This window comes from Liolophura sinensis, chromosome 1, assembly GCF_032854445.1.
Source record: "Liolophura sinensis isolate JHLJ2023 chromosome 1, CUHK_Ljap_v2, whole genome shotgun sequence".
NCBI classification, from domain to species: domain Eukaryota; kingdom Metazoa; phylum Mollusca; class Polyplacophora; order Chitonida; family Chitonidae; genus Liolophura; species Liolophura sinensis.
This window is the reverse complement of record NC_088295.1, coordinates 38,604,044-38,656,297: the sequence shown is the minus strand read 5'-3', so window position 1 is coordinate 38,656,297 and position 52,254 is coordinate 38,604,044. Positions and strand designations below refer to the sequence as shown.

Sequence of the window (52,254 nt, the reverse complement as noted above, 5' to 3'; positions counted from 1 at the left end):
TGCCTGTTTGTCGATCCTGTTTATTTTCTTGAACACAGTATTCAATTTTTAAAAATAAATAAAATAAATAACAAAAAACACAAACAAAACAAATAAACCAGTTGAATCATTCCCTCAGTGTTGTGTGGACGTAAGAACCGCGCACCCGTCAAACTGTCCGCCTCTTAAGGATACTAGAAACCCTCAACCCATTTTCTATTACAGAGTTTGCCTTTCTTTTATAATGTTTCTTCTCACTTAAAGACTAAACCCAAATTCGAATTGTAAATACCTTGAATAATTTGACAAAAAACGTGACTTGTTGTGAACGAAGACAGTCTTGTTTTCTTAATCCCCCACGTCTCACAGGTAAACGTACATGCATTGCCTACACATAAACGCATATGTAGTGAAACTAACGATTTAAGCCACAAATCAGCAGGCTGAAATCGACATTGCGTTACAACATGAAATTCCCTGTTGTCGGGTGGAAGTTTGCGTAAGTGATAATAACGTAGCGGGATTTTAGTAAGTAGGATTTAAGAAATAAATTTAACGTAGGGAAGTTTCATATATTCATGTTTTAATGAATTTTCACGGAAGTTTTGTTAAGATCGTTATCTGAGGCCATACTGATTAATTTGCGAAGTCAATATTTGTCAATATAGCGTTTATTTGTTCTCGTAGGAAGTTTTAAACTTACGTTTATCTGTTTCATGGACGAGTGAGGTTGTTGTTGTTGTTGTATCGGCGTTCCTTCATATTTGGGATAATTATAAGTATTTTTCAGCAATGTAGTGATGATAATGTAGAAATTACGAAATTCTATGTCATTGTCTTATCTGGAAAACCTTTACCTTCTATTTTTGTTCCTGTTTCACACAGAAAATATGACATTTATTGTCCACAGTTCAACCTCGAAAGCAGAAGTTTGTGTTGCCGCCATTTTTGTACATTTATTTTCGAACACGTGAACTCGCAAAATCATTCGTCAAGGCATGGAAGCTGGATGAGGACATGTCGTACCGCGCCTCGGGATATGAGGTCGGTGTAAATCGCGCGCAAATGTGTGGTGAGGTGAAGAAGGGGCGTAGGGGCGAGCACCGTCAACGTTCGTGTGCGATTCGCACTGACCTCATGTCACGCCTTATGAACGTTTCCCATCAGGATACCTGGGTCTAAATCTGACAATAAGCGAGCCCTGGCATAATCTGAGTCAGCGAGATAGTAAAAACTTCCGTTCGAAAACGAAACCAGAATGTCCGCTTAGTCAGTATAGCAGCTTATTCAGAACTTTCCAGGAAGAGATCCATGGCGCCAATTCAGTCAGTCTGACTCAAACATGAAGTCTGATCCATATAAATATATATGCAGAATTAACTGCCTAAAACTTATGACACTGTTTGCAAGTGGCTGGATCGATTTCATTGTTAATGAGATTGTATAAGCCCTATTTAGACATGTCGCATCAGGGTATATTGGCCTGCAGAGATGTCTGGTTCATCGTGATTACATCAGTTCTAAATATTGTCCATTTTTAGTGTTTACTGTATGTCAGTCTGTCTAAATAATGTTGGTACCGGTATACGTGGTGTATAGCACGAACTTAAGCCACTGAAATTACAAAGTGCAATTTTAAAACAGTCTTACCGTTTTCATTCTGGCGGGTTAGGGGCATGTTCCACCGGGTTGCGCTCCGCTCGTCTCTCTAATTCTATTTGCCGATAAATGGCCTCAACCTTTTCTTTTACAATAGTTTTGAGTTCCTCAAGACCAGCTTCATGTAGAACTCTAATTAGCTCGTCATAATTGCCGATGAAAACTCCACCCCGTCTCTGCCAAACTTCCAATAAGTCTTCAGCAGAGCCACTGTTTTGATCTCTATCCCGTGGTGTCAATGGAATAATCCTTTTGAAGTCTTGAAATTCCTGAGATGTACTTCGTAGGTTCTCTTTGATAGTCATGAAGAGTTTCACGTGCATACTTTTGCTCACATCTAAGTTTGCAGACATTGTCCTGGATATAAAGTCACAGTCTTAGGGATACAGGTTTTCGTTCAAACAGGAGCTGTTCACGGGGAACTGACACGCGGTTAGACCACTTCTCTTATAAATCGGACAGATTACTGTACCAGCATGCACCTTGCTTGACGACTGCACACTTGACTTTGCAACTAGTTCAGTGCCTAGACCCTAGTTACCTCCCCTGGTGTGACAACATAGTACTGACTACCTGGACACAGACCCCCATTACAACTTCCGTTTTTCGGTAGGGACGATTGTAGTTCTGTGAATTTTAGGGTATAAAGTCTTTTTTTGCTCCCAGGCGTCCATTTTTGGTGCACAGGTGCATGCTTGGTATTAAAATGCTGGAAACTGTCTAAACTTTGAGGCGGTATGAGCTTTATTGATGAAAGTTTGAAATTCTGGGTGAGAGGACACAAGGTGTGAGGTAGTGATGAGGCTGCGAGTGACGTCCCCTTGGCGTTGCTAGGCACGCCTCCCAGCTGCCGGCATGGAAAGGTTCAGATTTTGACGGTCAACCTATGTCAAGATTTTTATGGCTTCTTTCTCACAGGTTGGGCCAGGTATGCACCAAAGTTTGTTGGCCACGGAATGTTTGGGACTGAGCTACAGTGCTAGACGTTAACATTGTCGCTTATGGAAAATTAATGGGGGTCCGAGGCCACCTCCATTGCTCAACTTGCCGCTGTTTCATTCACTGAGAGATTCTCCAGACAGTGGCGCTACATTCAAACTTTAAGATTGCAAGAGCGCAATCGCTTGGGAATTCTCCTGGCAAAAGCGTCTCGTTTCCACAATGAGGAAATCCCTTCCTGGTTTGACACATGTGACGAATATGTATGCCTACCTGACCATGACGGGCAACACAACCATGACAACTATACGAAGTGTTTAAACTGAGGCAGATCTTCCTTCTTCGTAAGAGTGTCTCACAGCAAAACTTAGCCACAAATTAGATTCATACATGTAAATTGTAATGCCAGTTTTTAAAGCAAGTATTCGGAGGTAGGCTACATGTAGCAAAGGACTGATAAATACATAAGTCAGAAATGCATGGACAAGGTCTTGAAAGCTATCATTAACAATCGCGAATTTCCTACATAGAAAACAATAACCTGTTCCTAAATATTTTACTAAACGCCGCATGGTAAACACGCTAGTGCATTTTTAAAATAATAATTTTTTTATGTTTTCAAAGTGATTTATTGTAGAGTAAGGTCCTTAAGATGTGGACTATTTCTTAAAGAAACCTATATTGTGTACAGATTTTCAACCGCTCCCGTTCATAGGACGCACGGAACGAAAATCTCTGGCATCCTGACCATCAGATGCCGTTTGTGTTTGGTTTAACATGCACACACTGTAGACTTTTTAAGTGAACGTTCGGCCATTACAATATATGTTTTACATATTGTTTAAATGTTTACCTTTCACAGAATACATTCCACATTTATAATATGAACTTTTTACTTGAAATACCTTATAAGTAGTATTGTTATAGTACAGCAGTCAGTACACGTGTAGATCTTCAGGTACAGCTGCATTCCATTCACTTCCACCCAAACAGCTGAATGTTTACATTCGGCCATGTAAAACGCCTGTGTTTTTTAAATTATGTATATTAAATATCCACATTATGTACGCATTCAAGAGGGCTACAAATCTAGGCTGCATTTTTTGAGTAAATGTTTCAGAAATATTTTACTCATGACCGGTAAAAATTTACCAAAATAAATGTAAACCTTTACATAACATAACTTAGGGCGTAAACAACGATCAAATAAATAAATAAATAAATATATAACAACAGTAAACTTATACTTTTATGTGAAGTGAAACTTCACTGAATAGGGTGCAGCTCAGCTGCAGACTTTGCAGTAAACGTTTAAAGGAAAATTTTAACAATGTAATTATTCAAATTTATGATGGTTTATTTTGAAAATAAAACTATGAAAAGTTGCTTTGTTTACTAATAGTCGTACGTTGATACTGAAGTTCAACTTCTCATATGGCTCCATTTGGAGTTCCTTTGCCAGTGCATTTGGAATGTATTGTTTCTAGCAAATAAAAACTTATAACGTTGAGCAAATCACATTATAGTTCAAATAAATTTTAATTTTAAAATGTGTTTTAGAGTTGAACTTTTCATTTTTTCCTCAAAGTATTGTTGCCATATCGTCCAAATAGCCGATACCGGTCCCAAAGGAGATTTTAACGTTTATGTACATTCTGAGATCCACATTAGACCAAAGGTATCCGAGAAGACAAAATGATCATTTGACCGTCAGCTGTATCATGACGGAAAAAATTATGAAAGAAATTATTTTTTCACCACGATCGCACTGGCGAGAGGCTCCTGAGTTACTGTGCGGCGCTAGTACGGCGTCTCCCAAGATGATATTACAAGTTATCCGCTTGTTGAGAAGGGTGTACGCAGATTTAAATCCAGATTGTGAAATTTTAACCCGTGAGCCGTTATTTAATCAATCCAATAGGGATGTATAAGTGTACCTATTTACTCATTAAATCTGCGCCTGAAGTTTTCAACCCATCCCTTTATAAGTGTACCATCTGGAATTGCCTGATTGTGCTTTGGACTAGATGAGGCTGACTGAAATGTCTGTCATCTGCTGGTCACAAAGTAGGGCCCAGAGGCATATTCCACAAAGCCAGGTTTGGCTTCATGGAAAACCTGAAATATGATTACAGAGATTATTTTACTACAGAAATGAAAATTTTGATCACATCATCAATATTATTCAAAGACAATTTTTAAAAAAATTATTATCCTCAAACAATTTCAAATTCCAGCACCAGAAAGTAAGCAATATATCGAGCTATTAAATTCCGACTTAACTGAGAAATGGCTTCGTGGAATGGACCTCTGTAGACATATTCGTATCCAGATTATGACATTACTGACATGACTTTTTATTGTTACATGACTCTTTACACTGGATGGGACTCGCTGGTATGCGCTACGATTCTCTGTTACTCTCCACTCAGAGTGCTTACACAAGGATGTGATATTTCTGGGGGAAGGATTTCAGTGTGCGATATCTAGTCAGATAAATTCGGGGCCTACTTGATAGTGTTTCCGAGTGGTGGGGTGGCGGATGTTGGTTAATCATCTACAGGCAATAAGCTTTCATTTTGCAGTATAACTTATCAGAGAGTTTTCATTATGGTATTGTGTAAGTCGATTTCTACTATGTCGTTTGAGAGGTTTCATTATTTTCGTTTAAGAAAAGAGGTTCTTTTGTAACCTAAATTTCTTTCTTTCATCTTTGTAAGTGAGAAAATTAAAGAGGCACCCTTTCCCGGGTAATGTCGACTCGGGTCCAAGCTGGATTGGATATTGGTCTCGTGTAATACATGAGTATTACTGTGCTCGCAAATCGTCACCGCAACCAGAGAAAAAAATACCACAAAGCTTAAGCCAAAGTTACTTTTGGCGGGAAGGTTCCTATCCCCAGTCAGTAAGGTGTTTTTGTCTGGTTTCTTGCATGTGGAAGGGGTATATATAGTTTATCCGCAGACTGTGCATTACCTAGCTAGACTTCAAGTTTTTTGCTATAATAGTCTTCAAAATTAAAGAATTAAATAACACGTGGCTGGCTAAAGTAAATAAAATAAATAAATAACTTACAACACTAAATACCGCATTTTCTACATAAATGTATTGTGGATTTAACTGTAGATCATACGGAATGTCTTTTTTTCATGACATGCAGTTCGAGGAACTGTACAGATGTTTTATTGTTCGAATACATTATTAGACTATCTTCTGTATATAGCTTACAGATTTCTTGTAGTACGCAGACAGTTTTTCTCTATAAAACTGCGAAGCGTTTACAGCTTTTCCAGTTGCCAAAATGACTAGGTGTCATGTTACGGCCATTTGGTCTCAGTATATAGTTAAAAGTAAACCAATAGAATTTCGGTGGTGTCACATACATGTTTGATGAGACTGTGTGAATGAGGCCGAAATTCCTTGAGCGGTGTTTTTCAAAACCTGCAAACCGAATCAGCTGCCTAAAGCAAATCATTCCAGGCAATCCATCACATCTTCTGTAAATACAAAATGACATAAGGGGATTACACACAGCTATCAGAAATCTTGCGTTTCTTTCGTAGTGCTGAAAACGCAGTCTGTATTCTTTCGAAATTCTAACAACAGTCCAATATGTGAATATTCCTAAGAAACTTAAAAAGTTAGACGAAATTGAATGTTTTGGCTTATCCGTAAGTGCAGGAGAAAAACTTGTTTGCTTGTTTGGATACCACACGTTCAATTATAACTATACAAATATGTAGGAATAATATCAAACAGGAACATGTTTAAAATCACATCACATTTAAATACCTGTACTTTATATAGGCATATATGATGAGGACAATTCTGAGAAAGTATTTCTCATATACAGATTCAGTATTAAGACCATGTTAATTGAACTGAAGAGAAATAGCAATCTATACCATATATGTTCGTATGACTTTTTGCACGTCCTTACCTGCTGTTTTATTGAAATTCTCGCTTCTCAAGGCGTCAATTAATACTTCTGGTGAAGCCGCTGCGCCAAAGACTTGTGTCCATTGGTTTAACATTTCAAAGCACTGCTCCTTCAGTTGTAGAGGATTGTCATGCTCGATTGCATTTATATCTGAATTACTCAGCCGTAAGGACCTACCCAATGTTTTCCAATATCTGCAGGCGTCACTGTTTTGAACAACCTTAAATATTTTGGTCCATTTGTTGTTAAATCCAGTGTCCATTGCTATAAAATATAAATAAAGAAGAGCGTTACTGAGAATGTTCTTGTGAAGCACTGAAAAAGTTGGACATAGTCAAATATGTTTCATTTAACAAAATAACGGTCGTTAGGTTTAGGCATAGAAAAATACAGACATAGCTTGGTGCAACTGTACAGTTATTCCTGATACAACGTCTAACATTATTCACACACTGTTCTTGCTGGCAGCGGAAAAGACTAGATTCAACAAATCGGTTTGAAATACACACATGGATTTGTACACTGATGTCGTGAGATAGACTAGACTTACACTGGTGTACATATTACTTGTGAGACAGATTGTACACTGATGTGAGATAAACTATATTTACACTGGTGTACATATTAGTAATAGACTGTACCCTGTAGTGTACGTATTACTTGTAAAATAGACTGTACACGGGTGTACAAATGACTTGTGAAATAGACTTTACGCTGGTGTACGTACTACTTGTGATATAGACTGTACACTAGTGTTCATATTACACAACAGCTATATTTAAGTCATCATGTGCCAGATTTGCAGGCTTTCAGCACAGGTTAAGTAGACCAACGGTTACGGCCCTCTGTACAGGGAGAATGCCCTGGTGATTGCTGTAATGGATTCTCGTGTTCTCGTGACCTGCATCGGTTACGATATTAAACTATACATTTCGTTTTCAAAGCATCACAAACTGCGATCTTACCGATGGATTGATATGAACTTGTGGAAGGTTGGCTCATGCTAACCTTAAGAGCCTGATTTTCAATCTTCTGTTGTTGTTGAATAGCTGAAGCCTGTGGTTTCACAATTTTGACAATTTCGTGTAGATTAGCGCTTTTGAGAAGCACTATAAGCTCGTCGTAGTCGCCGACCGACATATGTCCCTGTGTCTGCCACACTTCCAACAAGTCCTCGGCGGACGAACTGTTACCATCTTTATCCCGTCGGTCTAGGGTAATCATCCTTTTAAAAGTTTTAAACTCCTGTGACGATACTGGTAATTTGTTCCCAATAGACAAAATGAGTTGCTTATGCATAATAAGGCTGTTAGTATTCTGGCCCTGATCCATGTTGGTTTAGATATACCGGTAAATAGTCCAGTTGTAAAGCTGCTTGTTGGGACTTCCTGCAATCTTATATAGGTAGGCCTGTCAAGTGTAACGCGCATGCGAACTGGACTCGCTTTGACAGTAATCATGAAGGACTTCCAAGAAATCAGAAGTGGATAACGTAGTCAGTCAGTCGGCTTTTCATTGGTCAAATACTTCAGTATGGAACAGGCGTCTGAGTCATTCTGAAATAAAAATGTACCTACTGCCTTCCTCAAGATTTCGTCTTTAATATACTATATTCGGACTAGGAAGTCGAATACGTGCGGCGTACACATTCATGGCCTCCAATTCCTCTAGCGAAATAATGCATAAACAACTGATCATGACTATGGGACGATATTTACCAATAACATCTCAGGAATTTAAAGACTTTAAAAGGATTCTTCCATTGGAACCACGGGATAAAGCAGATAATTGTGAATCCGCTGAAGACTTGCTGGAAGTTTGGCAGAGGCGTGGAGGATTTGGGCTTGACAATTATACAAAACTTATCTGGGTTTTGGAACAAGCTCAAAGCCTTAATGAGCTCCTCAAAACTATTAGAAAACGTGTGGCCGATATTGAGCAGCAGTTACAAATAGAGTCGAGAGCGGTACCTAATCCAGTAGAACAGGCTCCCGATCCCCCGGATGAAAACGGTAAGAATATTCTAAATAATCTAATTATACACTTATTCAGCTGTGAACTCAGTGTGTCAGAAAGTCCATGCACTCTCAGACGAGACATGAGTATCAAGTCGAAGAAATGAGAAACTCATATTACACTCCATGAAATTGGATTTAAACGTTTACATCTGATTTGAAACCCTTACAGCTGGTTTGAAATCTGTGCTTAAAATGAGTAATAATAACAGAGGAAATAAGCATAAGTTCTCACAACCACGAGAGTTTTCATAAGGAGTTAACGAAAACAACAGTGTATGCCTTGAAGAGAGAAAAAAAGGATTATATTAATATAACTATTATTATTTGGATATAAAAATAATACTTCTTAGATATTGGATTAAAAAAGTCGCCGTCCATTGTGCATTAATTGATAGATGATTATTAGCAAACCAAAAAGTACGAAGTAGCTATCTGTGTTTCAGATGGCTCTTCTCTGCAAGATTACTATACGTGAATTGTGGAGAGGAGAGGAGAGGAGAGAGAGGGAGGGAGAGGGAACAGTGACAATTCCACCAGACGGAAGAACCACCCTGGCCCAACACCAAGTTTGATATATCAGACTGTCCGGCATGCTTCAGTTTTTACATATTAAGTAAATGTCTTCGTGTCATTCAATTTTTTTGTCTACATGTCCTCTTCACGTTATTATTGTCTGTGAAGAGACATCCAATAATCCCCATATTGTTTCCACCCACATTATCACCTGACGTCTAACTAATTCATGTTTCGTTGTTTTTCTTGTTGCTGTTTATTCTATGCATATTTTTAGACCAAATCGTTATGATCTCATCGCCTGGTTCATAGAAATCTCGAGGTATTTTACTGGTAGTCTGTTTTCGTTTTCGATTCGTGTCCTGCTACTGTATGACCCTGTACGTGCACTTGCAGATAATGTAAATGGGTCAGCCGGCTTTTCATTGGTTACTGCATGTCTAAGCAAACCCAGTTCCTAGTAACGTAAATAACCTACAGATCAGGGCGTTTTAGCAAACAGTTTAACATTTAGCCAACTTTTATATCTACTTCAACATGGATCAGAGCCTGAAGAGCCTTATTATACATCAGCAATACCTTGTTTCTGTTGAGGACAAATTATATGCTTTGGTGATTAATATTGTTCTTATGGCACCCACTAAACTAGGAATGTTAGGATCGATGTACCTGGTACATTATCCATGCTTTTGAAACTATCCAAGTTTTCTTTTCTTAGTATCTATAGAAGTCAGATGTAAATATTCCTTGAGAGATGCAAGTATCTTCGTAGAGATTGGATAAAACCGCGCACCCCACCGCGCGTTGGTAGAGCGTCTGCTTCGGAAGCGATAGATCCGGGGTCAATCTTGGGTCGAGTCACACACATAAGAACTTAAAAAGAGGAAGTTGTAACTTCCTCGCTTGGCGTTCAGCATTGAGGGGATAGTGCAACGACTGGTTTGTTACACGTCTGGCTCATATGGGTTGTTGAATGACACCTTATATGATGACTATCGAGGCAATTTAGACCAGCAAGTGGAGCAAAATTATACAGCATGATTAATGCAGAGGTTTGTTAACATGCCTTTTGAGGGTAGTGACAAAAGTGAACAAATGGGGGTTATGCCATTTTGTAGAGCATATAAGTTATGCACATTTAAGATATTGTCGAGACGTTAAATTCGATCATAATTTTCTTTGTTGGGCATATACTTTGTGCTGAATGAAATGGCCATATTTCCCCTTAAATAAACACACACGCCTTTCTGGGATATGAATTCTGTTTTTTTTTTATCAATTATCTTTTAATGCTATAATTTCAATTTTCAAAAGCTTAAGCCAGAGTTACATTTGGCGGGAAGGTTCCTAAGGTGTTTTTGTCTGGTTTCTTGCATGTGGAAGGGGTATATATACTTTATCCTAGCTAGACTTCAAGTTTTTTGCTATAATAGTCTTCAAAATTAAAGAATTAAATAACACGTGGCTATAAAATAATAATAAAATAAATAAATAACTTACAACACTAAACACCGCATTTTCTACATAAATGTATTGTGGATTTAACTGTAGATCATACGGAATGTCTTTTTTTCATGACATGCAGTTCGAGGAACTGTACAGATGTTTTACTGTTCGCATAAATTATTAAACTATCTTCTGTATATAATACAGACATTGTATTATAACTGCAGACAGTTTTTCTCTATAAAACTGCGAACCGTTTAAAGCTTTTCCAGTTGCCAAAATGACTAGGTGTCATGTTACGGCCATTTCGTCTTAGTATATAGTTAAAAGTAAACCATTAGCATTTCGGTGGTGTCGCATAAGTGTTTGATGAGACTGTGTGAATGAGGGCGAAATTCCTTGGGCATTTTTTTCAAAACCTGCAAACCGAATCAGCTGCCTACAACAAATCATTCCAGGCAATCCATAACATCTTCTGTAAATACAAAATGGCATAAGGGGTTTACACACAGCTATCAGAAATCTTGCGTTTCTTTCGTAGTGCTGAAAACGCAGTCTGCATTCTTTCGAAATTCTAACAATAGTCCAATATGTAAATATATGTAGAAACTTAAAAAATTTGGCGATATTGAACGTTTTGGCTTATCCGTCGGTGCAGGAGAAAAACTTGTTTGCTTGTTTGGATACCACACGTTCAATTATAACTATACAAATATGTAGGAATAATATCAAACAGGAACATGTTTAAAATCACATCACATTTAAATACCTATACTTTATATAGGCATATATGATGAGGACAATTCTGAGAAAGTATTTCTCGTATACAGATTCAGTATTAAGACCATGTTAATTGAACTGAAGAGAAATAGCAATCTTACACCATATATGTTCGTATGACTTTTTGCACGTCCTTACCTGCTGTTTTATTGAAATTCTCACTTCTCAGAGCGTCAATTAATACTTCTGGTGAAGCTGCTGCGCCAAAGACTTGTGTCCATTGGTTTAACATTTCAAAGCACTGCTCCTTCAGTTGTAGAGGATTGTCATGCTCGATGGCATTTATATCTGAATAACTCAGCCGTAAGGACCTACCCAATGTTTTCCAATATCTGCAGGCGTCACTGTTTTGAACAACCTTAAATATTTTGGTCCATTTGTTGTTAAATCCAGTGTCCATTGCTATAAAATATAAATAAAGAAGAGCGATACTGAGAATGTTCTTGTGAAAGCACCGAAAAAGTCGGACATAGTCAAATATGTTTCATTTAACAAAATAACGGTCGTTAGGTTTAGGCATAGAAAAATACAGACATAGCTTGGTGTAACTGTACAGTTATTCCTGATACAACTTCTAACATTATTAACCGGCCCGGATAGCACAGTTGGTAGAGCGTCCGCTTCGGGACCGGTAGATCCAGGATCAATCCTTGATCGAGTCACACCTAAGACTTTAAAGAGGAAGTTGTAACTTCCTCGCTTGGCGTTCAGCATGAAGGGGATAGTGCAACGACTGGTTGACCCGTATCAGTGTAATGGCTCGGGCGGGGCGGCTTGCTTGCCTTCAGTAAGTCGTCTCAGTGAAGCAGCACTAAATAAAAGAGCGGTGGAAATCCGTCCTGCAACAAGGAGGCACATTACACGTACATGCACCCTAATGATTCCTTCGTCGTCATATGACTGAAAAATTGTTGAGTACGACGTTAAACCCCAAGCACTCACTCACTCTAACATTATTCACTCACTGTTCTTGATTGCAGCGGAAAAGACTAGATTCAACCAATCGGTTTGGGACACACACATTTGTTCTCACCAGGCGCGCACACGCCTTGTGATTGTGAGATGTGAGTTGTCTGGTGTTACTTGTTAGAACAGATTGTACACTGATGTCGTGAGATACACTAGACTTACACTGGTGTACATATTACTTGTGAGACAGACTGTACACTGATGTGAGATAAACTATACTTACACTGGTGTACATATTAGTAATAGACTGTACCCTGCAGTGTACGTATTACTTGTAACATAGACTGTACGCTGGTGTACGTATTACTGCAGAGATAGACTGTACACTGATGTACATATTACTTGTGAGACAGGCTGTACACTGCGGTGTACATATTTCTTGTGAGACAGGCTGTACACTGCGGTGTAAATATTTCTTGTGAAATAGACTGTACCTTATGTACGTAATTGTGAGACAGATTGCACAATTGTGTACATATTACTTGTGAGATAAACTGTACCCTTCCGTGTACATACTACTACAGAGATAGTATGGTATAGTATAGAATCACGCGAGTGTTTCGTCATACAGCTCTAGTCATGTTCGTTTCAACTGAAACCGAGGAATATACTGAGTAAATATAGTGTAACCGCAGTCAGTACTAACGCGAAAGTTTAACTACACATGAGAATGACGTGCATGGTGGACCCAGGGCCGATTCAGGCTTGACAGAAAAATACAGAAAAATTATCATACACGGCATCTCGCTAAATTTACATATGAAAGTCAGCCTGTTACCTGTAATTGAACAGTATCAAAAGTGAAACTACTCAATTCAAGCTCGGAGATATCACTGTATGGATAGTAGTGGGGAGGGGTGGGGGTTGTGGGGGTGGTAGGGAGTTTGTATGAGTGAATTTTTGTCTCCTATTAAAAATCCGACACTGCATATGTCAGCCTCATTGTAAACATACTGTAATTCCTCACATCCAAACTGCTCATTTACACATTTCTGGATATATCAACACCAGTGCAGTTCTTTTTGAAAATGAACTGTTAAAACTGTTTTACTGTTCTAAAGTTCTGAAGAATGTACGTTATTGCGGTAAAAGCTGCACATGTTTTACTGTCGCTAAGCTGTTCTGGAGATCTGAAGAATGTACGTTTTTGCGGTAAAAGCTGCACATGTTTTACTGTCGCTAAGCTGTGTTGGAGAGCTGAAGAATGTACGTTATTGCGGTAAAAGCTGCACATGTTTTAATGTCGCTAAGCTGTTTTGGAAATTTAAAGAATGTAGGTTATACGTATATCAAAAAAAACTTACAGCATAGACTCAAACCAGAGCAACGAGAGTGTGATAGTTGACAAATGGTCACACATAAACAGTGAAATACAGCCTCTTACATTGTCAATTCACCTCCGTCAGAGTTTTATGCTTAAATAGTAGGGACAAATTACACGTCCCTCTATCCGCACTGTGACGTAAGCTGAAAATGCAGTGATGCTAGCTGCAGTGAATTGGATTTATTTATTTATTTATTTGGTCATATTCCTTCATTGATAATTCATTTACTTATTTATTTTATTTGATTGGTGTTTACGCCGTACTCAAGAATACTTCGCTTACACGCCGGTGACAATTATAAGCCTATAGGGTAGTGGCCTAGAATGACTCCAAATGCTGTGTTCTCATCACACACAGACCTATCATGTGGAAGGCAGCGCCCATTGGAAAACTCACCAAATCTTTTGGAGATCTCACCGACAGATGGGAGCTACTAGCCATAAAAACTGCGAAGTGTTAAACGGGTGCTACGAAAGTCATAGGTGCTACACGATAAAGGTGCGGGATGACACTACTCCAAGAAGTGACTTAAAATGATATCAGAGTGAAAGTGCCATTAATCAGGACTAAGACTTAGTTTTAACTTCAAAACAGTGGACTGCACTATATCTTAAAAATTTCGTATTTTAATAGTAAGATTACATTAAGAGTACTTTTAGAGTTACCAGAGGCTTTAAAAATGGTACTTGCTGCTGCCTCGCTAAACACTCAGTACTAAAAGGTTATAGCAAGGAAACAGTACTGGCTGGCTCGGCGTTAGCATAATGTGATTAGGTGGGGTATCATGCTTGTTGTCTTCGAGATGTTACTTCAGTGGCGGCAGAACCTTGGCGGCTTGGACTCGCCCTGTCATAAGAAGACACAGCATGCGTATACACACCCAATCGTCGTCATGTGAATGAAAAAAAAAACTGTTACTGAGTACGACTTTAACCCTCCAGAAATACACACATACATACTTTCAGAGTTTTCGTAACAATTTCGTAAGAAGCAATCTTCACACACGTGTATTAAAATTGTTGGATGATTGTCATATACTTTGATATCAGACGGCATATAGGAATGTAGATTTTCAGACATCCAGGTTAGTATACTATAAGAGATAACCTATAAAACTGTTCTACTGGCCAATGTATATTATTTACTGACGTTGCGGTGACAACCTGTCGCCTTCAAAAGAGTAAGCTGTTAAACAAAAAGAATTCCTATTTATATTAAAGTTACATACAAAAACAAAGTGAACAAATCAGTATGTACAAGTTTCATGGTGAACACAGTTCACGTTCACGGTTGAAGTATACAAAAGGGCCTATACAATTTTAAGCAATGAGACAACTGGAGCTGGTATATACTGACAGAATCTGAATATAATACAGTTTTACACGAGTGAGCAAATTTTACCATGTTGAGGTTCTCTTTAAAAGAGCTTAAACAGTAATAAGCGCTGACGCCACTGTACAGGTTGAGAACACCCATATACAAAAAACACTCAAAGCTCGTGCCTATCAAAACTGGGTCATTCACAATGCCTTGAAAAGTAATCTCCCCGAGACGCCCACTGACATACAAACAAGAAGTACTACTAGTACTATAACTCAACCCTATGTACAAGGTTTATCGGAAAGAAATCAGAAGAATTATCGTGCAACATTCTATAAAAACAGCCTTAAAATCATATCAGAAACTGAGAAAATATGTTCGACCTAAGGACAAGCCCATCAAAGACAAGAAAAGTGGTGTGGTGTATGAAATAAAATGTGGTGAAAACACATGAAGGGATTCATGTGGTGAAACACAACAGCCACTAAGTATCATGTTAAAGAACATCAAAACCCGGCATCTAGTGGCTATGATTCTGCTGGATTACAACATATATGTAATTCAGGTCACATTTTTAATGGGGATAACGTAAATATTTTATCCAAGGAGCCCCAGTGGTTTGAGAGAGGGGTTAAGGAAGCCTTTTTGGTAAAGATTAAAAATCCCACTCTTAACAACAGAGGGTCCATCCTCCAGTTCAAGTTCGATTTCAATGTCATATCTAGAATATCGACTGCCTTCCCAGCCTTAGTGAAACCTGTTGACTGCTTCTCTCTTACATGTTAATACCAGCTTTACTGAATATTTATATATTATACTACATATCCATTTGGCAACTTGTGTTTCAAATTCTTTTGGAAATGGGTTTTGCCATTTATCGATTTTGAACGCTTTGACCTTATGGTTTTAGTAGTACACGAATTTCCTAGGTGCAAATTTCAAAATCCCAGCACGATTCTGTAAATTTCCAGATCAGAAGTATAAATCTCGGTCGAAGCACCCATGAAAGTTAAATGGTCATAAAAGAAATGGTTACTTCGTAATAACCCGCCAAAAATGCACTCTCGATCAAAAACGCCAATTTTTCGTTTAAACGAGGCATTGTGTTTTTAATTTACAGAATGAATATCAACGTTAACCACAAGAATGTCTTTACTGACACTTTCAAGCGTGCTATCAAAGTTCCGTTTCGGTTAACGCTTGTCTTCATATGTAAAACAAACTTTAGAATGTGATTAGTTTGTGATGTGAGGCATCCTCCATACTACAGTGCCCTAACAAAGTTACTGTCGAGGACAGGTTACACCTTTTTTTCTTTGGAAGCATACTTTTGTGTGAGTAAAGATAAAGGCCGTCATGTATAAAATAAACGTATCATTAACACTAACATGCTATGCGTAGCGGAAGTGTAAGGCTGAAAGTTACATTTGTTACATATTTAGTCGCATGTTTGCCAATAATAGGAAAAGAAAAGCGAAACAGAACAAGTGTGTGAGGATCTGTCACTCACAGCTGTAGTCAGTTTCGCTACTTCAAGTGCACAGTTTCTCGCACTGGGGCCGACTCCCCTCCCCCCCCCCCCCCGGCCGCCCGGGCATACAAAGTACTTTGTTATCGCCTGCGCGCAACAAACAGGACAACATGAAAGTCCTACTTAAGAGTAACAAGGCATACATAGACATTGACATAGCCGAGAAGGACAATATACCGTACAGCCGTACAATACTTGTTTTCAGGTGCTTGAAGTAATATAGCTAGTGGAGGAATGCAAGATATAATGTACGGATATACAATATTCCATGTCAGCTTGTCCACGATCTCCTACATGGTGCTGGTACTAAAGTGATATGACAGTACACATTTAATATAGCGTTGTAAGGGAAGCGGTGTATAGAGTGTACACTAGAGTATAGTATACCCCAGGTCACCTTATGTAGCTATATTCTGATGTTAACTGCCCTTTGTCCCTAAACTTGAATCTGATCATACCAGTAGGCCTATCTGATAAATACCACCCACTTGTACAATGTAGCTTGCAAAGGTATGCATTTGCGCATACCTAGCTAAGTAGTTGGTCCAATCATACGTGGTGGTAAAATGGTTCCACTTTATGCCCCTTGGTTCGTTCTGCTCGCCATCTTAATGCAGCTGGTTCCCAGTTCTGCCTACCCCATAACAGCCTCGTGGTTTCGGGACAGATACAGCCGCGAAGAATGGGCCCAGGCTTTGGACAGTTATCAGAAGTTTGGAGCTGACTCAATATGGCAGCGAGCTCCCCCAATCATTAAACGGACCGAAGGCGAGCTCAGTCGTAACCCTAACTTCGTTTGGTGTGGAAGTACGAAAAGCGCGACGAAGGTGACAGGAACGCGCTGCTGGGAAGAAGCGCGTTCAGAGTTATCTTCCCTTGGTTTGAAAGTGAGCGGTTTTCTGACGTATGAGTATGAAGAAGACTTCGGCAAGGATGTTATGCTCTGTCCTAAATATGATCGCCGCCTCAACAGCTCAAGGATATATTATAGGATTGTTTTACCGACAACTCGACCAAGGTAAAATTAGGACTGTAAACGGATGAAATTGGGTATCATGCAGCCAGTGTGATGAGCCGTTAAATGACCAGATGAACAACACCTTTTCTTTTTCAAAAGCATGCATTGTGTAAATAATTACAAATCCATGGTAAGGTGTTTATCAGCACGTTAGAGGACGCTTTCAGGCCATAAAAATGAATCTAACAGGGCCTAATTTGAAGTGGAGAATAAAGAATGATGTTACTTGGCATTTCCTGTATGTAGCTTACAGAGCATATAGTGAGACATATACAAGGGAAGGAGAAACCTGAACATACATTTCTGACTAAGAAAAACAACAAGTAGAGGCAAAATGTATTATTGGTAAATATCCGAACCACAAGGCACTGAATGCGTGTTACCATAACAATCCCGTAACAGGACTTTTAAAGTGAACATAAAATCATCCATTAAAGCTGAATTAATTAATAAAGTAGTATTCCAGAAATGTTCTAAAAATATTTTTAAAAATCTGCACTAATTATTAACAAAATGAATAGCAAACAGTCGTCACTACCTAGCCACTCATGTGGAGACGCCATTTTGTCATCTTATAGGTATCTAGAGTGACATTACAAAACCTAGGCGATCTCCCGTACCATCGGTATAAACAATGTGACAATGAGAGAATACAAACAAAAACACCTGATACCCAACCAAAGAGTGTCAGCTCTGTTCCGTGTTCAAAGGGCGGATGTTTCTTTTAGTTTAGCTCTCGGTCAGGGCGATGTTCGCGCACACAAGCGTCGTGTTTTAGCAGTCCTGCTCGTCTTCATCCTGCATGGGTATAAGCATTTGGTCTAGCTGGCTGTACATACTTCAGGGAATTTACCTTCTGTTTGATAACAGACCCTTTCATTCAGATTTTGGGAAGATATTTTCGTAATAAATCTGACTTTGCTAAGGAAAAACAATGCAAAGTCGCAGAATTTTTCTTCAAGCAATGACTCTCTCAAGGCGGTTTTCTTCTCAGCTCACCGTGACAAGTGACTGCAGTATCCTGGGCAGCCGTTCTCAGTTCCCTGCTCAAGAATGTGTGGTTCAATATGTATCAGTTTAATATATTGCTACCCGCAAAACCAGTTTATTGAACTGATATCTGTCTATCCACTATAAGAAATCACACTGACAATCGAGAGCTGATAGGTTTTTTGACCTGACAGCCAATTATCACGTGACTTTCAGAGCTAGTGATTGGCCAAGTTCATAAGGGCTTCTAAAACATGCCTATTAGGAGTGAATTGTCGTCAGTGCCATATCCCTAATGCTGAACTTACATGTTTTTCTGTGATAACTGTGTCCTATATCATTTTGTCTATGTGTATATAGTGGCAAAATTTTTTTCACTTTAAAATAACATTTAGCATACAAATGGCTGACTAATAAATTTCAACATGAACATCAAAGGGACAAATGGCCAGAAGAAATTCACATTTTTTATAGTTGGTTCACCTAAATACAAAAATTAGTTCTATCAGACTCCTAAGTGAATGCCACAGGCCTATATTTTTCGAAAAGTGAATAAAACTGAACATTCAATTGTCCAATCAAAGTCAGGTATATGTCAATATGCGCCTGGAAGTCTGTGTAGATGACGTTTAAAATAGAAGCACAATTTTTTTGCCGTCGACAATATGTCAGATTAATACATTTATTTGTTTACAGAACACCATGCGATTTTCCACAGGGATCAGAGGTTTATGTACTTTTCACAACATTTTCTGGAACCGATTCCCACTCTTTGTTGCTAGAGGGCGCTTATAATAGGAGCATGAATGTCTACTTTGGACTTCCGGCTTTTCCAGTTGACAGTGGTGGAGGTTTTGATACAACACTGACAGATGTCTATTTCGCATGGGTTGACCGAATACTCTTCGAACATAAGCAAAGGTATTCACGGCTGACTTCGAGAGAAATCAGTCTGTATTCGACGCTGAAAGGATATTATTCCACGGATGAAGTCTGTTTAGCCCAAGTTACACCGGGTTCCAAAAAACAGAGGAATCTAGCGGGGTTTTACTTAAATTTGTACAAAAACCTTGGGCAAATGATCAGACGCTATCAAAAGGAATTCGTCTTGTCGCCCTTTATAGACCTCAATCTTTCCGAGTTGAACGCTACTGTTTCTGATCATGTCCGTGGTTTCACCGCCATTGCCAATCTGGGTGTGGTTGACGTCATAGCTGTGCAGGAGGGAAGAGGCGCGGGCAAAGGCTGCTATTTTTGGGACACTCAAATCGATCTTCCAGTAAAAACAGTTGACCCTATGCTTTATGAAATCCTCCGCTACCGACAACCTACAATCAGCCCTGGGGTCACATACAGACAGGCGTTCTCGGCCAGCAACCAGCAGGTGAGGAATCTGTATACACTGTTACATAGAGGTGCAATTCTGATTGGTGGAAGACTAAACCCGTAATTATCAAACGTCTTAACACTTTAGTCAAAATTCAAGCACAGCTACAATTAAAATATTTCGGTGTAGAAAGTTTAAAATGTGTACACTTCTTCTTTATTACAGAACAATGTACTAATCACAATCTGGATTCTTTCCCGTTCTGAGTTCTGCTTTTTAAGCACATACAGTTTATGACAAACATTAAATTGCTTGCCTAGGGACAAGAAGACATATGTATTCTCAGTTCAGAGCAGTGTTAGTTGTGAGGATAGCGCAGATATTTTGCACAAAGCACACATGCATCAAACGTGCAGTCCCATCATACCCAGAGTCCACTTTCACAAAATCAAGTTTTGGCAACATTTCTTACCAAATCACGTCGACCTATAATTTGTACATGTAGGTCTTCACATGGATACCGTCAAGTGGATTTACACAACGTAAACATAATAACTGTTCTGGCTCTCTCGAGGTCGAAAATAAAGAAATAAACACATAAGTAATACAAACACAACAGGCAAAGGTATATAATTTTTAACGGATAAATTTCTAACAATGAATTAATGTTTACATGATTGAAAGACAAGTCCCACTGCATCCTATATAGTGTATGCTTATAATGTATACTGTCCACAGCCTCTTATTTGAGTAGGCTTTGCTTGTTTTGTTAGATATCTGAAAAAGCGCTATAAATTCCCATGAGTGTTGTTAGATTAGCTCAGTACATTATCCCGTATATACAAGCAAAATATTTAATATACATGTAAACACGAAGGCCTATATTATTATCGGAATTTCTATTCATTTATCCATCAACAAAATGTACGGTTTTTGAAGACGTTATACTTTTTAGGTTTTTCGTGCCTTCGGTACAGCTCACGATTTACTTGTAAAGCAAGGCGTCCCGTTTGAATTTTGGCTGAATGTAGAAGCGTTCGAGTATGTTCGGGATGACCCGTGTCTTCCTGTCGACCCCTCGGCTTCGGGTATGGGAGAGTTACTGGAGAGGACGAGCAAATCCCGGGTTGACCGTGCGATCACTGTGGCTGGGGCGGACGTCCAGAAAATCATCAGTTTCTCTTGGGATGCAGATTACTTGTGTGTGACAAGAAAATACAACAAATCTTTGGCTAGTGAAATCATTGCCGATAAAGAAAGACCAATCATATCAAACTGCTCTTTTCATTCACCTTATAATCTGTCAGTGGTTGTGTTGGGTTACAATTTGGATGGAGAAACACAATCGTTCAAGGTAAGACTTTTTTCTCATTCACCGTCCTTGGAGTGAGTGAGTGAGTGCTTGGGGTTTAACGTCGTACTCAACAATTTTTCAGTCATATGACGACGACACCGTCCTTGGATATACTCATTCTTCCTAAAGTCAGATCAAGTAGCCCCCCTCTTTACCGTTTATTCATTTATTTGATTGTCGTTTTACTTATACCACTTACGACCAGCATTATGTTTGGAGGGAACCGGACAGAGCCCGGAAGAAACCCACTACCATCCGCAGGTTGCAGACAGACCTTCCCACGGATAAGAAGCCAGCATGAGTTGGACTTGAACTCCCAGCGACCGCATTGGTGAGAGGCCAGCTCTAAAAGACGGTTAATCTTCGTTATCTAAAATCTTAAATGTTTGATTTTGCTCTTTTCGTTTTCAGATAAAGTGGACGGACACAAGCGGGCGAAATAGAACCGATACATTATACGGTTATTATTTCGAATTGGATTACGGCGAGAGGAATGACAGAGTAACCTCCCTTCAATATGTCATGCTGTGGGACACGTACGATTGGCAGGAGGTACGCCCCAAAGGCCACGTGACTGTTCAAGCAGCAGGGGCGTACAATGACTGTATCTACTCATATGATTATTCATGATCAACCCGTGTTGATGTGATCATGTGAAACATATGAAATAGTCTTAAAAAGAAAATGTCATTTTCTTTATTCATTGATCGCCTTCAATCCCATCCAAAGACCTCGCTGCCTCAGGTCAGGGCCCATTATCACTGAGATCCCGTGTTCAAATCCAGATGTCGCTGTTTCCGCTGCTTCTTGGGTAAGGCGTCAAAACCCGGGAAATGCATGTATAAAAATCAGTATCATCATGTAGACACAGGCGTTCTGCATACAAAGCAAAGCAAATCAAGAGAAACAAGATATTACTCTATAGGAAAATGACAATTCCAAACTTGAAATTTGTCGATTAATACTGTCTGACTACTAGATAAATGGGGATCTCCGTGGTCGAGGGGCTTAGCATGCCAGCGCGGCCCAATTTCCCAGGAGATTCCCACCAATGCAATCGCTGTGAATTCAAGCCCAGCATATGCTGGCTTCCTCTCCAACCGAAGGTGGGAAGGTCTGCAAGCAACCGTGGTTGTGGGTTTCCCACTGGCTCTGCTCGGTTTGCTCCCACCATAATGCTGGTCACTGTCGTATATTCTTGAGTACAGCGTAAAACACCAGTCAAATAAATAATCATTAAACAAGTGGCTTGGATATTACAACTGCCACAAGAGTTGTTTCCCTTTGTACGGGAGTGAACAAGTCCAGTTTTAGCCTCTTCTGTGGTTACGTGTCCAGGTTATACATATTTCTCCAGAGGTTTCACATGACCTTGATACTTCTGTGTAGCCCAGTCTTATCGCAGTATTGCAAAGTCCTGCTATACCAGAAATGTTAACTATTGTCAATCTATATATCGCTGGTGAGCGCGGGTGGGTTCACAAACAGGGCGTTAGAAATGAGCTGGGCTGATTTTCGAATGGGTAATTTTCCAGATACCCATTTGTCCATTGTTCTCGGGGTATTGTTGGCAATGAACGGTCGACGACCTTGACTAGTGGTGATTTTTAATATATGAACTTTGCTGAAGATCGTTTTCGTTCCACCAGTATGACGTGTGAGAGGACGTGCGGAAGTTCGCCAGTGACTTGCTTAATTAAGGCCATTCATTAAACTATCCACCATTGAAAATGTGAAAAATTCTGGAATGTAGAGGTATACAATGATAAAATAACGATTTGAAACAAACCAACAGTAGCCTTTGCCATAATTTAGCGAACAGTGAATCAGTCATTCATTCACTCCATGTCATAAGAAGTGCTATCGTATTCTGTCAGTCAGTGTGTGTGTCAGTCGATGATGGCTCAGCGGACTTAATGTGTTGAACCGGGTATTTTCCTTCTATTACTTTTGCATTTTAACTGATAAAAAATTATGTAACGTAAATACCGAAGCAGTGTAAAATCATAACATTATATTTTCGTCATTTTTTTTATTTCCAACATTATTTTCGCAAGCAATACATTAAATCAAACTAATCCAGATGAAAATCACAACGACACTGGTAAAAGATCACAGCCACTTTGTTCAGACTATTATGATACACTACTCGAGATGATACGCTACCCGTGCAGGACCAGTTACTTCTCTCCCAGCTCATCAAAATGAATGTCGCTCAACACATTTAATGATCATGAAAGTATAAGACCAACTATAGCAAATCTAACCCAGTATACTCTTAGTAATCATGATGTGCGGCCTGGTCAGTTGCATGGAAGCAATCCTTGTAATCCTTGTATTTCAAGAACATCTTTTCACTAAGGTGTGGTAAGACGACTGTATCCTCGGCTCCATCGTGGGCCAAATGTGAGATGTAAGATCCGAGTTCAAAGATTGTGTTCTCCTCCCCAACGATCATACGGTCAGCCATGTCGTGCATGAGCTGAAAGAGAAATGTGAGAAGATCGAATTGGCGTACATGTATACTAAGTAGCTCATGCACCTAGAAATACATGTACTTGAGGATGGTCCTGGGCTTACCCCGGGTTCTGACCGGCTTCCTCCCACCATAATGACGGCTGCCGTCGAACTCACGATACGTCACCCAGTTTGGCACCGTCACAAATGCCCCTTGTTCTAAGAACTTGCTTTGAGATCGCACAATTCAGTTATGGGACTTAAAGGCGAACGCGTATACTTGCTAACGAAACGGAATCGTTATACTTTTTTGTCCCACCAGTATGGATATCTGTTGATTGACATCATTAACAAGAACTTAGTAAATTTTTATCTAATATTAAGACCAATTGAGGTGTCAAAGAACAAGTGCTGGAAATGGCCTATCATCGAAATGGTAATAATTGTTTGTGAAACAGAGGCTATATCCTAGGGCCCATCTTATTTATTTGCTGTGTCAACAACATAACTAATGTCACCACTGTACTAAATATGTATTATTCGCCGACGACACAAGTGTGTGTATCTCATCCAGAAATATAAATGAAGCAGTCACTACCATGTCTGCTGAATTCGAAAAGATTCTTGACTGGATGACTTCAACCAAGCTATCGTTAAACATTAACAAAACTAAATGTATGGTCATCGGACCAGCATCCTCTTCTCCTACGGAAATTCCTCGGCTTTCTATGCAAGGGACAGTTATAGATTATGTTTCCTAATTTAAATTTTTCAGTATAATGTTTAACAGCAAACTTTCCAGGACATTCCATATCGGTTACACATGCAAAAAAATATCTCGCAGCATTGGCATAATTAACCGTATTAAACACTTTGTAAACAAACCAACTCTGGTAATACTTTATAACTACTTAATTTCCCCTTTTCTGAACTATGCTGGTGTTTTATAGAGTGACATTTATCCCTCTCATCTCAGACCCTTGAGTCTGTTACGTTCAGTAACCCAATCTAATCGACTCGAGCACACAGACCCTCTCATCAGATCCCTGAATATTTTACCGGTAAAATTCTCTATCCTTCAGTCTTCTTTATTAATCTCTCATAAGTATATATTTCATTCCTACAAAATACCCCTGAACTGCCGTAACATGTATCGAAAACAATCAGATATACACAATTATCCAACCAGAACACAGTGTCTTAACCTATTTAGACCCCTTCACTCTTCCAACCTGTCTCTCTACTCAGTTCAAAATATGATCCCTCGGGGATGGAACAGGCTACCGATATCTCTCAAATCTATTGACTCACTTTCTTTGTTTAAGTCCAAAATAAATGATTACTTGATGAACAATTCTGACTTATTTTCAAACATATAAATGTCTCATAGCCATGCACCACAGCATTTCTTTTGGCCCGTTACACAGCTCTGTGTTTCTCTTAAATATGTAAAACATCTACTCTGTTATGATTTACTTATAATTCACCTAAAACCAGCGCCATCTTTTATACTTGAACTTCCTCGGGATAGATCAAGCCCTTTGTGACTTTATTCCCACCATGTTTTATTTTCTGTAAACATGTTTACATTAAATATACTCATTGTGAATAAATATAATACAATACAACATATTCAAGATCTACGACGTCATATGGGAAATCGCTGCGTCATACACCCTGTGGGTGGGGACAGGTGAGGCGTATGGTAACATTCGTGTAATACACTTACATCAGGATCATGATGCTCCTGGGCGCAGGTGTGGGTGGCGATGATCTTGTTCAGAATGTTCTTCTCAATTTCCAGAGCCTGCTCGATCACCTTGGATGGATGGGCCCAGTCAGTGACGGGTGGTTTCTAAAACAGCCACCAAAAACAATCCAAACAATCCAAAGTCAAATGACAAAGCATGGGTAAAAACTTAAACGTTTGCTGAAACAGTAAAACCTCTGCCGGAGGTCTGCTGAAAGCTCTTGTGGCAAAGGCTGAATCCTCAAAGGCTGAATATGAAATACAAGCAAACTACCTAAACTATTGTTAACTTATACAACTACATTGTGTATGCGCACCCGTTTGCCGGTTTGTGAAATCATTTATATCACAATTCCCCCTCTCCTTTTCCCCCACTTCCTGCTCCCTTCGAATTATGCAACAATGTAGATATTTGTGCATGGCTTATGGAGAGTAATGAATAAGTGCTCGAGTATGACTTACCGGGATATCAGCCCATTCAATTTCCACTCCGCGGTGAACCAAATATTTCATCAAGTGCTTAGCGTCATTCAGCTTTTCTCTGGCGTGAACACTGAACATGGTGGCCATTCCCAGATATTCGGAGTCATATTCCCGGAAATGCGCAGACTTTTAATCAGAAAATATTGCCAGTGATACAAAATGAAATATACCTAGCGCAAGCATCATTCTTCACTTGTACCATTAACAAAATCACTGCTTTACTACTACAAATGTAACGCCAAGAAATTCGTGCGGGCTCATTAAAATTCATCTGGAGATATAGGAGTGTTCACACAGTTAATTATAGGACATTTTATTGAATATCTACCAATATTATCGATTACAGCTACTTAAAGAAGATTAGAAAATTTGTATAACATTTTATTTGTTGTAGTATGATTGGCCCTGTGATATATTGTAGCCAGCTATATGAATTAGGACATATCCTGTCTCACCTTGGCAATATACTGGAATGTCGCTGCCAAGTTCAGCTGTATCAGTTCATTCACAGCCTTGGCGCAGTCTGCGTTCACATTAACAGCGATCAAGTTTTCAGCTGAAAGTGTTGAATGCAAACAAACTGATAAATAAATTCGAACAGCTGCATTTATACAAGGGCATTGTAATCGTAACAAAAAAGCAAAACAAATGTTTTAGTACCACAATTTCTACACAGATTTATAACGATCTATTTACATTTTCTTATGTTGGCTTCTGCTTAAGAACAAACAGAGAAACAATCTTATTGTAATATACAATAAATGTGCAAAACATGCAAAAAATGAAGTCTGAAAAATGCTTTTGAATTGAAGGCCCAGCTGTGGGAGATTAAAAAATGTTTTGTTGAATACAAAAAAACGACGTACAGCACAGAGAGAAAAACCAGAGCAGCGGCGACAGTGTGACACCCCGGCAAATGATTACACGATACCGGTGAAATACGATCTCCTGTTAATTACGTTAACCAGGGTTTATTCTAACTGTTCAGGTAAATGCTCATACATCACCAAATCACCCGCCGTCTAGCATCATGCCTTAAGCAGAATTAGGTTAAAAAAAATGCAGTGATGCTACATGCAATTTATTAGTCGTCACTGGTCTATAATTACTCAAAATGCTGTGCGGTCATCACATTTAACATACAATAACATGAAAACAATGTAAAGGGGCCAGACTTCGGGGATGCTTAGTCTACCAGCAGAATCCTGGTTTGTGCAGGAAGACAATATATTTAAAACGTATAGCATACAGAGAAAAACCAGCTAAGGTAAAATCCTGACCACAAATCCATCCCACTCATATTCACTCAAGTTTCGAGTGTAAATGTCCTGTGATAAACCGATTCTCAAAAACCAGTTTGTTGATTTTGGAATACACTTATATTATGTGATAAAAATACAGACTACACGATGAAGAGTATAACTGGAGCAGCCACGATATAGTGGTCATTGGTATAACATTTCCACAGAGGCACCTTTCGCCAAAGCCATTTAACACATTTCATTAGTATTCCATAAGTCAGTACCTTTAAAAGTCAAATTAGGTGCAAAAAGTCTTAGGTTCTTTTTTTCTTAATCACCAACACTGTTGGATAGTTGAACAAAAGTGGCACCTAACTGTAGCATATTGGTTACAATGTGTGCTACTGCATTACAGTTAAGAGAGCATTAATCGCCTAAAAAGTATAAAAAAAAGAAAGAAATCAGATGAATTACCTTGTGCAGCGGCAAAGACTGAGAGGAGAATTATGGCGATCATGATGGTGGCTTTCGGCTTCTGGAAGTTACACGAGAGGAAGACTCAGGGGAGAGACAAGGCATTTATAGAGCTCTCCAGGGGTCTTGCCAAATGGGTCAGAGCTGTCAATGGTTCAAGGTGACGTTTGGGGTAACGCGAGGAGGCAAACAGCAGATCGACCTGTCCTGACTTCAGGTCCAGGAACTAGGGCATCGTGACCCGTTTGCTTCCTTGCACCCAAAGTCAAAAGGTGCTGACAAATCAGATTTGGTCGTCATATAATGTCATTGGCAAAACAACAGTGCGTACATGTGGCTGAGAACGATCTCCATTGTTCGAGTCACTGCTGACTGCAAACTGTAAATGAGAATAATGACTTTCCATCTCTAAATGTTGTCCACGCTATTCGCACCCAACAAAAAGAAGTTGTTATGCGACATGTTTTCTATGTTCGTTCGAGTGTGTGAACGTATGTTGCTTTTATGTTTGGAACGGCCTGCATTGTTTCATTTCGCCTGGCATTTATATGGAATGACCTGGGCAATCATTAGCTGAAAATAAGATCTTTTATAATTAATCACAAATATATGCACATTGTGTGGATTTTGGATCATTTTATTCAATATCAAAAGCATGTTGCGAAAGATTGTTCTCTTTATCCCGTTTAAGATAAAAATAACGAACATTGAATAAATCAAATCAAAAGTCCCCCTCTCCCGCCCCTAATAGCCAGATACATGACAAACCCCCTAACTTTCAGCCGCAGACAAAGCAACAGACGAGGCAGTTGAGTCGAGCACGTAGCATAAAAACAATGATTGATTACAGTGATTGGCTGCATAGATAGCCAGGTTAAATCGCATCAGCCAGCGATGATCCTCAAGAAGGATGAATCGGTTGGGAATCTGAACTTAAAACGATCATATTTCTTTGTGAACAAGCGCGTTTTTTTGTAGAAAGTTTTCACTTGCTTTCACTGTCTATTAAAGTCCGTGGTTTTATTGAATAATATTTAAAATGGTATGCTATAGTCGTTTAGAAAGAAAATACATTGACATATACCTTGTATTGATTGATTGTAAATTGTATTGATTTTAAACTTTCAACTTTTAATTTTAAAATTTCAGGAAAAGCATAAAATACTAGTAGTATTAATGTATTTAGCACAAGGACTAATTTTGTAGCGGTCATTAACATGGTGTAACGTTCCATGTAATTGATCAACCTCAACATGCCCGACATCTGATACGTTTGTACTCTGGAAATATTCAGAGGTCATCTATGTTACTGAACAGGCTCGAGTACTAGAACTTATGTACATGCATTAAGACGACATGTTCTAAGTTTATATAAGTAGGACATGTTATGCATGCGACTGGCCAACGGTAGTACTCAGTGGCAATCCTCAACTGCGTTTATTACGAACACTAAAGTTTACATAAGATGGTCAAACCATGGAGTAATTGTGTATCGAATTTCTTACTATCTGAAATATGATGTGTTCGCACACACGTAGTAATAAAGTTTCTCAATTTAGTGATACCGTTCATTGTGCTCTGTGCAGAATTCCAGAATACAAAAACATTACGTTTCAAAAGTAAAGCTTAAATTATTGTTATGCACATGTGCTCTATATACTGTAGACCCACCTCACCTGAAATTAAAACAAAACTAAAGCCTGAGGTAGAATGTTCAGCAAAACAATTATAGGGCCTTTACAATGTGTCGTATTTTTGCTGTCTTTATATTAACCTAAATACGTGCAGTTTTCTCATTATTATACCAATTGTTTTAATACTGCAGTCTGCTTAACTTGAACAGGAGTAACATGTCCAACCTGCAATATCGTATTACTTTCCTAGTACTTAGATATTCTATGGATTTCAAAACCAATACGACGTTATAAGCAGAAACACTACACTATATCATGCGTATCTTGGAAATTCAACGACAAGGTCTGTGTCTGCTATAGAGGCTTTGTTTTCTTTACAAATTACAGTGTGTTTTCAGGAAGAAACTTGTTATTTCTGTTTTACCCGTGGAAATAATCTTTTTTTTTGTTCCGTCAATGGGACTGGTGAGGCTTTTCATGCGCGTATTGGATATGTATATATCTCCACAATCGAGGCTTTTCGTCAAAACTATCTCTGAAGAAAAGAAAAAAAATCCAATCAAAATTCATTTTAAAGCAGATGCTTTAGTTCTTGCCTCCTTACATGGCCCTCGCTCTCATGTATAATAATGCAGGTCATGCTAATATTCATGGATAGTTTAATTTATCGGCATATTTGATATAAATATATTTATTTAACAAGGAACAATAGTTGGTTTTCGCTGTCTACGACAGGCCGATGGTGATATAAGTGGAGAGTTCGAATTCAGCTTTCATTGCTTCAGACATATCTTTGTATAAAGTGTTGTGGACTACCCACCAGAATTCACTCACCTGTTATTACACATGTACGCCTGTGCAACATAACTGGAAACTGCTTACTACTTATGCTTCCACTTCCAGGTAACTACACCTATCTAACGTGAAAACTATACATATTTGTTACAGATTGTGATGCTTATTTTTATGACACCTGCCCTTTGACTGTAGGTTTTTTTTACCGGTTAACGCCCAGAACTGTGTTTTGGGGGTATTTCGCTTACTCTTTCGAGCAGGTGGTTTGTGGGGTGTAGGGCATACCTCAGTCAAATAAATAAAAATAAACTATACTATGCTAACTATACATTATTTATATACCAATATGCCACAATGAACCTTCTTTTTGGAGAGGACATGGTCGTGGCGGAGTGGCCAAGGTGCTTGCTTTTCAGTTACTTTGACATACGAGGTTCGAGCTCAGTCCATGTCTTGGATCCGTCAGTGTAGTTGGATGCGTCAGTGTAGTTGGATCCGCCAGTGTAGTTAGATCCGTCAGTGTAGCTGGATCCGTCAGTGTAGTTGGATCCATCAGTGTAGTTGGATCCGTCAGTGTAGTCATATTTGTCAGTGTAGTTTGATCCGTCAGTGTAGCTGGATCCGTCAGTGTAGTTAGATCCGTCAGTGTAGTTAGATCCGTCAGTGTAGCTGGATCCGTCAGTGTAGTTGGATCCGTAGTTGGATCCTTCAGTGTAGTTGGATCCGTCAATGTAGTCATATTTGTCAGTGTAGTTGGGTCCGTCAGTGTAGTTGGATCTGTCTGTGTAGTCATATCCGTCAGTGTAGTTGGATCCGTCAGTGTAGTCATATCCGTCAGTGTAGTTAAATCCGTCAGTGTAGTTGGATCCGTCAGTGTAGTTGGATCCGTCAGTGTAGTCATATCCATCAGTGTAGTTGGATCCGTCAGTGTAGTTTGCCATAGGTCATTGCTTGAACCGGGACAGTCTGGTTTCCTCCAGCCATAAAATCGACCATCATAGAATAGGTGAAACATTTTTAGTATAGCTTTAAACATCTATCAGATAAATAAATAAATAAATAAGTAAATAAATAAAAAAATAAAAAAATAAATAAATAAATAGGGGCCTTCGTGGCCTAAATGACCCAGGGACCTCTCACCAATGCGGTCGCAGTGAGTTCAATCCAGCCCATGCTGGATTCGTCTTCGGCAGTACGTGTGAAGACCTGGCAACAACCTACGTATGGTCGTGTGTTTCATCTTAGCGCTGGCTGCCATCGTATAAGTAAAATATTCTTGAATACGGCGTAAAATACAAATCATTGGGGTTTTTTTGGCTCTTCTTTACAGAATGGTCTAACGGCTTTTGCAGAAAAAATTTGACCTTTAAGTGTAAGTGAATGTTTATGATGGGTGAAAACATGAGTCAAATATATCAATACATAAATCAATACAAATACCTCAGAACTGTGCGCCTCAGTCTAAGCAGGGGGCCACGGATTCTAGCCTGTGAGAGTCAGTTTTCAATATATGCTTGGGTATTTAAACCATATTCAAAGCTATATATCATGTGTGGCGGAGAAAGGGTTTGTACAGGAGGGAATGTCCCCTTACTCGTGTTTAAATGATCAAATCCCGTTACTCGCGAGTTACCTGACAACGCTGCAGCCCAGATAGGAGACCAAATTCCGTTACTCGCGAGGTACCTGACAACACTGCAGCCCAGACAGGAGATCAAATCCCGTTACTAGCGAGTTACCAGATAACACCGCATACCAGGCAGGAAATCAAGTCCCGTTACTAGCGAGTTACCTGACAACACTGTAGCCCAGACAGGAGATCAAATCCCGTTACTCCCGAGTTACCTGACAACACTGTAGCCCAGACAGGAGATCAAATCCCGTTACTCGCGAGTTACCTCACAACACTGCAGCCCATACAGGAGATCAAATCCCATCACTCGCGAGTTACCTCACAACACTGCAGCCCATACAGGAGATCAAATCCCGTTACTCGCGAGTTACCTGACAATACTGCAGCCCATACATGAGATCAAATCCATTACTCGTGAGTTGCCTGACAACACTTCAGCTCAGACTGGAGATCAAATCCCATTACTAGCGAGTTACCTGACAATACTGCAGCCCAGGCAGGAGATCAAATCCCGTTACTCGCGAGTTACCTGACAACACTTCATCTCAGGCAGGAGATCAAATCCCGTTACTCGCGAGTTACCTGACAACACTGCAGCCCAGGCATGAGATAAAATCCCGTTACTAGCGAGTTACCTGACAACACTGCAACCCAGACAGGAGATCAAATCCCGTTACTCGCGAGGTACCTGACAACACTTCAGCTCAGGCAGGAGATCAAACCCCGTTACTCGCGAGTTACCTGACAACACTGCATCCCAGACAGGAGATCAAATCCCGTTACTTGCGAGGTACCTGACAACACTTCAGATGAGGCAGGAGATCAAATCCCGTTACTAGCGAGTTACCTGACAATACTGCAGCCCAGGCATGAGATCAAATCCCATTTCTCCGACGTTCTCTGGCAACACTGCAGCCCAGACAGGAGATCAAATTCTGTTACTCGCGAGTTACCTGACAACACTGCATCTGAGGCAGTTCTTGAGTAGAGGTGAAATATTAACGAGAATAGGTGAAATATTCACGAGTATAGGTGAAATATTCTTGATTATATAGTGAAATATTTTTGTGTATACTCCATTCAAAATAACTCAATCAGATAAATAGGTATATAAAGAAAAGCCTAATATCATGATCAGCTAAAATCCCCATAAAATCCAACCTATGACAAAATTCACAAAACAACAACCAGGATTTCAATGTCCTTACATTTATTTCTTTTCCTGGAATCCAAACAGTGGCTCACAACACAAGTATGAACCCAACCCACACAAGTTTGCCACCCTGAGATTCGGATACTTAGAACATTTGCCCACGTCACACTGACCTTGGACAGAGACCACTTTTTTTTTTTACACTTAACGCTATAGCATTCTAAACATCGTGTTTGTCATCATGATGCCCGAAATAGCCATGTCAGTAATCATGGGGATGGTTATGATACTCGTCGGGTTCAACTGCATGGAAGCAATCCTTGTAACCCTTGTATTTCAAGAACAGCTTTTCACTAAGGTGTGGTAAGACGACTGTATCCTCGGCTCCATCGTGGGCCAAATGTGAGATGTAAGATCCGAGTTCAAAGATTGTGTTCTCCTCTTCTATGATCATACGGTTAGCCATGTCGTGCATGAGCTGAAAGCGCATTTAAAGAAATAAAATTACTTACAGCTCATAACGCTGTATTTATTATTTACCTGATGTCATATTCAAGAATTTTTTCACTGAATAGGTGGCGCGCATGTTTTATGGAGAAAACCAGAGTGCCCGCTGGCTACGTGTGACATAAGTTTTATTGGTGCATTTATTTTGATTTTGATATTCGAGAATTCCCACTTATAGGATCTCAGGGGAAAGCGGAGTGATCGCGGTAAATCACCGACATTTAGCGAGTTACTGATGAACTTTCCCACATGTAACGCGGTGATGTGCACGCTATATTTGTGGAAGACAAGTGGTCTTCATCGAACGTAAGACTTGTCAGATGGCCACACCTGCATCGTTGACCACTGATTGTCACCAACGTCCCAAGAGGCAGTGAAAACGGTATGTTGCTGAAGGCAAGTGGGCTGCAATGAATTCCATGCAAGACCACACAATTAAGATAACCGTTGACGTATTGCTACCATGGCCAAAGAACTTACAATAACACCACTTCGCATATTCAATTCGCTGTTCTCGTGTTGAACCCGCAATTACATGTAAACGAGGTTTCGTATGCCAATAGTTACCATGAGATCACTGTTCGCGAACGAGATTTTCAGTCTCCATTTCTCCGGGCTTGGAGCGAGGCCACATAGAGCCCAGGCACAAGACAAGCGTTAGATGTAATGTCTATACAGATGTGCACGATTTAACAAGCCTTTTGGATATTGTGTGACCTGACCTCAGAGGATCGAGGTCATCCTCATACTTACATCCGGGTCATTGTGTTCCTGCGCACAGGTGTGGGTAGCGATGATCTTGTTCAGCATGTTCTTTTCGATCTCTAAAGCCTGTGTCATCACTACGGATGGATGAGACCAGTTTGTATTGGGGGGTTTCTGTTAAAAAATATAAGTCTGCTTGCTAAACTGTCTGACAAATTAGCTGCAAATATGGAGCTGTATGTGTATGGGTCGATCTCTGTGTCGGTCATCCTGTGTCTCAGTTGATCTGTGTGTCGCTCGATCTGTGTGTTGGTCGTCCTGTTGTTCAGTCGATGTGTTGTTCAATCGATGTATTGTTCTTTCCCTCTGGTTGTCGCTAGTCCTGTTTTCCGCCGATCTGTGTGTCAGTCGATCTTTCTGTCGGTCAAATATTTTATCTTTTGATGACAAAGAAAACAATAAAAGTGAAGTGTATGTCAGCTGAAAATAGTTATCGGTGATTTTAAAAGTTCGTATTATATGGTGACATTTTGGGACCCAGTGGACATCAGTGAACCCACATGCATAGTTTTTACTTCAAACAGATTGATTCAACTGCATTTTACTGCTTTTTAAAAATTCTAAGAAAATAACTTTCTTTCATCTGACTATATTTCATATTAGTGTTTTCGTTGCCATTCACTTCACGAGGATTCTGGATACAAGACGACACGAAACCCTACATAAGTTCAGTGCAAACTTACCCTTATTTACCTATCATGATCTGCTTTTACCAACGTGATATTCATTTATCAGCACACTGTGTTAGTGACACGACGATGTTTATTCGGTGGATATTTTCATTTCATTAACTTTTGAGCAACTTTTTAAACGGAGGAATCACCAAGCAAGATCCAGTAATTATGAGAAAATCAGCGGGGTTTAAATAAAGTCATTTGGATTTAACTATTACGTGAGTTTCAGAATGAATGCGGTAAGCAATGATTACACTCAATTCTTGTTACTTTACCTATACAGTAAGTATAAACTTTAAATAAAACGTTAAAATTACACTCAGCCACGTCCTTAAAACGGTGACATGTACGCATTGTTACTACCGCTATCACTTTCCTCCTCCGCATAATTATCCTCATCTTCATGAACAGCAATAACACCGGTGATTACCATTGTTAGACAAGATAATCAAAAGCGTACAGCATAGCGAGTAAGACCAGAACAGCGACGACAGGGTGATAGCTTGCAAATGGGCATACTCAAGCAGGTAACCGTTGAAAAACGGCCTCTTGTCAATTTACATCAGTTAGGGTTTTATTCTGACTGTTCATGTAAAGGCATAACTAGTAGCAGTTTACACGCCCCCATAAGCAGAATTAGGCAAAAAATATACAGTGATGTTAATTTATTAGACCTCACTGGTCTAGAGTTACTTAAACCCATGAGTTGTCATCACATTTAAAATTCAATCATTTAAAAAAAATGCAAAGGGAGCAAGACTCACAGGAATATCTTCCCAATGAACTTCCGCTCCGCGATGGATAAGGTATTTCATCAAGTGCTTAGCGTCATTCAGCTTTTCTCTGGCGTGTGCATGGAACATGGCGGCCATGCCCGCATACTCAGAGTCGTACTCTCTGAAGTGAAATGCCTGCAAGCAAAACCAATAGGGCGCACACTCTTAAAGCACAAATGTTACGAAAATAACTTTTTCTAAGCGAGAAAAAGACACAACATATAAAATGCATTAAAATGTTACAGAGTGTAGTGTTAGATCACAGAACGTTTTAGCATTTGTGATGTGAAATTAGGAAGATTCGGAATATTACATCTAGAAGCGTTAATTTGACATTAAAATAATGTTAGATTGATTGCAACGTTTTCTGAAAATCTTGCAGTGTTCAATTCGTATCACTTTTGAGTTTTAATCAAACGTCATCAATGCTTCCTCTCCTCGACCACTGTCAAAATTTCGGATTTAAAATGATTTTTTTTTTACAATATTTCACTTTATGATATTTCAGTTGAATGAGCGCACCATTAATTGCGTTTTATTCCTAATTTAAATCGCAGATAAGACATAAAGCTTTATGAAAACAGAACGTGAATACGTTTCTTGGCCGTTCCCTGTACACATTTACCCCCCGGGATATAAACGGTTGTCGACTAAATCAAACTCTTGCGCATTCACAGACAGTTCATGTACAACTCGAAATAGACCTAGGATTTACACTGGTTTTTGGATTATGGAATTTTTTCTCAGGTAGAACACCAAAATTCTTATGTATGTATTTGCATCAGTTTAAAAGTTCATAACCGATTTATTTAAGCAGAACTTACCTTAGCTATGTATTGGAAGGTTGCAGCCAGATTCAGCTGAATAAGGTCATTGACGTGACCTTCACAGTCCTCGTGAAAGTTTACACGGACGACGTTATCACCTAACACAAACAAAAAACAAGCACTAAAAACAATAAAATATTACATAAATGTAACCTGTACCTAAAAGTAAGAAAAGACGTGTGAGTGAATCTGTCAGGTCTCAGTTGTTATCGCAAATGTGATAGGTTATATGATATCAGAGACACTAGAAATATAAGTGAGCATTCGTCAAGCTATGGCAAAGAAAAACTCCAAGCTTCGTTTCTTTGGGCTTCTGCTGAAATTGTCTCACAACTCCTCGTAAATAGTATATTATCTAAATTACGACAGTAAACTTCTTTTGAATTTTCAGTCTGATTTATCAGATAACTTCCCAACTAACTTCTACACAATGTCATATATATATATATATATATATATATATATATATATATATATATATATATATATATATATATATATATATATATTGTCTATTTTAGGATGCTCAAAAATTTTCTTTACCTCTCACGAAGGCCAACAGTGCCAAAAATATGAGCCTAGACATAATGACAAATGTTCTGTTACCCCCTCCTCTGATGGCAACGGGAAGGGTTAGTCCCTGACAGACTAGCCTTTTATATGAGTTCTTGGACAGGGGTGAAGTAACGTGAAGATTTTCGCATCATCTATACACTTCTGTCACGGAGAATCGCACAGCTAACTGTTACAAGGTCAAACGCGTCAGTGTAACTTTAGAATTCTCCAAAGTTCAAGCTCGGTAATACAACGGAGGGAAAACGTTAATCCCACAGAAACACATACGTGTGTTTTGCCCGCTCGACATTCACGATCGGCACACAGTGGAAAAGATTCTTATTCTGTGACTACACCTCCAAATAGGGTCATCTCAATTGGGATATTTCCGAGTTTAAGCTTTTTTTTTATTAAAAAAGTTCTACGGTTCAATACGACCTGTTGGAAAACTCACCTATTGCTGCAATTAGCTGGTTACCTTGGATTAAGTTATATATCTGCAAGACTTGAAAAATAAAGAAAAAGACTATAAGAATTTTTTTTTTTTTTGATCTTTTGCATAAGCAAAATGTGTTACATTTTTTTCTGCTCCGGGGACCTGGTTCAGTCGCCTAAAACTTTTGTCTCGCCGTGAGCACAGCGATCTCTGACCTGTAGGGGCAAAACCTCGAATCCAGTTCTTGCTGGTTAATGTGTGATTTAAAGGTGGAGAAAACATAAAAATGACATAAAGATGAAAGACTGCGAAAAGTTATTCGTAAATGTGGTCTTCAATATTTTTTTACGCTTTTTCTTTAAAGAGAAAAAGACACTTGAAAATAATTTTTGTATGGGGCAACCTTTTGGTATTTATAGTCTTAGTTTGATAATGTCATAAATGAGGATGTAACACAGATTTAATAAATAATTTTGCACTAGAATTTATTCTTTTCAGCTAACAGATGTATTAAATCTCAATTTGGATCATATTTATATTTTTAATATGTTCATAAATATTATCATAATTTAGGTTAAGTGCATATGTTTCGATATAAACAACAAATTTACATTCAAATAAATTTATTAAACAAGCATTACATCTCTTTTTAGAACATTATTATGCAGCAACGATAAATACCAAAAGTTGGCCCCATGCTTGTAAATGTTGCTTAATTTTACAATTCTAGTCACACAGGCTAAGTGTTAACAAGGGCCGAAACATCGGTTACAAGTACATACTGTGCATGGCGCCACAAGTAGCCCAGTGAATTGTAAGTGCGTCAGAACGTAACTAAAGCACGCCACTTGGATAACAGCCCAGTGAAATCCATACCAGGAGCATATCGTAACCCCGTAGTATGGCCTATAACCGATGACAAGCCTAGTTGTAACAAGAGTACAGAAGTCAAGGACAAAAAGCTACAAGATCATTATAAACAGGGCGTAAGTTGTTAAAACACCGTGACACATCAAGCCACAGACCAGACAAAGTTACCTCCCATGTATTGCTCTTGTGCATGTGTGAGGCTTTTTGTCATTTTAATAAAATGTGAGAATTAAATACAGGTACAGACATTACTCATATATTATCTTAAACCTGAAGCCGTCATGCGTGTAGTGCAGACACAATATTTTATTATGTAGGTGCAAAGTAAGTCGCTCTAGAATGTAATGCAAAATGTATTCTGTTACAAATCTGAAGAGAAAGCCTCGTCTGAATGATTCTAGAATGTATTCTGCCACCGCAACGAATTATTCTGTGAAATACAGCACATATATTCTAATTATTCAACATAAAGATTGTATCAGACTAACATGATATTATGTTGAATATGACACAGTATTATGTTATAATAACTGAATACATTCTAGCATCACTCAAACAAGGCTTTCTGTTAGGCTGTTTTTTGAGAGTATAACAAGAACGAAGGCGGGCGTCATTAGAATGGAAAGTATAGGCCTCTATTTCATAATACAGTGCAATAAGAGCACGTGGAACAGATATATCTGTGAGATCATTTGAGTCTTTTTGGTGCTGAATGTTAACAAATCATCAATTAAACAATACTGTTAAATCATGGCTCTCTACTGGTTCTGTGAACAGGGAACAAAATGATACAACGGGAACATCTGCAAGATTTTTCCCACCTCCACAAAAACTGCAGAGGTATAGATATAAATGAAAATAGATTCATCATGTGCGCTTATGACAAGCATCAGCAAGTGACTTGCAAGGCTTCATTTTTTGATCTAACGGTAGTCATTATATCACCACTAAGTGAAGTATCAAAATCATAGTTTAGGTCGTTAATGGCTAAAACAATTTCCAAACTCAAATTCTCTAAGATCAGTTTCATTTATAAAATAAGCATCACAATCTCTTAAAAATATATACAATTTTAATGGAAGATAGTTATCCGGAAGTAGAAGAATCAGCAGTTTTAAATGATGTCAGAAAGGCAAACATGTGGATCCACTAAAATCGAGTCCAGCATGTAGTCCACAATACTTTGTGTTTAAACTTCGAAAGGTCTGTATTTGTAGTATGTACAATATGCTGCTATACAGCAATATAAAGTATATAGATATCTGAGTTACCCTTTTATTCCAGCTGTTCATATGAACACAGCGACGATATAAAATTAATTAATTAGCTCATGCTGGCTTCCTCTCCGGCCGTAAGTGGGAAGGTCTGCCAGCAACCTGCGGCTGATCGTGAGTTTCCTCTCACCATAATGCTGGCCGCCGTCGCATAAGTGAAATATTCTTGAGTGCGGCAAAAAACACTAATCAAATAAACAAAATAAATAAAATTACGCCATGTTTATACAGTCCCTTGCTCCGGGTTAAGCGGAATTAGATACATACCATGTAAACGTATCCACAGAGATTTTCCACACTGTGACCATGAGCTGTAATTAATGTCTTGTGTGTTTAGAAGTAGTGCACTGACTTAAAGGTTTCAGTGGCAAGTGTCATACTTTCTGACCAAGACTGAAATTGTTGGTGTTAGTACCCACTCTAGCATAAACATCTGTTAAAGGAGAAGAAAATTAAAATATCAATCAAATACCATTGAAAAGAGTATGCATTTGCTCGCAGGTGCATGCCATAAACTATTATTTATTTATTTATTTGATTGGTGTTTTACGCCGTACTCAAGAATATTTCACTTATACGACGGCGGCCAGCATTATGGTGGGTGAAAGGCGGGCGCAGCCCGGGGGAAACCCACGACCATCCGCCGGTTGCTGGCAGACCTTCCCACTTACGGCTGGAGAGGAAGCCAGCATGAGCTGGACTTGAACTCACACCGACCGCATTGGTGAGACGCTCCTAGGTCATTACGCTGCGCTAGCGCGCTAACCGACTGAGCCACGGAGGCCCCGCTCATGCCATAAACAAAATTCCAATATGTACCTCAAGTTGATAAATTATAAATAATATATAATAATAAACACCCTAGAATATTTGTTCTTCTAATGGAACCCAAACCATAAATATCTTAACAATAATATCATGAAATAGAATTGAAAAAGTTTTTATTTTTGAAGACAAATAACGCAGGCTTACACAATTCACGCGCGTTTGTTGTACAAATGAGTTCATACAGAGGTAGTACATTGTTGTCGTCCCTGTAAGTAGACATCGATCTGTAGGTCTACGAAAGAAGCTGACCGGTTCCGATGGCTCAGTTAGTAAAGTGTCCGCCTCGGGGCGGTAAATTCAGGGTCAGTACTTGGTCGCGTCATCCCAAAGACCTTAAAAGAGGAAGTTTTAGCTTCCTTCCAGGGCGTTTAGCATTAAGGGGACAGTATAAATGCTCGGGTGGGACGGCTTACGTGCGTACAGACACTCTAAGGACTCCTTCGTCGACATATGGCTGAAAAATTGATAAGTCCGACGTTAAACCCAAAGGGATAATCCTTATCCGCAGTATACTATTGCTATTTGGTTATAGTTTTAGTCCCAACAACTAAAGAAACCATAACACCTAGCTTTGTGGTAGAAGTCTTACACCGATAACATAGTTTTAATTTACAGATAGGCCTGACAGCATGCAATCCCAGGTCAACTCTCAATGCGGTAATTAGACGAGTGGGCCATAGAATAGTGCCGGGAATCCTTTGCTTTGAAGGGCACTGAGTACCATGTGGATATCACACACGTAACGAAACTTCAGTTTAACTGAGGCACGTATATGTGACTATAGACTGTGGCTCTTAGGTCTTAATACGATAAAAGGGGAAATGCAGTGCCTTCAACTTTCTCAAAACACTTATTTCAGTGTGTTTCTCCTTGTTTTTGTAAGACTGTGGAAGGTTTCCTTGTGAAAATAATGTATTTAGTATTTTTAATATAGTTACAATTGTCCAATGTAACGTTGTACGGGTTATGTTCGTAGCTTTTTGGTTTTCGTGATGGTACTTGAATTGTTAGTTATTCATTTCTTCAAATGTAGCAGTTTTTCTGACATCAGTGACAGCGAAACAAACTGGGGCCACTTGACGTTACGACTTTGTAAAATCCAAAAGAAAAAGCCATGGTGATTTGAGCAAATTATAGACATTAAACATTAGACATAAACAACATATACGTACAGTTTTAGACAAACTACATATACGAGTGCAGTTTCAGGCAAACTACATATACGTGTACAGTTTCAGGCAAACTACATATATGTGTACAGTTTCAGACTAACTACATATACGCGTACAGTTTAAGACAAACTACATATACGTTTACAGTTTCAGATCAATAACCTTTGCAGTTCCTATTTAAAATTTATTGTGACATTTATATGAATGTTAAAGCCGACACTTCTTAGCAGATGCGTAACAGCAAATTCTATTGGACAAATCCAATGTCCTCTCCATGGAACATTATAGCTCAGTGTGAGGAGGGGAGGGGCCATGTGCCGTTGTGTAATCACAGAGTTGCTGACTTCTCAGACACCAGTACTTCAGCTGCTGGAGTTACTGCCCATTTCTCAAAAGATGCCATCGGCTTTTTATGAGATGTTGCAGATATTGCGAATTTGCGATTTTTAATCAGCAGTAGATTTAAATACATTTGTATATCAAATTAATGGGGGAGATTTGAATTTTAACATTATAACATCTTTCTTAAAAGTACTTGCTGTGTACCGGACATATGTAATATAACAAATGGGTTTCTTCCCTTTCCCAGACAGGCGGCTGGTATTAAAATTAGACAACATGTAGGTGTCTGCGTGTTGTTGGAAGAATCGGTCCAGCTCTAGACTGTGTAATCAGTTGATGAATCAGTTCAGGATATTTTTCTCCCGATGCACTGGAGGATTCGCTCCGGATCATGGCGCCAGAAGACCGACTCGGCCGGCATCTGATCAATGTCCCTACACTTACTTCACTCTCCCCCCACATCAGTCTCATATTTTCATTTCTTCCTACGTCTTCTATCGAACGTGGTATAAAAATAACACGAAAACTGCCATCTACATGATTTATTATGCGTTAAATATTATATTACCTTTTCAGGAATGGCCGCGGCTCGTCTATTTTTGCTCCAACAGAACTTTTATTGTCTTCTAACCAGATAAATCCGACTTATAAATAACGAACTCGGTTCGTTAGTTGTAAACAGCGACATCAAAACATGGTGTCACACAAAGGGTTTCTGGTTAGAGAGTACGCTGGCAATGGGTTCAGTGTCACGTAAGGCCAAACCAAAAACACCAAAAATGACGTTCGCCGATAATGTGATGAGTAATAAGGAAGTGTGTGTATAAAGATTGCACCTATGGCCCAGAAATGCAGTTTAAATTCTCCACAAACACGTGTATACTTCCTCACACGTGCGCACGTACCCACACACAAATAGAAGTAGAAAATATATGATAACGGTCACATTGATGTACTTTTCTGCACAGCACTCAACAGATAGTTATGGGCCAAGCTGTGGTCTTCTCAGTGTCATTATATCACGACTGTAGATGGAGGCGTCATGTTGTGGCTTCGGTATAGCTTTCCAGTGAGGCAGCACTACACGTGTGGGCCTAGTCTGTTACAATGTCACATCGTTGTAATTTGTTCAATTAAATTAAGATTTAAAGGGACGTAAAACAGAGGAGTAACCATGATTAGAAGTATTTGGAATTGCACTGGGCAAACTACTTTGTATATAAATCTTAACAACGTGAAAATGTACAAGTAAAATTAAATCTGAAAATATAATTTTACAGCTGACTTGTGCAACTTAAAATGAAAATATAGTCCTTAAGAAACTGTCATGAAGCTGACTGACTGACAATGAAGATTTTGGATCCCGGGTCTTCTTTCACAAAAGTTCGTAAATCAGTTTTCCGTAACTTTTCTCGTAAATGACATACCCTTATGGCACTATAACCTAGGCGATGTCTTTTACGAAAAAAGTTACGAAAAGTTTTGTGAAAGTGGCCTCTAAGTTAATCTCCCTTGCGTATACTTAAAAAGGTATTCAGTTTTGGTGTGTAACTTATGTTATAACATAATATGCAAGACTTTTCTTGAATAGACAAATACACCCCGGGTACATTTCCTGGGCAATGATCTACAGGATTTTATAGTATATAATAAGCACGATCCGAGTCGCCAACATCAAGCGTGCATATGATTTTGATTAAGTCAAATTTTACGTATGTCATCACAGGATTTTCGGGTAGGATGCCGAGGGTAAGTTCGACTCTTATAATACTTAAAATCAAGTGAAATATGCTCTTCTCGAACAATCAACACAGGAAAAGTCTTGTACGTGGATGTATATTACAATAATTTCACCTTGGTCACAATGGAGTATAAATAAAGCTAACCTTAACTTAAGAAGGGGCAGTGTTTGGTCCGAAGGACAGAGAGTGACATTAAGTGAATGTATGCATGTATACATGGGGTTTACGGTCGTACTTAACTTGGTGATATGACGATGAGAGGTCTTTAGAGATGTGTACATATACTGTGTCTTCTTGCAGCAGAGCTAGTCCATGCCGCAAAAGTGCTGCATACCTAAGTATCATACCTAAGACACCAGACATGACACCCACCCAGTCACATTATACTAACATCGAGCCAATCAGTCATGTTTCCTTACTCTAACATCTGAGTGCTGAGCGCCAAGCGAGGCGGCAGCAAGTGCCATTTTTAAAGAATCGGGTTTGATGAGGTGGTCTCCCGACTTCGAGACGGACTCTCTAACCTATAGGCCACCAAAGCGATCCTTTATGTGAATGACAAATACGCTCATTTTGTATCGTTGTATGTCAAACATAATAAATAGACTACATTGTAGGCCTACAGTAGGACCACATCTGTTAACGATAACACAACAGTATCATTCAAGTCTGTCATTCGCTCATCACGTTTTATTATCCAGATAAATTATTTAGTAATTTATGCGACCTCGCAACAGTCTTATTCCCCGATGTACAACTGTCGTAATATTTTGGTGGTCGTCAACAATACTGGGTATAGACGAGATACGGCGAATGACCCATACTTCTTACACTGCACAAGCTGCTTTCTATCACCACTAACAAATCCCTTTACATCGCTGATGCCCCTAGTGTATTTTGCGCAGTAACCTTGAAACAGCCAAAGGTCACTGGGCCCACGATAATGATGCAGAAAGTGATGTCAAAAACAACACCAGCTTTGTTTCAACTGTTGTTTGTATTAGCACTTGATACATATTGATTTTCTCTGCCTAAATTAGGCAAAACATTAACCGAACGAACATTCTGAACAGTTTCATTGACAAATGACCACCCAAGGATATGTGATGAGGCTAAGCCTATACAAGCCCACGTGCACTGAACAGGGTTCAAAGGTCAAACTTGTCGAGTGATGACAGTGATGTAAAGCGAGCGCAGAGAGGGGCTTTCGTATTTAGTATGCGAATAACCCTGGAAATCCACGCTGTATGGGACAGTTGTGGACAAAGAGCACAAGACACGTGAGGAAACTGGCGTTTGAATGGTAATTTTTTTACGTAACTTGTAAAGTCGCTCACTAATCAATTTAATGAAAGTGTCAAAATAGGTGAAAAACTAATATTTGATAAAAGCTGTAACATTCTAATAATTTAACATAAGATTACTTTACATTTGTAATGCATGCATAGATCTTTGAATTTGAGAAAGAATTTAAGATCAAGCAAATTTATGCATGCTCGTGCAGTTAACGGGCGTCAAATAAGTGAGAAACTCATGAGCACGGCCTTAATCAGCAACCCAAAAACAAGTCAATAAATCACTGAGTCAATCAATCAATAGAATTTCTAAACGAATGATCATTGCTTTTTGGCAGGTCATTTATCAAAAAAAGAGAGGTGGAACATTGCATGGTGTTGGTGAAATACGCGCATGCAAACGACAGAACGAGTGTGCGAGAAGTTGTGCTCTTGCACATTTTCTTTTGGAGAATTCTTTTGTAACTTCACCCACAAAAGTGCACGGCGTCAACAAATATATTTGTGAACGTCAGTTGGCTGACCAAACAAAGCAATCGATACATTTGAAGAGAGTAAATCGATACTGCCCTATCGCAATAAATTTAAGGTAGTAATTGCCAGAGTTTTCACTGACAGAGTAGATTTGACGCACTGAGAATCAGCTAACAGAATGGCAATGTAACTAGGTGTGGTACACATTTACGGTATTACCACAAACTGTAAAATAAATATGATTCATCTGATTGGGACACATGAGTTCTGCGTAACTATACCGTTGTTTTGTTTTTCATCACGCGAAACCTTCATTGAACTCCTTCATCGACTACTGTATAATCTGGTTAAGTGACTTGAGAGAAGACAGTGTAGACATAGACAAAAACCCATGGTTATCTATTGAACAGCCAAAGTGTAAGCGTAGTGGTCAATGAACGGCCACGCACGGGACGCGTGTATTTGCGGTGTCCTCGTCTTGCAGACCGTAAATCACCATTAAATACACAAGCGAAGCGTCCTATATCGTCAGCCTGTCTGTACACAGGACACAAGGGACGTACGTCCGACAACATCTGAACATAACGGGATATGCAAAACGTTACAAACCCTGGCTGGCGGGATTCTTAATTGTCGTGAATCTCTGTTTCGTTTTTGGAATCTCTTCGGCTATGTGTGCGTTACGTTTCCATGGTCATTGGCCCTTAATGCGTCTGAAGTACAATGCGTACAAAAGGAGGAAATAACACACATGCAGTCAAGAGAAATACACAAAATTTCACGATAGCTTATACTGTTTTTTTTAATGCCGTTGAATTTAAACACACAATCTACTTATACATGTAGTACTCAGGACGACGACTTAACCAACAGTTTCTCTGCAAAGGTAATCGATCCACTTTAAGCAGAAGGTTGTTTTTCACAATGAAGATTATTGTTCACTAAGATTTTTATTACTAACATAGTCACTTTGCATAAGTCTTATTTTACAGAAGAAAAATCAAATAAAATTGAATGCACTGATTTGTAAAATGTAAAATGAAAAATTGGAAAATTAGAAAGTAATAATATGTTTGCAATAACCACTTTGATTGGAGACACTGGCAGTTTTAAGTTGGCAATCTCGAGAGAATGATCGTCAGTTACAAGTACTAGTAAGAAAAAAGTTTTAAAATAGTGACATGTGGTATTTAAAGTTTCCTTAGATAAATTCTTATCAAGCTAGGAAAACAGAAACGTTATGCAAACGTGACGTCATTGAGTCCAAATTACAGCCGGGTATTGGTTTGCGAAAGAATAAATATTGACGTTACATTTGGAAAATCCCTGAGAGTGGTTTATCTTCATGGTAAATGGACGGCAGGGGTACAGTCCTGTGAGTTATTTTCTCTTGGCAAGGGATGTTAAGTGTTTTCAGATCTTAGATAATAAAACGCAAAACAATCTGCTCCCGAATGTTAGTTTAAAAATAAGCTCAATTCACGTTTGTTTTGGATGCTGCTCCCAGTTTACGTGTGTATACAGACGTCCATATGTTCTTTTTCAAGGGGTATATTTATCTTTCTAGCGAGGCTACAGTTATCTTGCCAGGGTGCTGCTCGGATCTTTTTCCGGTGGTGACCCTAAGTCCGGTTGTGGGTTCAAATCCGATGTCAGGATCAGTATTAATAGGAAGACGTTCTAAGGTCAGCTGACTTCTCTGTGTTCTCATCAGGAATGAGCAACTGAGATGAGAATACCGCATGTTACGATCTAATCGGCAATCACGCTTCACATAAACACGTACGCATTTGGTGACGAATACTTAAAATTCTCCTTATCTCGAGACACCAAATTATACACATTTACGTCGGTACAAAGTCTGGTTTATGTATAAGTGATTTTAACCCCATTTTGGCACCTAACCTGAGGCGCGTATGCAAAATATACAAAAAGTCTATTGATGTATGTGCGGGTATACAGTTTACAGACTGACGAGTATGTGGGACTTTGGAGCATTGATAAGCGCATTAAGGTTATGGTTATGCCAGTGCATGGACGTCAGGTTTCATGGCGCGCAGTCCAGGCGAACGCTAATGTTGTCTGTTTCACAAAGCGCATCATTATACACACTCGTAAACCTTAGCTGAGAATTATGCTTGGATATTATATATTTTGAGACTAAAAGCAGGTTTCCAAGAATATGTATTGAACACCAGTCGAGCTTAACATGTAAAATGAACTTTATAACACCATTTCGATGTATAAATTCTATAAAAACAGAAGAAAAGGAAAGGCGACAAGCCATTTTTTACAGACGATATGCTCAAGGCTCAAGAAGGTTATTCAAGAATGAGGTTGTGACAGAGATATGCAGCCTCTCTGTTTCTTTCACGTTGTAACGTATAGCACTTATCACGTAGAGGTTCGCAAATTATAATATTTTCTATAGTTACCTAGCAGGCAACAGATATCTGTTTTTCTATCTGCTTTTTGCTTTAGTTGTTAGAAAGAATCTATCGCTGACTGATTGACCTACGTGGTACTTTTGTAGCGAATACAGAGACCCTTCGAGTGGATCGATTGGTTTTTTTATTGGTATTTAACGCCGTACTCAAAAAGTTTTGATACTTTTGACGACGGTCAAGTTTATGGGTGGGTCTAGCCAAAGTGCCCGTAGAAATTAATATGAAGTTTTTAATTGGAAATTACTAATTGGTATGTTTATGATCTGACGGATTGAATGATAAACGTGGGTACGTACATCCATATTAGTCATAGAGAATATTTGAAAAAATCTTGGAGGCCAGATCTAACAAACCAGGAATTAGCAAAACTGATGAAAATACTAATCAAAGCCCTAAAACATGGAACATGTTACAATCCTAGTCTGTTTGTGGCAGACTAGTTTACAAGTAATCCAATAGCAATTTAGGATTTAAATAAAGGAGTAAACGGCTTGTGTTGCTCATCTTTATTTGACCAAACCAACAACTATTTAGCTCATATTTCGAGTGCGCCTTGAACAGTTGAGATATATATTAAGATGCCATACCGTATTTCTCTGCTTGGTATTTTTCATTTCACAATGCTCATCGTAAAACTTTGTGATTAGCTTTGTGATATCCTGCCTGGTGGGAACAACGCCATGGCTTGTGCGGCATCAAGATAGCACTGTAGTAATAACAGTAATTTCAGTCAAAACAGGACAAACACATTATGGAGAGATTTAGGCCCTGAGCAAAGGAATGGCGATATATACATGGTTTTCCATAAAACGTCCATTAAGACTTCTGCGTGACAACATCAAGGGCATTTCAAGTTCACAACTGCAGGAAGGCAATTTGATTTATTTATTTTATTGATTTGATTGGTGTTTTACGCCGTACTCAAGAATATTTCACTTATACGACGGCGGCCAGCATTATGGTGGGTGGAAACCGGCACAGCCCGGGGGAAACCCACGACCATCCACAGGCTGCTGTCAGACCTTCCCAGGAAGCCAGCATGAGCTGGACTTGAACTCACAGCGACCGCATTGGTGAGAGGCTTCTGGGTCATTACGCTACGCTAGCGCGCTAACCAACTGAAGCACGGAGGCCCCGAAGGCAATCTGAAGGAAAGCACAAAGACGAAACGCAAAATAAGCCAGTGTGTTGATTGGCGTGTTATATCTTCGACATCATAATGGCGTATCAGGGTGACAGCATTGCTGATACATTTACCACGACATGGTGCCCGTTATAATACGCCAGATTGCTTGGAATAACTGGATGTGTCCAGTATTTTTTTGTGAAAAAAAACCCCCACCAGCTGACTCAAGGAACGTGTAGAAAATATGATTTAAATGATAAATAAAGTTGGTAATATACTAGTATAAGAGAAAGGCGTTCAACAGTTTTCAACGATTCAGAGAATCTATACGTCGAAGCAAGAAGATTCGCATACCGGCCGTTAAAAAATGATCATTCTGGGTCAATAATCACAATCCTCAAAATGAAGTCGTTAATCGATATTCAAGGCTTGACAGCCCGTTGAAAATGTCAATGGTGGCCCGTGAATAATTTACAGGTTGAATACGAATATCGGTATATCTTTGATCAGCCCCATGTTGAGGTAAAAGACGTGAATGTTTACACATACTCTGAGCACCAGATTAAGCAGAATTTGACACAACACTGAAACAGGTCGCCTGATGTCTTGAATGTTCATATTTGTGAATCAGAGAGTTAACACAGTTTCGTCTGAGTATAATTCTACACCAGTGAATTTGACACAACACTGAAACAGATCGCCTGATGTCTTGAATGTTCATATTTGTAAATCAGAGAGTTAACACAGTTTCGTCTGAATATAATTCTACACCAGTGAATTTGCCACTGACCTCCAGGCATTTGTTTTTAGCTAATTCCGTTGAAGCGATGGTGCTAGGCGTGGCTACCTTATAGACATTCAGATGAACAGTCTGAGGTAAAATTGACCTGCAATACGTGTGACTATTCGGCAGCTATCCCACTGGCATCTCTGCTTTGCTTTTACTCTTTTTCATGCTGTATTCTTTTATACTATGCCCATTGTATAATTTAAGAAACTTAAAGTGAAGGTGTTTGAGTGAGTGAATGAGTGTTGGGATTTAACATCCTACTTAACAATTTTGTCAGTCATATGACGACGAAGGAGTCCTTGGAGCGCATGTAATGTGCCTCCTTGTTGCGGGACGGATGTCCACCGCTCTTTTATCTAGTACTACTTCACTGAGACGACTTACCGAAGGTAAGTAAGCTCGAGCCTTTATACTGATACGCCTTAATGCTGAAACCCAACGAGGAAGTTACAGCTTCCTCTTTCAAGGCCTTAAGTGTGACCCCACCCAGGATTGACCCTGGATCTACCGCCTATGAAGACGTTCGAAGGAATATGAGTTAATAAAGAAAATCCATTTATTCTACCAAGAAGTAATCTAAACGTTTACACACGAGCTACTGGTATGCAGTGTCATCATTATGATTAAGACATACAGCATAGTGAGAATAACCAGAGCAACGACGGCAGCTGGTAGACGTTAACAGGTAACACTTACTTCAGTTAGGGTTTTATTCTTACTGTCCATGTAAAAGCTTAGAGAACAACAAATTACACGCTCACTAGCACTACGGCCTAAGCAGGATTAGGTAAAATGCAGTGATGTTACATTCAGTTTATTACAGCGGTTGGAACATTTTGCGTGCTGTTGGAAAGTATAACAGATTTTGTTTGTCAATTTTTCTCCAAAGAAAATAAAAGACATGATGAAAGCAACCATGGAGATCTTAATATATATGTGTTTCAGTTACAGCACACTCCATTTTAGACTTAAGATCTTCAGATCGTCACTGCGAAGATACAGCCAGAAGGCATGGTGGGTATATTGGTTTCAGACGTCCATTTATTTGCATATTACCTGTAAAGCATGAGAAGCACGCTTGTACTCTCGAATCTTTATTCGCTTCTTTATTCATATAGCATGTACCGTTGTAGGGTGTAAATTACTTTCCTTAAAGTGTTTGTAACCGGCCACTTGTACTGAGTACACGAGAACAGCTAAATACAAGGCATCAAGCGTCATGGCTGTTTCTTCATGGAAATCGCGCGGGATATTAACTCTGTGAACAGCTATTAACTGTAAAGTACAGGCTTGAGCATCTCAGAAAGCATTATGTTGGAAGAGATGTGTTTGTTCAGCGTATGAAATCTTCTTGTACCTGTACTGGGCGCGGTAATACCTCCAACGCATCCTGTTCTAGCCCAGCACAAGTAGGGCAGGATGGGGCTCAAACAAGAAATGGTATCTGTCACTTGACGTCTTAGTCTTGGTACCCAAGGAACATCGATTTAAATTCTTAAAATATAGGAGTTACTGCTAAGAACTTTCATTCTGCTCATGGACTCTTTCTTAATCCTCTTCACGCAAACAAAGGCAGCCAATCTTCAGAAAATTACGTAGAACAAAACGGCATTATCGTCATAACTGCAAGCTGTGAAAAAGTCTTTCGCTAGCCTGGATCTGTGAAAAACCGGGTAGTTTATCTTACACTTTACTTGTCGCTCTAACCTTGTAGATTCCAGAGATTGGGAATGAAATAACACCTGATATGTTCTAGCTATTGTAAGACAAACATCTTGGACAACCGACCTCGCCTCGGGAAAACACAATGTGACAAACTCGGACGTGACGTCGCCCTCTTTAGCAACGACTTGTGCTAATTAGGTATTGACAAAAGCACAGGCCTAACACCAGGGAGAGCTAAAGATATGATTGATACTAACATCCAGTGGCAAGAACTGAGATGAGGTCACCCTTCCTAGCATCGAGTAGTGCTATGTTTTGACACCAGGACACGTTGAATACAATGAAACGGTTTGGAAGTGTTTACAGCAATCTAGAGCAACTGTTTTAAGCAATAAGTGGTTGTAATACCGGCCCGGCACACGAGAAATACCAGAAAAATGGTAAAAGAGATGGTTTATGCTGTAATGCAACGGAATAAATTACGTAACGTAACTGTTAAGTCGCATCAAGTTGCTCTAATTTTAAAATGTGAAGAACACATACCAATTACCAGAGGAGGTTAAAAGGACTTCTGATGCTGGATTGGTGCTTGCAAATCTCATATGATTTGAATGTATTCCTAGCATCAAATACTGTTCAATTGTGCAAATACTCCAGTTGCTAGTACTAGGAAGGGTTATCAAAGAAATGGTTTATGATGAAATCCAGAGGAAAGACGTCGGGCATAACCCTTCCTAGGATACAGTTGTGCTAATTATATATTTACGCCAGCACACATCAGGTACCATCAAGGTATTTTTTGAACGATGGTTTGTAAAGAAATCCAGCGGAAAGACCTCGGACGTGGCATCATCTTTCTTACCTTCATAGTGCTAATTATGTATTCATATCAGCAAATACCAGGATGGGGGTATTGAAAAGATTATTAAATTATGTATTAGATTATAAAGTTTATTAACGT

At 39.1% G+C, this 52,254-nt stretch overlaps 5 protein-coding genes across 9 annotated transcripts; 1 reads left to right on the top strand and 4 right to left on the bottom strand.

The window, feature by feature from the left end:
- Positions 1 to 1,546: 1,546 nt before the first annotated feature.
- LOC135475819 (uncharacterized) lies at positions 1,547 to 17,065 on the bottom strand. Of its 5 annotated transcripts, none has more exons than XR_010445068.1 (5): positions 16,948 to 17,065; positions 11,413 to 11,676; positions 6,518 to 6,781; positions 5,961 to 6,074; positions 1,547 to 4,695 (listed from the first exon to the last, which is right to left on the bottom strand). XR_010445068.1 is itself a non-coding variant. In XM_064755765.1 (3 exons), exons 1-3 carry the CDS (start codon positions 7,847 to 7,849, stop codon positions 6,049 to 6,051), a joined length of 657 nt encoding a protein of 218 aa, XP_064611835.1. In that variant the 3' UTR covers positions 4,864 to 6,048. The 5 variants fall into 5 exon arrangements, 1 of the variants encoding a protein (XP_064611835.1); XR_010445067.1 differs by lacking the exon at positions 16,948 to 17,065 and adding an exon at positions 12,240 to 12,557; XR_010445066.1 differs by lacking the exons at positions 11,413 to 11,676; positions 16,948 to 17,065 and adding an exon at positions 7,483 to 7,849.
- Positions 16,969 to 21,738, top strand: LOC135482131 (uncharacterized). Its single transcript, XM_064761981.1, has 4 exons — positions 16,969 to 17,437; positions 19,124 to 19,811; positions 20,710 to 21,108; positions 21,520 to 21,738. The coding sequence occupies exons 1-4, from the start codon at positions 16,986 to 16,988 to the stop codon at positions 21,736 to 21,738; spliced, it is 1,758 nt and encodes a 585-aa protein (XP_064618051.1). The 5' UTR covers positions 16,969 to 16,985.
- A 1,364-nt stretch (positions 21,739 to 23,102) lies between these two features.
- On the bottom strand, positions 23,103 to 27,627 carry LOC135461493 (ferritin, heavy subunit-like). Its single transcript, XM_064738620.1, has 5 exons — positions 27,514 to 27,627; positions 26,254 to 26,354; positions 25,778 to 25,924; positions 25,295 to 25,420; positions 23,103 to 23,590 (listed from the first exon to the last, which is right to left on the bottom strand). The coding sequence occupies exons 1-5, from the start codon at positions 27,554 to 27,556 to the stop codon at positions 23,387 to 23,389; spliced, it is 621 nt and encodes a 206-aa protein (XP_064594690.1). The 5' UTR covers positions 27,557 to 27,627; the 3' UTR covers positions 23,103 to 23,386.
- A 2,731-nt stretch (positions 27,628 to 30,358) lies between these two features.
- LOC135482122 (heterogeneous nuclear ribonucleoprotein A2 homolog 1-like) lies at positions 30,359 to 30,883 on the bottom strand. The gene has a single exon (XM_064761970.1). It carries the CDS (start codon positions 30,881 to 30,883, stop codon positions 30,359 to 30,361), a length of 525 nt encoding a protein of 174 aa, XP_064618040.1.
- Positions 30,884 to 32,780: 1,897 nt separating this feature from the next.
- On the bottom strand, positions 32,781 to 36,940 carry LOC135461918 (ferritin, heavy subunit-like). The gene is made up of 5 exons (XM_064739203.1): positions 36,821 to 36,940; positions 36,275 to 36,375; positions 35,439 to 35,585; positions 33,989 to 34,114; positions 32,781 to 33,206 (listed from the first exon to the last, which is right to left on the bottom strand). The coding sequence occupies exons 1-5, from the start codon at positions 36,861 to 36,863 to the stop codon at positions 32,991 to 32,993; spliced, it is 633 nt and encodes a 210-aa protein (XP_064595273.1). The 5' UTR covers positions 36,864 to 36,940; the 3' UTR covers positions 32,781 to 32,990.
- Between the last annotated feature and the right edge of the window lie 15,314 nt (positions 36,941 to 52,254).

Bases quoted from the DNA above. Each gene is read 5' to 3' on its own strand.
- LOC135482122 (XM_064761970.1), bottom strand. From the start codon at position 30,883: ATGGCAAACTACACTGACGGATCCAACTACACTGATGGATATGACTAC.
- LOC135475819 (XM_064755765.1), bottom strand. From the start codon at position 7,849: ATGGATCAGGGCCAGAATACTAACAGCCTTATTATGCATAAGCAACTC. The intron at 6,782-7,482 runs GTAAGATCGCAG...TATATTTTATAG, and splicing joins AAGTTCATATCAATCCATCG to CAATGGACACTGGATTTAAC. The intron at 6,075-6,517 runs GTAAGGACGTGC...TTGTATTTACAG, and splicing joins GAATTTCAATAAAACAGCAG to AAGATGTGATGGATTGCCTG.
- LOC135482131 (XM_064761981.1), top strand. From the start codon at position 16,986: ATGGTTCCACTTTATGCCCCTTGGTTCGTTCTGCTCGCCATCTTAATG. The intron at 17,438-19,123 runs GTAAAATTAGGA...ATTTGTTTACAG, and splicing joins TTACCGACAACTCGACCAAG to AACACCATGCGATTTTCCAC. The intron at 21,109-21,519 runs GTAAGACTTTTT...TTTCGTTTTCAG, and splicing joins GAGAAACACAATCGTTCAAG to ATAAAGTGGACGGACACAAG.
- LOC135461918 (XM_064739203.1), bottom strand. From the start codon at position 36,863: ATGTCTAGGCTCATATTTTTGGCACTGTTGGCCTTCGTGAGAG. The intron at 36,376-36,820 runs GTAAAGAAAATT...TGTTTGTGTTAG, and splicing joins ACTGTTGGCCTTCGTGAGAG to GTGATAACGTCGTCCGTGTA. The intron at 34,115-35,438 runs GTGAGTCTTGCT...ATTTTTTAACAG, and splicing joins TTCATTGGGAAGATATTCCT to AAACCCCCCAATACAAACTG.
- LOC135461493 (XM_064738620.1), bottom strand. From the start codon at position 27,556: ATGATCGCCATAATTCTCCTCTCAGTCTTTGCCGCTGCACAAG. The intron at 25,421-25,777 runs GTAAGTCATACT...TGGCTGTTTTAG, and splicing joins TTGAATGGGCTGATATCCCG to AAACCACCCGTCACTGACTG. The intron at 23,591-25,294 runs GTAAGTGTATTA...TTTCTCTTTCAG, and splicing joins AGGAGCATCATGATCCTGAT to CTCATGCACGACATGGCTGA.